Here is a 72,089-nt window from a genome sequence, read left to right on the forward strand (position 1 = left end):
TGGAATGATTTCTGCTTGACTTCCTTTAATGCCCAAAGGCCAAGGATTGGAGATTGTAGCAAAATTTCTAGAGGGATAGGAAGAACGATGGGCTATATATATAACTCAACCTTCTCTGTACACCAGCCTCTAAAACAAGCAGTCTGAACAATCTTTAGTACCCTTGTCCATCTCTAATAACAAATGAGTTTAATAAGACCTAAACTAGACTGCAAAATGATGCAAAGAAACTTCTTCAAGCTAGGGCCACTAAATCATCAGATCAAACTCCTGCTCCAAGGATATGAGGATCATTCTATCAGCTGAACTTTCACAAGTATCACACAAAATGCAGGGCTCTGCAAGTTTCATTTATCTGACCAACTGCTGTATGTTCATGGGCCCCTCACGATAGTAAAATATATTTTATATATTCTGTAAGTTTGGATAGCAGCTTTTCTGTTCCAGAAGCAGCACCAGATCAAAGTGAACTAAGCTCTGTCAGTGAAGGATGATCCATTATTCTCATTTTCACAAGTTAAATGTAAATTCATGCAGTAAAAGACTGATCTATCTGCAATTTCAACACACTCATGCACACACACAGAGCAGAGGAAAGATCCTTTTGTAGATGGAGATAATGTTTCTGAATCCTGTCAGGTAGATAAAAGCATTATCAATTACTTTTTTCCTGTAGAATGCCTGCCACTAAAAATAATGGTTACAACAGCCAGTGACAATATTAATGAGCAAGGGAAACTAGACTGCCCCATATGATACTTTCTTTTCAAGAAGAAAAAAAAAATTGTCTGTCATACTTTGCTGCAAAACCTAAATTCTTTTTCCACCAAGTATGTATTGATTTTTTTTTGGAAGTTCGATTTTCAAGAGGAAGAAAGCCCTGTAGGGTGTATGATTTACCCTTCCAAGGATATATCTGTTATCCAAAAGAATTATGCTTACTATTATGTATTTGTCACCTTCACTTCCTTGATTTGTTATATGGATACTGAAGCATTACAGGATTACTTTGAGGAAACTGATTAACCAAATATTTGCACTACTAAGCTGAATCCATGTCTAAGAAGGGTCATGCATTCCAATTCTATTAATATGGCCCTTGACCTTTCAACCTGCTTTCAGCTAGTTCTTGTACAATAAGTCCTACAGTTAAAGCAATAAGCTGTTTCTCAGAAATAATCCATATTGCAGAATCACTGAACAGAGGGTGGCATGACAATGCAAGGAAAAAGCTTTTTCAAACTAGAATTGGTATTTACTAAATAAGATTACTCGTATAAAACTTTTAATAGGGGCTTTTTCAAAACCCTCAGAAAAGAATAAGAGTTTAGGACAATGTGTTTCTCTGCCTCACATCCTATAGTATACAATGTTAATTTTTTTATATTACAACAGCGTACTGCAAGACACTCTCAAATGTTGTAGTTTGGGTGTATAGAGATGTTTCCAAATATAACTGGATAAATACAACTTCAGTTTTAGGAAGGACCATTGAAAAGTGTGGTTTCAAAGTAAAATACTACTTATAATTACATACAAATATTGTTTGAGATTACCAGTTGTGAAAGAATATGCCCACTCCGTAAGTAATTTGCAATATTAGTAACAGATATTCATTTCTAGTAATTAAAAGTAATTCATTTTAAGGAATTTATTTATTATGATTCCTGTGTGTCTTTATTATGCTTATGCTTTATTGAATGCCATATAGAATCATAAAGAAGTAAGGCTGGAAGGGACCTCCACAATTCATCTAGTCCACCCCCCCCGCGCTTAAGGCAGGATTATTCCTATCCAAACTATTCTATACAAATTCATAATCCAACCTCTTAGTAAAACTACACAGTGAACCCTGACACAACACAAGACATAACACCCACACCTGCCGTAGCTAAGGCATGACCATAGCAGGCCTTGGGGCACAGCCTCAAGCCACTTCCAGGACCATGGCAGCCAATGTCTTGCTTCTGTAAAAGGTTGTTAATATACACTGAAGAGATTCCAGGAAGAGGGCTATGTCCCCAGCTACAGAGATAAGTAAATACCCACATAATCCATACCAATCTGACAGTGGGGTGAAATTCATTCCTTACTCCAAATGTGGCAATCAGTCTGATCCTGAGAGGAGGGGCAAGACTCTATAGCCAGGAACATCTGGGTTTAAGTTCCAGCAGGAGCACTGGCACATCCCAGTCAAAATCCCAAGTCCTGGCTGCAGTCAACATTGAATGACCCTGAGAGAGGTGTAAAAAACTCCTGACACATGTAGCATCAAGGGGAAGGGGTGGAATTCCCTCCCTGCCCCATAAGACAACCAGTAAGCCCAAAGCATGGTAAACACCCATAGCAGAACAAAGGCATAGCTATGCCTATATCACCCCCAACCTGTGGCTATCTAGCCTCTTCTTGAACACTTCCAGTGATGGAGAGTCCACAACTTCCCTAGGTAGTCTATTCTCACTGTTCTTACTGTGAAGAAGTTTTTCCTCATATCCAGTCTAAACCTGCTTTCCTTCAACTTCAAACCATTCTCTCTGCAACAAGAAAGAAAAGGCATCTTCCTTCTTCTTTAAGGCAGCCCTTCAATATTTGAAGACTGCTATCATGTTCCCCCCTCCTCCACAAGCACCTTTTTGCAGGTTGAGCATGCCTAACTACTTTTAAGACTTGCCTTCCAAGTCCTTTATCATTTTTGTCACCCACCTCTGGATCCTTTCTAACTTCTCCATGTCCTTTTTAAAATGTGGAGCCCAAAATTGCACCCAATACTCTCTTGCACACAATACTCTAGTTGAGGCTTAACCACAGCCAGTGGTGATGCATAGGGGTGCAAGGGGTGCACGTGCACCCCCTGAGAGTTCGGTGCACTCCCTCACTGGCCATGCTCACTGCTTAGGTGATGGGCAGGGGGCACCGGCGGGAGCGCCAGTGCCCCGCAAGGAAGGCCAGGGAGTGGAGCACCGTTGCGCTCCCAGAAGCAGCCACAGCCACTCCCAGAAGAGGCCACAGCCACTTCCAGAAGTGGCTGGAGTGATTGGCTGCAGCGATTGGCCATCTCGCTCCTGCTGGAACTTAAACCCAGATGTTCCTGGTTATAGAGTCTTGCCCCTCCTCTCAGGTCCCTAGAGGGACTGAGCTCCTTGTTACATATTACATTGTGAGCCACCCAGACGTTGATGGGTGTCAGTGCTAGCTTGAGTTTGGAGCAGTCACACTTGTGGCCAGCAGGGGCCTGGAGGACTGAAAAGTAACCCCCACCTCCCATTCTGGGGTCCCCCCACTGTCCTCTACCACCCAGGGCTCCTCCATCTCTCCTCCCTTCCCACCCCCAGGGCTCTCCCCCTGTTCCTTGGATAAAAAGTTTTAACCCTTCTGTGCTTGGTCCCCTAGGATAGACAGAGCAGGCAGCCACAAGTAAGCAGGGGAGGGGGTGGGGGTCAGTGACTGGTGACCTGGGATGCTGGGGAGGATGTGGGGGGGCAGTGGACTCAATCTGGACCAAGACAGGATTGGGGGAAAGTGGGGTGTTCACACTAAGGTGTAGCTTAGAGTGGCTGCACCTTAGTGCATCATGAGCTGGATAGCATGGATCAGAGAGAATCCTGCACTGGAGTGGCATCACTTTGAGCTGCATAAGGAGAGTTTAAAACCAGTTTCAGGTGTTAACATGCAGACAATCCTGGGGTTAAGAGCTCTAGGTACTACCCAAAATTACTGTGTAACAAGGCCCTAATAGTGGCAGAGGGCCCTTGAATGAAATGGCCACCTGCCCCAGGTGGGGTCAATACAATGTGGCCAGTGATTGACAGGCCTCAGGCAGAAGTAATGGGTCAGGTGACCTAGGGAGGGGGTTAAAGGCTGTATAAAACCAGGACCATGGCTGAGGCCCTGGGAGGAGGGAGATACTGGTTGGCCAAGGAGGGAGGGCTCCAAGCTGTGGGCCTTGCATCACTGGACAGCAGAGCTAAGCCTTTTGGCCTTATGTTTTAGCTTGTTATCACAGTGTGCCATTGACCTAGACCTAGGGGGAACCTTGTGTTTGGAAACAGATGCTCGTATTTTTTGTTGCGTTGAAGTTTGAATTGGAGGGCTGAGTTGCAGCTGTAGGGGAGGTGGAGGCCATAGAAGAGGGTGCTAGCAGCATGCCAGGTCCTGAACCTTTTAAAAGGGGGCAGGAGGCATAAGTAGGCTACAGCTGAGAGGACCAAGGCACAGCCATGAGACCTGAAAGGCTTGGAGCCTGCAGGCAGAACCGGGGGGAGCAGTGCTATCAAATGAGCACTGTAGTGTGTGGCAAGAGAGACAGGGGAGGACAGGCTGAGAGCCTGCAAGGGTGAGACTGAAGTTGAAGGGCCCAGAGACTGTAAGGGCATGGCTGCAGCTGGGGCCCAGGAGCTTAGGGTGCTATGACAGTGGACTTTGGGTGACGGTGCCCAGTCAGAGCAAAGTGGCCCCAGGCCGGGAAGCTGAAGTCAGACAAAGATCTAGGACATGAAGGAAAACCCCCTAGACCTCTAGGGGCAGCCTCCCAGTTCAATTATAACATCAAGATGTCCAAGTGAGACAACAGAGTGGGACCTTGAGAGACAAGAGGGGCCAAGTAAGATGGGATCCAGGTGGTCACCCCAGTGCCAGAAGTGCTACAGTCACTTACCAGCCTTGATTTGCTCTATGCTTATTGAGGGAACATATCTAAATTAAAGGTAAAATGCTGTGGGTAAAATCTGCTGGAAAAAAAAAAAAAGGAGCCACATATATTTACACTGGCATAGACTTTCTCTAAGTTTATATTTAGGAATAAAAGTGCACTGAAATCAAGATCATATTACAGGACAAGGAATTGTGCCTATTTACTTTCATTCACAGTAAATGTGTTACCATGTGCACAAGACCCCTTTTGTCAACAGTAGCATGAACTGATCCACAAACAATCTTTTATGATTTTCCAAGAAGAAATCACTTATACTATACACTAAGCCCTGCTAGTTTTACTATTTACAGTACTTTGACATTTATCTTTGTAGCTGGTATTTGCAATTTTCCCTATGTATAAAACAGGGGAATACTGCAAATATAATGGTATATTTAATTAACATTTAATTATGGTGAAACATAGAAAGGCAAAATCCTCAGTTGATATCAATAAATGCAAAATGCATATTGGATACACCAGTTAATCTGACCTTATATTTTGAGGTTACCTCTCTTTAACTTAAGTAATGATACTGTATTTTATATCAAATTTAACCCTGCTCATCTCAAAGCAACATGTTGCACTAAGGCAACAGCTTTGTGCACTAAGTTGCATTATCTCCTATTAACAGTTAGGAAACTGAGGTTGACGAGGATGAATAGACATGTCCAGACTCAGCCAATGGCAGCGTCAAATAGTCTTAGCTATTCAATTTTATATTTTAGCCATAATATTATCTTTCCTGTCTGGCAAGCAAATACTACTGTACCCCATTAATAATGTGTGCCTTAAAACAAGTTAAAAAAAAAAAGAAACATGGAAGATATCATATTTTGCCATTTGAAATGGAAACTTCACAACATGAAGAAGAAAGAAGCCAAATTCAACACTCTGCCTGCCATCTGATACCTCCAGGGACTTTGACTGCTATAGCCATTGTCTGCTCCTCATTTGTATTCTCACAGAGTAGCTTTTTACAAACTGGCTTTTCCACCTAGGAGAACCCTTCCATCTCTGTTTTCTCCTTTACGAGATAAAGCTTCTTTTCTACCTGGGAGAAATCTTTGATTTCTCTTCTGCCTGATGAAGAGTGTGTGAGCCTGAAAGCTTGCAAAGAAAATAAAAGTGCAACTATTTAGTTGGTCTAATAAAAGATATCCCCTCTACCCAAAGAGTTTTGTCTGTGTAAAAGAAAGGATCTATACATGCATCTATACTAGAAGGCTATCAGGAAGCATTAAGTATCTTTTGCCCTTTCTCCTCTCAAGATTTTTCCATCAAAAGATACTTAAGCAGTATTACACCTTAAAACATTTATTTACAGCAGGTATAACAAAGTCAGTAAGAGCTGACAAGGTAACCCAGAAGATGTAAGCATTTCATAATTAACACAAATATTATATTTTTTTGATGGAATATCTTCCAAAGTGCCTTCTCCAGGTTTAAGGGGCATTTGATGAACTAATATTGTCGATAAATGAGAAAAGACAGTTACTATTTTGTTTTCTATTACCCAAAAGGTTCATGTTCAAAACTGCCTCTTCTTATGTGAACAAGGTGTTTGAATTTTCCATCACAGTCCATCTTGTCAGGAAGGAACCATGCTACAAATTTGAATATACAAGGCAAGGGCACATTCCATTGAAAGAGCTGTAGAATCTAAGCACACATGTGCATTTCCCTAGGGACAACTAACAGTGGCACATAGTTGTGCCACTACTTGTCTCTGGGGAACACCCGTGCACATGTGCTTTGACATGTGGCAGGTTGCCCTGAGTGGGGTAGGGGAGGTTGAGGCCAGCACACGTGTTGGCCCCAGCTACCTTACTTGGAGTCCTGGTAGCATCCTATGGCTCCAGTGATGACAATCCAGCAGCAGGGAGCCTGGCTAGCAGTCAGAGCATGGTTCCAGCTGGCCAGGCTCAAGTTTTGGGTGGTGCAGGCTGCTGACATGTGCCACCCCACTTTTTTTACGGCGGGCTTTTCTGATACTGCGATCTCCTGGTATCAATCCTGTCTCCCCCACTCTGTTGCCCTCCTCCCCTCCCCCCATGCTGCAAATTAGTAGTGAAGGGAATGCCTGCATGTGTGATGAGTGCTGTATGTGATGCAGCAGACAAGCCTGCAGTGCCACATATCTCATGTTTATGCTCGTCTGGATACACCCTACAGGTTAGTGTTTTGGGAACCTGTGTTGCATGTAGGGGAGCCAGGCCCAGATATCAGTTCTAGTGCTGTATCAGGTCAATCAGATATCAATTCTAGTGCTTCTTGCTACCCAGGTCAATGCCTAACTACCTGGCATTGGTGGGCTCTCTCATGAAGAAAGACTTTTCATTGAAACCAGTATATTTCTGCAAAAAGTTTTAGGTTAATGAACGGTAAAATCATTTTGCTGAAAAAAATCTTGAGCAGATTTACAGAAGAATCTATTTCGAGGAAGTTTTGGGATAGATAGTGCTAATTTACATCTGTTAAGTAGTGGATTAATCCCACTGACTCCCATAAGACTTCTCTCCAAATTTAGGTGTCAACATTGCATCTTTAGTAGCAGAGGGTCTATACCATGGTGTAATATTGGTGTTATAGGAAGTATTATCTGAATACAGTATAGAAAATGTTCCCAAGGGAAATGCTGCTAGTAAGAGGCTGTTGCTCTAATCAGGTTTTTCTGCGAACAAGCACGAACAGATGTCCCTTTCACTAAAGATGTCAATATTGGACACCTGTCCAAGGCAAGTAGCATGTTTCAAAATTAAAATTTAATTTTAATACACAGGAAGTACACACAGAGATCACAATGTCTAGCCAACATTTTTGTACTCAAGCAAGTAGGGAATCATTACGCCTATTGTATATGACTGTGATTACATTATTTGGTAACTGTTCTTTTACAAATGCAGGAAGAATTTAAAAAATGAAAACTGCCCTCCCATAGCTACATTTTTCCTTAATAAAAATAAAGAGCTTTTATTCCTTCATAAAAATAAAGACCTTGTGAAACAGAACCATCACAAAAAAGAGCATGTACGGTACTCAAGGGATGACAGCTGCCTTTGTAGAAGCTCTTGCAAGGCTTTTACTAGTAGTCCTGCCAGTCTCTTCAGAAAGCTTTCATATGCTGAATATATGGGAATAGGGTTGGAGACACTGAAGCAGAGAAAAGCACTGGTAGCATAAACCCTCTGGATAAAGGCCTTCTTATTGATGCACATGGGAGCCACTTACAAAGAACAGCACTTGCCTCTCAAGAATATTCTTTCCTTCACACAGAAGCTATAAAATGTATACAACCAAGAGAAGGGAATGGAAAGGAAAAAAGAAATATTATGCCCGGTACTGATATCAATAACTTGTACTATAATGCTTTGAATCAGAGGCAAAAAAAGGGTTTTAAGACATAACAAAAAACAATCCATCTTGCCTGAAATTCAGGTCCATCTTGTTGTTGAGGATGATATAAAAGTTTAGATTAATTTACCATAGGTACATACATCCATGGTGAGAAATACTGTAAATTCCTTCTAAAAGAGGCAGGTTAATTTTACAACCAAGACTTTCTATTTTTATGGGTTTATACCATGTACCTGCCAACTTTGCAACTGTTTTGGTATAGCAACAAAATGTATAATAGGATAGGAAGTGATAGATGTTACATATTTTGATTTTGGGAAAATATTTGCTATATATTTAATTATAAAACTAATTCAGATTAGCTTGGCTTAAAACTGGCTGAAGGCCATAAATGAAAGTCCTGTCAATGTATCAAGCTGGAGACAGTGTCTACTACAGTGCTGCAGGGATTACTAATATATCCAGTCTTGTTTAAAATTTCATAAATTATCTGGAAAAGGAAGCAATTGCGTTTTAATACATTTGCTCATGTACTAAATTACAAAGAGCTGCAAATACTACTGAGGATAAAGAAAAAGACATGATTACTAGGAGCAAGAAGATGGGACCCACCCCTCCCCCCCAGCAAAATGAAATTAAAGTTGTAAAAAAGCAAGCTTCTTTATAAGAAATAAAAATCTCAAATACTGGTATTCAACAGAGGGAGAAACTTGGAAATCAATAATACTGATAGAAACCTAGGTGTAATAGTGGACAACTAATTGGACTTTAGTTTGCAATGCAATGTAGCAGATGAAAAGGTCAATGTAATTTTAGGCTGTATATGCAGAGCCGTTATTTAAATGACAGGGAGCTAACAGTTTTTTCTCTATGGTATGACTTTACCTGATATACTGCCATTTTTTTCTAAGCATCTCATTATGATGATTTAGAAGCCTAACTTGAGGCACTCCGTCTTGAAGTTTTTGAGCACATAGGCACAGAGGATATTTTTCATGTGATGCTGTGAAGATGTTGGATATTTCAAGAAGCAGTATGCTAGGTTTAATGGAATAATGGTATGATTAAAAAATGGATAATCATTTGTTTCTCCTCACTCTCTGGTTTTAGTTTATTTTTAGAGTCTCTTTAAGTTTAAGAAAAATGCAAACTTTTCCTAAAGTTGTTTACTAAAAGACATATTTTAGACCCTTTGTAATCACACTGGTCTCACGGATTGTGTAAGAGATTGGTTAAGGGAGAACCTTCTTTCACCATGACTCAATTCTGCTCCTCCCCTTAAGCAAACAATCTGTTAGAGTTTGCCATGTCCAAGCATTGCCACACCACCTGAGCATTCAAACACTTAAAAATCTGAATAAAGTATTACCTGAAGTCTGTAAACCAGAAAGGCAGGCATCTTGGAAGAGGCCATTGGCAGAAATTAGGAAAGAAAAACCAAATGCGCAACTACAGAATGAGGCATTATTGGCTTGGCAGTAGTGGTGCTAAGAAGAGTCACAGAGCCTTGTTACATAATAAGTATAGGCAGCTTCTGGAGCTCTTAACTCCTGGACTGGCTGCACGTTAATACTGTGAAGTGTCCTAAAGCACTCATTACTCATCTTAAAGTTATGCCTCAGTGGGGCTGAGCACAGTGCCTCACCTCCTGTGGAAGTTGGGCAGAGTGAGCATTGCAGCCCCAGAATGCCCAGTGCCGTGGTGCCTCCTGCCACCTCCCAGACCAGCTTGCTGCTATGGCTGGCAGTGGTGCAGTGGTGGCATCTTCACTAGCTAGGCTAAATACTGATCCCTTGGAGTTCAGGCAGCACCTGGGCAGCTGGCAGTTCAGCCAGTGATGAGCTCCAGAAAAAAATGGGATTGGGTACCTCAGAGCTCAAGCTATGAAATGGTCTGGGTGGTGGAGGGAAGCACCATGGCTGCTGGGCCTCCAGGGCTGCAATGCTTACTCTGCCCAGTGGAAGCAGTGAGCCAGGTCACTGCTTGAGCTCTGAGGGGCTCAAACCCTTGTTTCTCTGAAACGTGCCCCCTTCCCCTCCCCTCCCTGCATGCTGCTGCTGCTGGATGACCAGGTGCTGCTTGAGCTCTGAGGGGTCCAATCCTTTTTTTTCTCAGAGCTAGTCCTGCCGCTAGCTCCTAGTTCTGCCCCTGCTCACCACGCCTCTAGTGGCAAGTCACAATTGTGCAGGTGAAGGACAGTCAAAGGTTTTCACCTTAAGGTCCTGTACTAAGCTGATCAACACTAAGCTGATTAACATTTGTGCAACTTCCAACATAAGGTGTAACAAGGCCCTATAACAGACTCTGCCTAAGACAGCAATAGAGTGTGATCACAGAAAGCAAATGCAATTTTGGGTTGCAGAACAGGAGTATAGTATACAAGACACAGGAAGTAAGACTATCACTCTACTGAATGCTGGTTAGGCTTCAGGATATTATGTGCAATTTTGGACTCCACATTTTCAGATGAAGAAACTGGGGAAGATCCAGAGGTGAGTGACCAAATGATAAAAAAAGGGTTGAAATGCAAGTTGTATGAGAAAAAGTTAAGAGAATGAGGTATGTTTAGTTTGGTGAAAAGGAAATTAAGTTGAGTGGGTTGGGGGAAATGGGGAGACCTGATAGAAAGAAGTTTCCAAACATTTGAAAGGCAGTCATAAAGAAGAGGGAGAATGACTGTTTCCCCTTGCTGCAGAGGGCAAGACATGAAGCAACAAGTTATAAATAGCATGACAGCAGATTTAGATTAAATAGCAGAAAAAAACTTCAGTCCTATCAAAATAATTGGACAATGGAATAAGCTGTCTAGGGAAGCTGTGTAATTTCCTTCACTGAAGGTTTTCAAGAATAGGCTAGATAGGCATTTGTCTGAGCTGAGATAGGAATAGAGCATCCTGCATCAGTGAAGGGGGTTAGACTAGATGTCCTTTGGAGTCCCTTATAACCCTGTGAATCTGCTAGGCTAAACAGTGATCCCTATAAATCAGTGCTGAAAATGGAATCCATTGAGGGAATATGAAACTGGAAGGAAAAAAAGAGAAGAGGCAAAAATGTACCATTTTATAGAAACAAACCATAAAAATATTAAGATATGGCTTGAGGCAAGGATCAGGAGGCAGGGACTCATAACAGGAGATAAGGCAATTCCTTGTTCTCCCTTTCATACTGTTTTCAAAGTACAAAAAGATCAGAGTGAGAATATTTTGAAATGCGACAATTGCCATCCTCTGCATTCTTCTTTGGATTATTGATTCAAAAACTATCATTATCAATCCCATGGGGTCCAGTTATTCACCCAGTTTAAGTTGGCACAGAACTGTTACTTTGTGGATGCTGAGGACAATGCCTAAGATATTGGAAGCAACAGAGCTGTGCTGATTCATACCTATTTAGGAGCCTGGCCTTGGTTTTGTATGTCTTTTTCTTGTATTCATGTGTTTTCCTTCAACTTTGCACATAAATTACACTGCAACTGAAAGACTTCATTCATAATGATGACTGAGCCCATTATGATGTATACGCTTGTCACAAATTTGCCTGGACTGTTCTCCTTTAAATGCTTCCTGATTCAGGCCTAAATCAACCTGACTCACTTTTTTGTAATATGTTCCAAGTAAGGAATAGCCAAACGTTAATTTTTGGTGATCATCTCAAAACTGTGACCTAATTAGTAACCCAGCATTTTAAGGGTGTGTGTCGATGAAATGGGGGCCCTAAATCGAAGCGCTAGGTTTTTAAAAACACTGCTTCAATTTAGGGTGAAGTAAACCCCTATGTCATACACCCACCCGTGGATTTACTTGCCTCTCTGGTGGCCGGGAGGGGAGGCGAGCTGCTGGTGGGCGGAGTGGTCCCTTGGCTGGGTGGGGGGTGCTGGTGCTTCCCACTGTGGCAGCAGTGGCCTCCCTAGGCAGCACCCGCCTGCAGGCACCCAGCTCGTGTGGTCCCGGGAGGCACCGCAGCTGCAGAGGGAAGCACTGGGCCCCCGTATAGCTCAGGCAGGCAGGCAGGCAGGCTGTGGGGAAAAGAAAAAAAAAGATCAGGCTTGCCTCCTCAGAAGAGTTTTAGTTTGCTGTGCCCCAAGTAATTTAAGATGCATTATGCTACAGCAGCAAATTTGCTACAGTGGCTGGAATTACTGCGCAATACACTGCCAACATGTGCAAACACCAACACCATTAAAGTGGTGCAAAAGCATTTAACTGGCTTTAAAGTGCTGTGCACACATGCCCCTCATTTCATCTACAGATGAAAGTGCATAGTAGGCACTTCAAATACTTGCTCATACTCGGGACTCTTCCTGAAATTCTCATTAACCTTTGGGATGTAAATAGTAAAATTTGAATGTGGCTTTCAAAATAATCTGAAGTTAGGCTTACAAGTTCATAAGCACAGAGGGGCTTGTTTGTCAGAGTTTGAATCCCTGGGGAGAGGCTTGCTGTAAATCTCAACATGGCATTGATTTTCTCTCCATAGAAGTGAAGTTTCTATTTGGATTCTGCCATTTGTTACCCACAACACGCTGAAAAGTAGATGATTGTAATTTTCTGTCTTAAGAGCAGTTCTATAAATACAATTCAGCATTCAATGTTTTTTGGGAAAATGTAACTGGAAGAGCTATGTGTGTATGTGCTCTGCTCCTGTGAGTAAGTCTTGCTGAGAAAATGTTGCCAAAACGTATATTTTTCTATAGCTTGTAAATGTGTTATTAGAAGCCATTTCAGCAAAGGATTATTCTACAAAAAAGTGAATGTAAAAAGAAATGGTAGGCAAATCAGCAGCTGGTTTGCTAAATAAAGTGAACACATTTGTATTCTTGCTACTTCTAAGCAGGACAGCATCAGGCTATGCAACAAAAGGAGATCACAAAACTGAGAATTGTCAGCTCTCTGACTGCTGTCAATATTGTACCCACTGCTTTATGGCTCTTATTGCATACTATCAGAAACCATCCACTGCTTGATATAATAAGGGATAGATCATCAACTTGCATAAAGTGACATTGCATAAATCCTTTTTTACATTGTGTTCAGGGTAGCTATTGCAGAGAATAGTTACCAGCTAAAATTTTGGCCTGTTTTTTAAAAAATAGCTATTGCCCATACTAATTTTAATTGTGAGTGAAAAAAAAGAACCACTGAGAAGGAAATGGAATTGTAGCATATCCTATTAATAAACTGTCAACTTTACATGGATATGTACACATTTTAAGTAAGCAGATTTAATAGTGAAGTTTAAGATGCACAAGAAGATATGGTATAACTGAAGTAGATCCATTCACCATTCATGTTTTCTAGCTTGTATAGTTTTGGAAAGATCTTTCTGGTTTGGTTTGTTTGTTCTAAGGTAGCAGAATAACACTTATCCCACTTACTTCAAATGTGTACAGTAAAACAATCTGTGCTGTAAAAAGACATTAGAAAAAAGTTTACTTACCACTGTTTTTCTTTCAGGAGTGGTGAGCCTAAAATATTGTCCAACTATGATACCTCAGCCATCATACCATATAAGTAACCATTGTATGATGAGTTCTCTGAAAAATATTTTTAAGAGAACCGGGCCATTATCATGGAACTGTCATATCATGGAAGTAAACACACGGCTGAGATGGTACCATTGATGCGAAGGCTTTGCATTCTTTGACAATAGGTAGATGCTATCAAGGGATGGGATCCATCTCACCAAAATGGGAAAGACCATCTTTGGGCAGCATGTGGACAACATAGTAAGGAGGGTTTTAAACTAGGTTCCTGGGGGGTAGTGAAAAAAACCATCTAGTAACAGAGTAAATAATCCATAGGGGAAGTAGCTCAACTGTGGAAAAGGGCCAGAGAGCCACAGGACAGCAAAAAGTGATGCAAAAGGGAAGTTCGTAGATTAGAATGCAAAATATATCTGATATATGTATACAAGCAAGATGGGCTGGGATCCACAGCCTGTGAAAGTACCTATCATCCAACTGGTGTTACAGAGACTTGGTGCAACAGGTCTTATAACCGGAATGTCAACATTAAGGACTGCTTTGGAAGGACAGGATTAGGAGAAAAGATGGTGAAGTTACCTTGCATATGGAAAAACACATGCATTTGTTTGTGGGTGCAGGAGGAAGAAGGTAACAAATCAGACTGTATTTGGGTAAAGATAAAAGATGATACAACAGTGGAGGTTTATTACAGACCACCATGTCAGGACAAAGTGGTGACTGAGGTATTCTTCAATGAGATGACAAAACTATCTAAAACTTACGACGTGGGACTGGTGGGAGACTTCAATTTTCCAAATATCTGATGAAAGAATCATACATCCAAACAGAAAATGTCAAGTAGAAATACAAGTTTCTAATTTATGGGCAGGACAACTTTCTGATTGAGAAAGTTAAAGATACAACTAGGGGATCATCTATCTTGTATCTTGATCTGACCAATACAGAAGAATTGGTGGAGGATGTGAAGGTGATGGGAAACTTGGGTGGATCTGATAGAATTTATGGTCCTGGTCTTGGGAAAGCATGAGAGCAGCAAAGCTAAAACATTGGATTTCAAAATGGTGGATTTCAACCAGCTTGAGGAGATAGTAGGCATGGTGCCATGGGAGGACAGACTGAAGAATAAGGTAGCCCAGGAGGGCTGGATGCTTCTAAAAGGCACAGTATTGGAAGCCCAAACAAGAAGTTATTTCAATGCAATGGAAGCACAAGAAGAATGGCAAGAGATCAAAGTGGCTGCACAAAGAACTTCCAGGACATGTCTAATACAAAAGGAATGTATACAGGCAGTGGAAAGATGGGCAGCTCACCAAAGAAGCATACCAGGAAATAGCAAGAATTTATCCAACTTACAGTCCATTCATCCAACCCATACTTAGCTTGCTTGTGAGACTGTTGTGAGGAACCGTATTAAAAGCCTTGCTGAAGTCATGGTACACCACATCCACTAATCTGCCTGCATCCACAGAGCCAGTCACCTCATCATAGAAGGCAATCAGGTTAGACTCGCTTGGGACAGTTTGGATAGGGATGATCCTGCCTCAGGCAGGGGATTGGACTAGATGACCTCCAGGAGTCCCTTCTAACCCTGCTTTTCTGTGATTCTATATTTTATTACTGCCCCCCGCCCCCCCCCCCCAAGAAAAAAAACACAACTCAAAATGAGATTAAATGTTAAGAAGAAGTTTCAATTGGGATCATTTTACCAGGGGCCGCATTCACAGAGGCTTCAGTTCTGAATAACCATTGTGAGTAGAAACTATTTTGCATGTCCCATACTACCTACATGTACAAATACCAGTTTGACTTCACAGCTTGGAGGTATATGGTATGTTTTAGATAAAATGTACTCCTATGTCTAAGGACAAGACAAAGCCAATCACTTTTGGGATGCTACAAAACTGACTCCACAGGAGCAAATTTTAGAGGTGGTTAAAGCTCTAAAAGATAGAGACCCTTAGGAAATTTGAATGACATGGAAAACTTAAAGGGGTTTAAAGGGTTTATATTTAAATAGCATAATTTCCTCAGTAGAAGCAATGCATTCTGCAGAATACTGTTTATAAATAGATGACTTGTTTAGTCCCACTAAAGGAGGAAGATGCTCATGGTCAGTACAACTTTGCATGCTTTATCTTAACATGAAAGTTTTAATTCCACCTAAATATGAGAATTCCCATACCCTGCTTGTACTTGAGGTTGTGTTGTGCAAATCCTGTGGACATCTGAATGTTGATTACCTTTGTTGACTAGGGGGAATCAAAGAAGCCATAATCAGTATGCAGGTGTCACTCAGAAGAGAGTGCATATTTCCTCAGATGGGAAATATTAAGAAGTGTCATTGAATCAAAAATATCTGAATCTGCCAACAGTACTGGGTACCATCTGGATTACATAGGATTAAGCAATGGATGCCACTAAATGAAACAATAGTCTTTAATTACTCCCAAATACTCTGAAGGGGAAGTCTTGTCAAATTAGTTATCAGTTGATATTTTTTCCTCATATTGTTTTTGGCATTCATTTATTAAACAGCAGGAGCTCTAGCCCAAAGCTTCCAAGGAGAATTGGTGTGTAACTGCAAGCAGATGTTGCACAAAGAATGGAATGCAAAGTTGTTTTATAGGAAGGAAGTCATTTTTTCCAGGAACTAATTGTTATTTGACAGAACTAACCCTGTAAGTCAAGCAGTTTCCTGAAGGAACACTGGGTTATTAAGGCTCTAGGATTCACATTTATATAAATATTCTTTAAATGCCTCCTCTTGTTGGAGATGCTTACTGTCCCTTGTAGAATGTAACTCGTGCTAATATGTCCTCTGATGGCTGTGCAAGGATAGCAGGCCGATCTTCTCTGACTCCAACTTTCATCAGCTACAACAGGTAGTCCACATCCTTTTGTGTTTGAGTCCTATGCCTTAGTCATGTTCACAAATGGTAAATGTTTTCGCCTATCCTCAGCCTTTTTCAATCCCCTTTTAATGCTGGCCAGGGAGTTACCGGGCTTCGTACCATGTCCCTCAATCAAATTCAGCAACCCAAATGAAAACTTGAACAATCCACCCGTTCTGGCCTTGAGTTTTTCTCCCTGATATCTTTCCTAGGTTTCCCCAATTTTCTCTTAGCCAAGAGTTCCAGTCCCCATTTATACATAGGAATTTACAACTCTCATAATGTTTCAGTTTCTTAGAAATTTTGCCTGTAGTAACATGTTAGGAGAGTGGTTAAACTGTTTCATATGGCTCTAGAAGCCTTAGTTCACATCCTGATTTGCACTTATGTTAATGGTTATCCACAGCTGTAAATAAGTACCTAGCTATTCAAGCTGGGGCATAAGAAGTGGCTGGAAGTGATGCTGGCCATCTTACTTCCTTGCATGCTGTTAAGAAATTATATAATTTACCTAGCCCAGTGGGCCTTCCTTCCCATCACTGTTGATCATGATGCCTTCAGCTTCTTGACAGGTCATTCACTCTTAACATCTTCTATTTTTGTCTTAGCAAGGGATGCTCCAGCCTGGGTGGCTGTTCTCCAGGGGTCCTTTCTTCTTGTGTGGAAACTAGCTGACACTGCTGCATTTTCAGGGTGCACACCTCTGGGATTAGGTCATAATTTCATTCTTCAAGGACCTGCAGCCTGATCTATTGATGAGGGTCAGTTATTTGGATGTATGTCTCCCTACAATTGCAGGCTAAGGAATATATACACTTAACTACCTTCAGATAGATCTCCCTTTTCTGGCTCTGTCCTCTAGTTTTGTCTCCTCATGGAGATAGGAAATGCATATTAACAAATAAGGATCATCTTCTGGACCAAAAGATGACCTTTCCAGACACCTGTCTGACAGATTCCACCAAACTTCTGCCACTACCTCCGTCTCCTTGGTTTCCTGTTCCAGCATAATCTGATCTACAGTGGGTGCATCTACATGTTCAATAAATGCAAAGCAATAAACTCTGGAGCTTACTGCTCTGGAGTTTATTGCTTCTGGGTATGTTGCTTGAACACACTTCCAGAACCACAGCACATTGAGCTGGGTTGGAGCAGCACTGGTTGGCAGGAGACCCCAGGAGTCAGTCTGCCAGGCAGGGGTTGATCTCCCAGGCTCAATGTGCTGCAGAGAAGCTGGCTGGGGCACAAGGAAACTTCAGTGCAAGGTTAGCTGCCAGGCAGCCTCTGCACTGAAGAACCCTCATGTCATAGCTAGCTAGGACAGCATCAACATGTGTGCTGCTGTGGAGTAAAAAACTCTGCAGTAGGATAGCACTGCTGTATTTACAAGTACTACCCTGCTGCAGAGTTAATTAGTTTACTCCATCCTAACAGGGGCACATGTGTAGATGCATAGCATTTACTATGGATCTAATTAGTCAACCCCACAGTAAATGTAGATGCACCCAGTATTTGCTCTTCAGCTATCTTCAGGACACAGTAATTAGGTGCCAAGATCACATAGTTGTTACATCACTACCCAGGGCAGAATCTCCTGTAAGAAATACTTGTTCTGGAATCAGAAGCTATAGGCTTCTAGGAACCCTGAGCTGTCCAGAATTGCTACTTTGACTAATAGGACTTTGCCTATTCATCACTAATCATGTAACATGTTCTATTAGCAGGGAGGCGATAAGGACTGCTCAGTTTGACTCTTCCCAACTGACTCCTAATCAAGGAATAAGCCATCTTGAGCTGCTCTTCAACCAATCTAGTAATACTTCCTCTTGCCCCTGGATCCAGCTGTTTCTTTCAATAACCTTTCCTGCTTTCTACTATTCCCTATTTCAGGGACAATCATTGCATCTATATTATCCATAAAATATGTATTGGCTGGTGAGTCAAACATATATTTTGCTTGCTTTAGATCGGATAGCAGTTTGTCCTCTTTTGACACCCCCCTGCCAATCACTACTGCAGCCTGGCAGTAGCCTGTCTCTTCTTGTGATCTGATGGTCTAGCCAGGTCAGATTCAGCCCCACTAATTGCCTGCATCAGAAAAATCCTAGTCATAAAACTATGTCCACAAGGCTGTATATTTTCTGGCTCGCAGTTTAACATAAGGATCTATTTCTATACAAGGCTGACTTCTAGCATACAAACATGCCCTAAATGTCCAACAAAGGAATGATAAGCCACCAAACCCCTCCCCACCCCTGTTCAGGTACTTTTATCCACTCTTCATTTTATTTAGAGCAGTGGACTTCTTTATTTAGAGCAGTAGAGTATTTCTCAGTGAAAATCAAACAACTCAAGAATTTGAATCAAAAAACTTTTACCCTCCCTGGCTTGAGCCTCCCCCCTTCCCCACCTCTCTTTTCCTAGGTCTTTCTTGTTCTCCACTCTTTTTCAAACTTCCGACTCCCAATGATGTCCATTTAGCCCCTGCACAGTTTCTAAGACCTCCTACATAAGTTCATTCTTTTCTTGAAGTTTTTTTGAGAATTCCTCCCTCCTAACAGTCTCTGTCCAACCTTTCCTACAAAACACCTAACTTCATAGATTTCATAGACATTAGGGCTGGAAGGGACCTCGGAAGATCATCGAGTCCAGCCCCCCGCCCAAAGGGCAGGACGTCAGCTGGGGTCATAGGATCCCAGCAAGATAAGCATCCAGTTTCATCTTGAAGGTGTTCAATGAAGGCGCTTGAACAACCTCCGGTGGCAGGCTGTTCCAGAACTTGGGGGCTCGGACAGTAAAGAAATTCTTCCTTATGTCCAGCCTGAAACAATCTTGTAGTAGTTTGTGACCATTCGTCCTCGTCATCCCTTGGGGCGCTCTGGTGAACAAACGTTCCCCCAGATACTGGTGATCACCCCTGATAAACTTGTAGGTGGCCATCAGATCACCCCTGAGCCTGCGCTTTTCCAGGCTAAAGAGCCCCAGGGCTCTCAGCCTGTCATCGTAGGGTCTGCTTCCCTGACCCCTGATCATGCGCGTGGCTCTTCTCTGGACTCTCTCAAGCTTCTCCACATCCTTTTTGAATTGTGGAGCCCAAAACTGGACGCAGTACTCCAGCTGCGGCCTCACTAAGGCCGAGTACAGGGGGAGAATGACGTCCCGGGATTTGCTTGAGAAGCATCTATGGATGCAAGCCAGCGTTTTGGTCGCTTTACTAGCCGCAGCATCACATTGCAGGCTCATGTTCATCTTGTGGTCAATGATGACCCCCAAGTCTCTTTCTTCCATAGTGCTAACCAACATAGCACTGCCGAGCCTATAAGGATGCTGCGGGTTTTTCTTCCCAAGGTGGAGAACCTTGCATTTATTGGCATTGAACACCATCAGATTTTCATCGGCCCACTTGCTGAGCCTGTCCAGGTCAGCCTGGATCACCCGCCTGTCTTCTGGCGTGGATGCTTTTCCCCAAAGTTTGGTGTCATCGGCGAACTTGGCCAGTCCGCTTCTGACTCCAGTGTCCACATCGTTAATGAAGATGTTGAACAGTATGGGTCCAAGGACAGAGCCCTGGGGGACCCCACTGGTCACAGGACACCACGATGAGTGACTTCCATCAATTACTACCCTCTGGGTCTGACCCCGGAGCCAATTTTCCAGCCAGTGGATCGTGGGGGACCCAAGGCGACAATTGGCCAGTTTCTCCAAGAGACGATCATGGGACACCAGATCGAAGGCTTTTTTGAAGTCAAGATATATGACATCAATCTCATCTCCCTTGTCCAGATGATAGGTCACCTGGTCGTAGAAGGAAATGAGATTGGTCAAGCAAGACCTACCCGCAACAAACCCGTGCTGGCTATCCCTTAAGATGTTGGTGTCGGCCAGTCCATCATACTTGCCCGTCATACTCTTCCAGAGCCTGGCCACACCCTCCCTTCCAGGTACGTTTATTATGGAAAAATAGGGATGGAAGGGACCTCAGGAGATCACATAGTCCAATCCCTCCTACTCCAGGTAGGATTATCTCTGTCTAAAACACCTCATAGAAGTGTTTGTTTAAGATGGTCTTAAAAACTTCCAAGGATGGAGCTTGTACAATCTCTTTAGGTTAAACTATTCTAAAGTTTAACTACCCTTGTAGTTAGAAAGTTCCTCCTAATATCCAACCAAAATTTATCTTATTGTAATTTAAGATAGCTCTCACTTTTTCTTCAGTATTAGCTTTGGCTTTATACATCCTTTGTGGTGTTAGTGATGACTGGTTTTTAAACATTATCATGTTTCAAACACCCTAACTGCTTAGCTGACCATGACAACAGGCTGAAACCAGATGACATGAAGAGAAAATACAAAAGGATTGCCCATGAAGGGGATTTAGGCCAAATCTCTGTATGTAGAGAGGAAAACTGATGAGTGTAAATGAATCATAAAAGCAGTAAGAGGCTGCATCTTTGAACATTTTCAGAAGTGAAGTACATAAAAAGATGAAGTAATTACTTAAAGTGGGGGAAGTACAAGTAATAGAATGGCAAATGGACATAAGGGTTGCAATGTCTTTTTATAATTTACTATTATAGCTAATTGACTTCCATTCTACAAAAGCACAATGATACTTTTCTGGACCAGTATAATACATATGCACTGCTGGGCATCAGTGCAAAAGCCCTGTAATTATTTCTATAAAGTTATAGTTTGGCTGCTCTTGAAAGGGGAGAAAAGAAGAAGGAATTATTTTTTCATACATTTCTTATGTCCACAATGTCAATAACTTACAGCATTACAATGAAATTCATTTTAAATGATCACACTAGGTACTGGGCAATTCGGTTGCTTTTTTAGAGATGGGCTTTTAATTAAAGGTCAAACAAAATTGTACTTGGAAATATTTTAAAATACCTGCTTAGACCAGGAAATTGCATATTGGGGATAATTCTTAATTCAAGCTTCACTGCATTGTTCACAATAATTACCCCTTGATGACAGTGTGATTAATGTAACATATTGTTGAAATTCATTTATGTGCTTATACAGTTCAAACTTATCCTCCTTCTTCTAGTATGAACGAAAACTATCTGTGAGTTACCTGACCAATTATATCTATGCAACTCATATGTAAATTTCAGGCATTCATTATTGTTCCTAACAGTAAACTAGACATTTGAAAAATATAATACTTGGAAAAAAAGCCTCTCTCCTTACTGTATATTTGTCTACCAGAAACACCACAATACTCACCAAACGGTTATCAGCAGAATTTTTGTCCTATTAAATTTTATTATTTTGTTTGCATAGGAATGCACATTTTTTTCAAGTTAAATTCTTCTTTATTTGTACAGGAAAAATGTGTCTTCTGCAGCACAATCTACAACTATCTAGCTGTACCAGAACAATAAAGGCCTTATAAAGTTAATCATATAAACCATAAAAATAAATATATCCAAATGTATAGAGTTTTATAGGTTTCATACAGTAATACTTGTTACAAAGCAACAGCATTTAAAATGTGGAAAGTCTTGAAAATTAAAATGATTAATTACTGTTTTAAACAACAATATTTGTTGTTAGTATAACAATATTTGTTATACTACATATTCTGGAAATAAGTGTTTTAACCCAACTTTTCAACATGATGGAATAATCAACATTTAAAAACAAATCTGTATTTCACCATTTTAGTTTCAGTTAAAAAAGGAACTTTTCTTTCCCCTTTACTCTTAAAACCTCAAACAAATTATTGGTGCATGCAAAATTTTGTACTATATTTAATTTAAAATTATACAAAGCATTCAGAAAATCACTTCAAGCATATAAGTAGCCCCAGTTTCCCAAAATGAGAAGAAAATGGCTTTCACAATACCAACATTGTTAAACTAAATCATAAATATTTATTGACAGTTAATACTAGGTATTCCAAAGTTTTAAACAGTGTTCAAATGCCCTTTACTTGAACTCAGTTCAAAGTCTCTGAGGACATAGTCCATAGAACTAAGCTGTAATTGAATTGTGAGTCCCAGGACAAACTGGATGAGAAAGTATGATTACAAAAAACTCCTTGAAAGGGACAACTTTCTTCCTTCAATATTCTTCAACTAAATGTCTTCAAAATGAACCAGATTATTCCTTGATCAGTCATCTGCCTACTCTTGGCCAAAGTCCTTGATGCAAAGGATTCCTGTGTCCACTTGTGCTATACTGAGAATGTATGTGGCCAGCACACCTCAAGAATCTAGAGTAGGGATTTGTGCAATTACAATACAACCGCAAAACGGTAACCACTCAAATCAACAAAGCCAGCTCCAACTCCACTCTGTGCTGCTACAATACCAATCCCAGGACAAGGACAGCAGAGTGTCTCTGGTTGTTACCTGTAGCTCCTGGCTTGAATGCCTTAGGCATACCATTATTCCAATCCCTCCTGGAAAAGGATAACATTTCACATTAATCATGAGGGACAAACCTGTCCTGGCTTACAGGCAACACCCCCAGTCTCAAATGGTGTCTCTCAAGCAATAGGCTACCCAACTCCCCCACACGCTGAAGCACCAGGCCTTTCATTGGACCAAGATACCTTCTGTGTCCTAACGTTAGGAAGACCACATCATCACTCAACTAAATAACATGGATTAAAACATTCAACATTCATTCACTTGAAACTTCACCAATATCATATATTCCATCAGATGCTTATAGTGACATTGCATCACTGACCTGAGGGTGGCTGTTCTTTTAAAAACTGATGTAAATGGGAAATTGTGGAACAAGAAATCATCCACAGACTGAATTGTGTTAAGTATGGTTTAAATAGGAATTACGGATTTTTATCCCATTACCTGGATTGTTTTTTGTGACTTCTTTGTTCCTATAGGGTTACTGTTTGTTTGTTTGCCTCTCCCTGTACTTTTCCCTTTCTCCCTCCTCTTTTTCTCTCTCCCCCCACCTTGTCTTTTGTATTCTTATTTCTCCCTCCTTCTCATACACTATTTGTTGCATGTCCTTTCACAGCATGTGATAAAGTGAATTTCAGTTTGCAAAAACTTTTGCCACACACACACACTACTTACTGAGGATGGCAACCTGGTTTAGCTGATGATCTTATAGACTAACCAAAGTAGATATATTGTGCGACCTACTCTCAGATTGACCTCCTGGCTTCCTGATCTGGCTTGTCCCTAGATTCTGTTTGCCCCTCCTGACCCTGATCAACAGGTAAACAAAATTTTTGATTTTACTTTTCCCCCCAACCCTTTGAATTTCTATTATAATAATGTACTATATCTACTTTGGTTAGTTTATAAAGCCATCAGATATCAGGTAAACCACATCACTATTCTCAATAAGTATCCAGGATCTCTCATCCCTGAGCTGCTAGACCAACTAAAAACCACCCACATGCTTGACCTGTAAGGGGAATGTAATGTTTTGTGAATTATGGCTGGCAACGAATAGAAAACCTCTTTTTAGACTCAGCAGGCACGTCCAAACATGCAAGCCCTTGCGCTTGCAGCAGCTCAGATAGAAGTACTGCAAATTTGAGCCAGGGCTTTTTGCCTCAGTACATGTACTTGGACATGCACTTTGTTGTGGAACAAATTGTGCCACTTGGGGCAAAATAACCCTGCCTGGCTCCTCCTGGATCTGCAGCCAGGGGGACCTAGAGCCTGTGGCCAGCACCTGTCCTGGCCCCATCAGTACAAAAAGCTGTCCTGACAAGTAGATTCAGGGCTGCTTACTCTCAGGAGCTTCTGGGGACCAGCCAGTTGCTCCTGGGGACACTAACCTTTGTGCCAGCTGGACTGCCGAAACAGGCCTGAGAGTTCCCTGCACCCTTTACCCACTGCAGCAGTCTGGCAGTGGGGGCTGCTGCCTGGCTGTGACCTGCTGTGCACCTGCCAGACCCAGATGAGGCATCTGCCCCTCTGGGCTGCCAGTGGGCTGTGGCTGCACAGTTGGCCTTTGTACTGCCATGTGTGCCCCTGCCTGGCCATCTGGGTAGCTATTGCCCAGAAGATGTTCTGGGTGTGTGGCCTGCTTTGAACTGTCAAAGCATGCCATCCTAGCTCCAATTGGCCAGGAGGTCAGCCATAGACAGATGGGTCCAAGGTGCCAGCTCTGAGCAGGCAGGATCCTGCCACTGGCCTCCCTAGCAGGAATTCTGGTGTTATCCATTTGAAAACTGAAAAATCCCTGATAAAAAAAATCCCAAAGTCACTCTGTAAAATACCCCAAAATCCATGTTCCTCCAGAATTAAAACAAAATACCACTATAAAAAGAGAGCGAGAGAGAGAGAGAGAGAGAGATCGATCGATCAGTTGGGCAATGTTTTATTGATAGATCTACAGTGTTAAAGTAATTTGGAAGACTACCAGTGTCTCTATCATAATAATAAAGTGAACTCTAAATACATGTTTTATGAATTCATGAATACATGAATATATATTTTCTGCACCTCACAGGGGCCATGCCCCCCCCCCAGGGCTACAGCTCCCCCTCAGGGGATACCCCCCCCTGCAGGGCCCATATGCCCTGTCCCATCCCCACTTGCTCCCCCAGCCCCCTGGATTGCTGCCCTGCCTGGCCCCATCCCCCACCAGCTCCTGCAGCCTGCCTGATGGCTGCCCCCTCAGGTCCCCCAGACTCCCCAATGGCTGCTTACACCTGGTCCCATCCCCCACTGCACCCCCAGGCCCCCAGCCTCTGACTTCAGCACCAGGGCAAGGGCCAACCTTAGAGACACTCTGTTAGCCAGAGTGTTTCTATGGAGGACCCAGCCTCTGGTTGCCTTAGGTGGCCTGAACATGCCCTGCCCCATTTTTTTTTCTGTGCAGGTTTTTTTAACCCCTATCCAGGGGTCTGATTTTGCAAACTTGCAGCATGGGGAGCATTTTCTCATTCCTGCACATGCCTCTTGCAGTGTCTCAAAGGAGTTTAAGATGCTGCAAGAAGTATGTGCAGGCTCGTCTGGACGTGCCCAGCATGGGCACTTTGAGTATTTAGTTATGCCTTTCAGACTTACCAATGCCCCAGCCACATTCCAGCACTTCATTAACAAGGTGCTATGGGACCCCTTGCACCAATTTGCTATCATTTACCTGGATGACATTCTGATCTTCTCAAAAGACCCTGACCATCACATGTCTGAGCAGTGCTGGAGAGTTTGCACCAACATATCATTTTTTGCAGAGTTGGAGAAAAGTGCCTTCAATCAAATCCTCACTGAATTTCTTGGTTTTATTTTGTCCCTAAGGGCTTCAATGTGGACCCCTGGAAAGTTCAGGCCATATGAAAATGGAAGGCACCCAGGAATGTCAAGGAATTCCAAAGATTCCTGGGGTTCACCAACTTCTACTGGCAGCTCATCGCTAAATTTACCCAGGTGGTAGCCCCACTCACTGCATTGCTACTTAAAATGTGCAGTGTTGTTGGACTGTGGAAACCCATTGAGACTTCAAGTAGCTGGGGAAGGTCTTTATGTCTGCCATGTTTTGGCCCATTCATATCCAATCTTGTTCTTTGCAGTGGAAACAGATGCCTCTAGCACTGTAATAGGCATGGTACTCTCACAATGGCAAGACCAAGAAAAGACCTTGGACCCTTGTGCTTCCTTCTTCTGCAAGCTTACCCCAGTGAAACAAACTTGGACCATGAACTCTTGGCCATAAGAGCAACTTTTTGGGAGTGATGACATTACCTTGAAGGGGTGTGTCATAAGGTGCAAGTTCTTACTGACATAAGCGTCTTTCAGAAGTACTGAATACTAAGGTGCTCTGGTAACTTTGGTTAGAATCACAGAATCATAGACAATTATGGTTGGAAGGGACCTCAGGAGGTCATCTAGTTCAACCTCCTGCTCAAAGCAGGACCATCCCCAATGAGATCATTCCAGCCAGGGCTTTGTCGAGCCAGGCCTTAAACTCCAAGAATAGAGTCCACAACCACTCCAGGTAAACTGTTCCAGTGTTTTACTACCCTCCTAGTAAGAAAATTCTTTCTAATATCTAAGTTAAACTTCCCTTGCTGCAATTTGAGACCATTGCTCCTTGTTCTGTTATCTGTCACCACTGAGAACAATTTAGCTCCATCCTCTTTTGAACTGAAAGGGAGTTGAATGTTGCTACTAAATCCCCTCTCAGTCTTCTCATCTCTAGACTAAGTAAGCCCATTTTCCTCAGTTTCTCCTCAGGTGTCATGTGCCCCAGCCTCTTAACCATTTTTGTTGCCCTCTGATGGACTCTCTCCAACTTGTCTGTATCCTTTCTAACTAGGGGGCCCAGAACTGGACACAGTACTCCAATGTGGCTTCACACAATAGAGGGGAATAATTTCTTCCCTCAGTTTGCTGGCAAAGCTCATACTAATGCAGCCCAGTATGCTGTTAGCTTTCTTGGCAACAAAGGCACACTGTTGGTTCATATTCAGCTTATTGTCCACTGTAACCCACAGATCCTTTTCTGTAGAGCTGCTGCCCAGCCAAACAGCCCCCAGTCTGTACCTATGCATGGGATTGCTCCATCCTAAGTGCAAGATTTTGCACGTCCTCCTTGTTGACCCTCATGATATTTCTTTTGGCCCAATTCTGAATCCTAGCCCTACCCTCCAGCATATCTACTACACCCCCCAGCTTGCTGTCATTCATGAACTTGCTTAGGATGTGCTCTATGCCATCTTGTAACAATTCCCAGATTGTTGATGAAGATAATGAACAAAGCCAGCCCCAGGACTGCCCCCTGGGGCACTCCACTTGATACTAGCTGCCATCTACACCTCAATCACTACCCATTGAGCTCAACAATCCAGCCAGCTTACTATCAACCTTACATTCCATTTATCTAACGCATACTTCCTCAGCTTGCTTGCTAGAATGCTGTGGGAGACTGTATCAAAAGCCTTGCTAAAGTCAGAGTATATCATGTCCACTGTTTTTCTTGCATCAACAGAGCCAGTTCTCATTCTAGAAGGCAATCAGGTTGGTCAGGCATAACTTGCCCTTGGTGAATCCATGCTGACTGCTCCCAATTACCTTCTTCTCCTCCACATGCTTAGAAATGGATTCCTTGAGGACCTTTTCCATGATTTGCCAGGGACTGAGGTGAGGCTGACTGGTTTGTAGTTCCCTGGATGCATTCTTCTTTTGATTTGATTTCCAGATAATTTACCAGCTTAGGCCTGGGAATGGGAAGGCAGATGCCCTCTCCTGGAAGGCTGACAATGATTCAAACTAATCACACAGCCATATAAACCCAGCCCTATTCTGAAGCTTCATAACTGCATCAGTGCTGTGCAGCCAGTGTATTCTCCCTGATCTATGCCACCACGTGAGAGAAAATACCTCAATAAGAGAAGACCATCTTTACATAACAATTGCACTGGATTCAAGATAGGATCATATTTATCTGGGGTAGGATCTGTGTGTTCCCAGGTCTGGCTGACTGATTGTCCTTCATCTAAGCCATAACTACCTATTAACAGGCCACCCTAGAGCTGAGAAAATATACTACTTCATCTCCCACCACTTTTGGTGGCCACAGCTGTGCAAGACAGTGCAGGCCTTTGTCCACTCCTGCAATGTTTCACACTAAGAAACCCCCTCTGAAGCCTTACAGGCCCCTCCCACTCCTTCCCACCCTGCCTCAGCTGTGGTCTGCAAGTTTCCTGGATTTAATTATAGAGCTGTCAATTATGAATGATTGTTCTAAAATCCTGGTTACAACAAGCTAATTAAAAAATGGCTCACTTATCCCATTCAGGGGCCTTTCCTCAACAAAAAAGATATGGCCCAGATGCGGCTGGACCATGTGGCATGCCTCCACAGCCTCCACCATATCAGACTGTGGGTCCCAAGTCAACTCCTGGTTTTGACAAGAAGCCCTGTAACTACTTGCAGTTCAAATACTTCTCACATCAGCCTCAGACAAATGGCTAGGCTGGGAGAACCAGTCAGATTTCAGAGCAATGCCTTTGTTGTTATCTTAATTTTCAACTTAATAACTGGTTCTCACTTCTAACATTCTCAGAATTTGCCTACAATAACTCTGAGCATGCCTCAACCAGGGAAAGCTCATTCTTTACAAATTATGTATTCCACACCCAGTTACATCCTGCCTTACCCACAGACTCTGACAACCCACAGAGAACAAATGGGTACATCACTTTTTTATAAAGTCTAGGAGCAGTGGCTGCAGCTCAGAGTTTAAAGTGTAATACCTGATGGCAGGCTGAGTACAGGGCTAATTAGAAACCCCTGATCAAGAAGAATGTCATGCGACTCAGAAGGGGTGAAGCCCAGTGCACTAAAACCCTGGCCCCTCAACTAGAGAGTCTTGTCCGGACTGCCACTGAGAGTGAACTCTGGCTGGCCTGGGTGGCAACAGAGGGGCAGAGGCAGCATCAGTACCTGGGGAAGCTGCAGGAATCAGCAGAGAAAGGGTAGCAGTGGATGGGACGCTGGAAAACCCCTAGAGGGGGTTTAGGAGGGTTTTGTAGACATAGATGAACCAAAGGACTGGATGTGGTTGATAAGGATGGATAGGAGCCCACAGGAGCACCTGAGGGGCACCCAGTACAAAGCCCTTCCAGACTCTAGGACTCATTGGGCTGTGTGGAGCTGAGGCCCAAACAGTTTAAAGGCAAGGGATAGCAGCCCTGCAGATACAGGAGCTCAGTAGGCTGATCCCAGTTAAAGGGTCAGGGGCTGTCACAAAATAAGAGCAGCCTTGTCCTGGGGTCAAAGATGCTGGAGGGGCTGGGCTGGACTGAAAGCAGGTTTGCTTGGGTCAGGGATGCCAGGGAGGCTGGGATAAATTGCAAGTCACCTTTCTGGGGTCAGGGATGCCAGGAGGCTGCGACAAAACATGGGCCAGGGATGCCAAGTGCCCCAGAGACCGAGACAGGGCCAAGGGGCCCATAGACTGAGATACAGGGAACCCTGAGGCTGAGGAAGCCGGGCTAGAACAAGTGGGTCAGGGCTGGAGGCCTTCAGCCAGAATAACAGTGGGCTAAAGCCAAGAGGGCTGAAGTGCCTTCAGGAAGGTCAAAACCATTGTCAGAATAACATCCGTGAGGCATTGGTATGGATGTAGGGAAGGACAGAGGCCACAAATGTACCCCTTACAGTGATTAGGGCCAGCAGGGCTGGAGACCCAAGGCTGAAAGACTGTTGGCAGTGGGGGCAAAACCCAAATTAGGTGGACCAAGTTGAGCCAAAGAGATGAATCAAGGGTAGAGGAAGCACCCTGAGCTCACCATCCTCTGAGGGCAGCCTTCCCCCCATTTAACATGAAGGCATGGCAGGTGATGAAGCAGGATAAGGTTTGAGAAGCTGGGGATGGATGAGTGGGGTAAAATTAAAGCAGCCACTACAGGTTATCATGCCTTCCCCTATGACATGTCCCGCCACAGAGGCATATAAGTGGCAGGCAGACCAGCATTAGGACCACAGAGATTCAAACTGAAGGAGTCTGGGCCAGCAGTTAGAGGTTGAGTCCTCAACGCCACTGCACAGCTCATCAGACACAAGACCCAGCCCAGTCTGGTTTGTCCCATGTGGACATTAATGAGGACTCAAATGACTGGGGTAACCTATAGGCACTGTGAGCCCCTCATAGGAGGGCTATAGAACCCCTTCTACTTCCTGTGGGACTTACTGTAGCAAAATTGGTTGCGTGTGCACTCTTTGGACCTTTGCCTTCCTCCAGCCCTGCTTCTGCCTTGTTTCTATTTGCTCCTGCCCGATTCCAGCCTCATGATGGTCCCTGCCTCAGCTCTGTTTGGACCCCTTGGCTCTGATCTATCTTCCAACCTGACCACAATACTGCCTCAAACTTTGGCATGAAGACCTAGACTGTGACTGATAGTCTGGGGTCATACCAGGTATCTACAACATTCTGTTGAATGACTGTTCTGGTTGATTCTGACAGCCAGGGCCCACCTACTCTTAGGGGGCAGAAAATGTGGTTGTCAACTAATCAGCTCCATGTGGACTAGCCCTTCCAGAAGCTAGACCAGTGCTTCCTTGAACCCCTCTACACAACCTTCAAATCAACCCAGTAGTCTTCCAGTGGAGAAGGAGAAGTGGTACTATCTAGTAAATTGGGAAGCATATGGATACAAAGATCACATGTACGAAAACATCCACTTTCTGGGAAAAGTCCATAAAAGAACACCTAGTGAAACCAGGACCACCAACCCCCAATGGCCACCATTAAGGGAGGGAGGTAATGTCAGCCTACAGGCTAGGTTGGAGCCACTCAATCTAGCCAACACAGCCAATCATCTAGGCCTGCCACCTGATGGCTAACCACATAGATTGGGCAAGGCTGGCCAGAATGCTCCAGCAGAGCCTAACCATCCACAGCTCGCTGCCACCAGAGTGGCCAGTCAGGGTTGTCTGACCTTCTATTTCCCCCATATAAATCCTATGTAGGAACAGCAAGCATCTGGGCAACAGATTTAACCTGACACAAGACTGCTTTGCTCTCCCCCCTGCCCCAGCTTACTTTCCCTGCTTGACTTCCTGGCTTTCTGACTTGGCTTGTTTCTACAAGCTGCTCTCAAATTGACCTCCTGGTTTCCTGATCTGCCCTTGGATTCTGCTTGCCCCTCCTAACCCTTGTCAGCACCTTGATTCCCTAAATGGACCCTAAACTTGACATGATATGTTGGTATTTCAACATTACAAAACTATATTATTTATGTATTCTTTCCCCCAAAGTAACTGATTGGTATTTACATCCTTCATTTCAGCTAAACAAAGTTTTTGATTTTACCCTCTCCCCCACCCTGTGAAAATCTTCTTGAATTTCTGTTATAATAATGTAGTGGAAATGACAAGAACATCTTTGGACAATGACATTAGAAAATGACACAGCCCAAACCTATTATATGTCTATTTCACATTGTGCTTCCCTAAAAGCATTTATAAAGGCTACTTAAAGAGCTATTTCCACAATTTGTAACATTTATAAGTACTTTACTATTATTGTAGATGGACCTATTTCCTACCGTTTTTCTATACATGTATAATTTTTCAGATTGTCCTAAAAATGCATTAATTTCTATGCAATTTTCTATTTTTAGCACAGTCTTTCACCAAAGATCAGAGCATTTCAACGCATGATAGTTTCCAGCTTCTGCTATATAATACCATCGTACACTTAGGACAAAGATAATAATGAGAACAGAAAATGTATCTATCCTATTCTTCTGACAAAACTAGGTTTTTTTCTTAATGATCAGTTATACAATTGTCCCACAGGGATATTTTATAGTAAGCTGGTGAATATACTCAGTTGCAATTTTTTCAAAGAATCATAAAAATTAGAGATGAGAAACACCTGCTAGGTAGGCTTATCTTTCCTACTACTATGTTTTACACATATAGTATATCCTATGATGGTTCATTATTTATTGGGCCAGCTTTTTAGGTGAGTAAATCAAAAGAAAAACACAATTGAATTGAAGTACGTGGATTTACTTCAGCTAAGGATCATTATCCTCAAAAAGGTAACAGCTTTTATGCTTCATTCATTTAGCTAGACCAAAACCAGCCCTGTGTTTTTTCTTCCTTAAAACTTGCACAGTAACGTATTAATTTAATTTTGATATTAAAAGAGTAAGAAGATGATAATGTTTACATATAGGTCAGCATTTCAAACACTGGTAGCTACTATTAAATAAACATTAAACTAGTAAATATTAACCCAATTAACAAAACTAGTCAGGCATCTTATAATAAATGTTTAAGAGACTGGATTCTGCATTATGAGTTATATAGCAGTTTGTATCATGCAAAATACTTATAAAATTTGTGATCCACATTTTTGAGAGACATGTTACCTGATCAGCTAAAGTATGAGATACAGACAAAGAAAATGGGGTGCCCATTTGAAAGGGGGTGTGGCAAAAATAGCTGCTGCCAAGGAAGCAGAGTTGCTTTCTTATGCTTCTAAAAGACTTCTCAAAGAACAGCTAGCTTAGGGGATGGATAAGTGACAATAGCTTTATGCCAGGTATGTAACCTCCTCGTCTTAGTCTTCTCTGTGGACTTCAGCAACATGTAGACCTTGTAGGGTACATTCAGACGAGCCCACACATGCCTCTTGCCACGTCTCAAAGCAGATGGTGTGTGGGGCCCGTGTATGCAGGACCCGGCCTGGCACAACACACAGGCCCTGTGAATGGCACTGGGCCCTGGGTGACTGCCCAAGTGGCATGGAGCTGCCTGAAGGTGCATGGCCCTGTGCTAAGCTGGGCTGGGTCTGAGCAATTTGGTACAGGCAGCGCCAGGTGCCAAGCAGGCGGGGCCAAGCTACACTGCCCTGTGCTTTGGGGGGATGCTGTGCCAGGAGGGACCAGAGCATCCTGATAGGCTGCTGCTATGAGGGGGGGAGCATGTGCCCTGTGGGGGGGCATGTGGACAGGTGCATGATGGCCCTGTGGGGGCAGTGCATGAGGGCTCTGAGGGGGATGCATGTGGGCCATGCAGGGGCAAGCTGTGGCCCTATGGGGGAACTGTGGCTCTGTGGGGGGCCCTTTGGGGGGATAGTCAGTATGCTGTGTGTGGGGGGGTGTGCCCTGTAGGAGGGCAGGGGACCCACCCCTCCTGAGCAGCCCCCCACCTACACAGTACCCCCACAATACACCCACATACCCCACATCCCCTCACACACATGCCCCCACACCCCTTCCCAGTCCACTCCTGCAAATCCCACATCCTCCCATCACACACCCAGTGTGTCCAGCTGTGTGGCAGATTGAGACCTGCTGGCAGGAGCTGTGGCTCAGGGGCAGCTGTTCCCACATTCTAGTTAGTGAAGTGGTCAGGGGGAGCTCTAATTGTTCTATGATAAGGAAACCAAAAGCAAACATCAAAATATATAGATATTTAGATTAAATTTTATTATAACGATAGAGACACTGGTAGACTTCCAAATTGCTTAAACACTGTAAATATATCAATAAAACATTGCACCAGCTGATCCCTCTCTCTCTCTAATATATATATATATATATATATATATATATTTAGTTGTGGAAGAACATGGATTTTGGAGTGTTTTAAAGAGTGAATTTGGGTTTATCAGAGATTGCAGTTTTTAACTAGGGGACACCAGAATTCCTGCTAGTGAGGTAAGTGGCAGAATCCAGGCAGAGAAGCCTGCTTAGGGCTGGCACCCAGGACCCAGCCAGAGGGCAAAAGAGGTGGCTGACCTCCTGGCCATTTGAAGCCAGGAGAACATGCTTTGACAGTTCAAAGCAGGCCACCACACTGAGAACATCTTCTAGGCAATAGGTGCCCAGATGGCAGGGCGGTGGTACACATGTCAGTAGTGCCACACAATGGCCAACTGTGCAGCCACAGCCCATTGGCAGCTGGCCCAGAGCTGCAGATTCCTTTGCTGCAGACATGCAGTCCCCATTCAGGTTTGGCAGATGCACAGCTTTGGGGTGACGTGCTGCTGCAGGTAGCATCAGGTCATAGCCAGGCAGCAGTCCCCACTGCCATACAACTTCAGTGGGTAGAGGGTGAGGGAACTCTCAGTTAGGGCAACTGCAGCAGTCCAGCTGCCACAAGGGATAGTGTCCCCAGATACCAATTGGCCAGGCCCCAAAAGCTTCTATTTGTATCACCCAATTATTAGGACAACAAAGGCAAAAAACAGGACAGGAGTGATGTGAGGGTCAAAGGGTCAAAATATGAAAATGAGTTCTCCTAAGGGGGATACTGAGCAGAGCCCCCCAGGCCACACCCACTGGTCCTCAAAGATGTCTAGAGGAGCTGGTGGATGCCGTCCAGTGGTGCTCTGCCCAGAAACATGTGCGGACCAGTGAGAAGAATGCGGCCTCTCAGTCCCTGGGCACTTTCCCAGCCAGATCCTCCTTTCGAGTCATGTTCAGGGCCCACTTGGGCAGGGCCAGGAGGAGGTTGACCAAGAGGTCCTGGGACATGCTGGATCCATAAATAAAAAGGTGGGGGATAAAATTCGTCCACAACTTCAGGATGAGGTTCCAGAGGTGGAGGTAGAGGGGCTGCAACATGGTGCACTCAAGCGTCATGTGCGCAGTGATGTACAGTGAAGAAGTGGACCAGTTTGCTGTCCTCCAGCCAGCTTGGGTGGTGGAGTGGGCAGTGCCGCAAGGCTTGGCGAGGCACCAGGCCCATGACATACTCTGGTGGGCTGGAGGACATGGGGTGCGGCAAATTTCACCTCCTGGACTAGGAGGAAGGTCACACACATCATGGATAAACCCATGTACCAGGCCAGTGCAGCGGGGTCCACCTACCGTAGTCCAGGAGGTCTCCAATATGGGTGACCACCCAGGACCATCCTCTGTCACAACCGGGGTGATTCCACCATCGGTACCTCTAGCTGGGGGTTCTAGAGAAGGCACTTGATGAGCAGTTCGGCACACTGGATGAGTGTTGCAGGGGACCTGGAGGTGGAAGCCAGCCTCTAGGCCCAGAGGAGGTCCTGGTAGAACTCTGGCAGCCCTCACAGGTTCTGCAGGGAGAAACCCCTCAGGTTGAGGAGCTGTCAGTTGTACCGGAGATCCTGGAAGTGGCAGAGGAAGGCGTGCCCCAGGTGGCCCCATGCTGCGTGGCTACTGACACCATGTAGCAGTCGCTGCAGGGCCTGAAGATGAAACGTCAGGACCTGACTGTGCAGGTAAACCAGGCCCTGGTTGCCCTCCCATAAGGAGAGGCTCAGGACCTCCGCAGCAACCCAGTGCTGTCCTGGCCAGGAAAACTCCAGCACCCATATCTAGAGCCCATCCAGGACCTTAGGGGCACCGGCAGGGTGTGGAAGTGGTACCAGAGCATGGACAGGACCAGCTGGTTCAACACCAGCATGGACTGCAGGTGCAGCAAGACAGCCTTCACTGACATCTTGTAGTCTGTGCAGAGGAGGGATACGGGACACCAGTTCCTCAGGTCATGGGAATTCCTCTTCTTTGGCAGGAGGATCAGCATGGCCCTCTGACATGACAAGGTGAGTTCCCCACTTCCCTTGGATTTGGCCCAGACCGTGGCAAAGTCTGGGTCAAGGATGTCCCAGAAGGCCCAGTAGAATTTCCTGGTCAGCTCATCGATTCATGGCATTGTTGCCAGGCATCAGGTGGAGGGTGGTGGAGAACTTGGCCAGGGTGAGAGGAACCTCTAGCCAGTCTCAGTTACACATGCTGACCTGCAGGAGTCCCTCCAACAGGCTTCGGTGTTGGTCAGATCCAGGGTGAAGAGCTCTTCATAGAAGGCTCTCGCTGGTGCATCTCACCTGGATCCATGAGGGGGCTGTCAACACCTGCCAGAAGGCAGGTGATGTACTTTTTGGCCCCCCCGCCTTTTCTCCAGGGCACAGAAGAAGTGGGAGCTATGGTCCATGTCCCAAAGGAGCTGGATGCGTGAGTGGACAAACACACTGTGGGTGCAGGTGTCACCCAGAATGCAAAGCTCTTCCTGCCTCTCCTGACACTCTCCACAGAGGGGTGGGTTGGTTGGGCCAGTGGCCAGGCACCTCTCCAGCTCCAGCACTTCCCGCTTGAGCTGCTTGTGGACTGACTCCCTCTTCTGGGTGTGCCTCTGAGTGTAGCTGTGGCAGAAAAGCCGGATGTGCATCTTCCCCATGTCCCACCATCTCTGAACCTAGGGTTAAGCTGCCTGTTCATCCTGCCAGGCCAGCCAGAACTCCTGGAAGGCCTCCCTGAAGTCCATGTCCTCCAAAAGACTGGCATTAAAATGCCAGTAGGCCAACCCTGGATGCCCAGGCCCCAGTGTAGCCTGGGCCCAGGCAAGGTGGTGATCACTGAAGTGGATCTGAGGGGGCATGGGTGCCGGTGGCAGGGGCACCCCTCTTGCCAATGGAATCTTTGGATGCCTTCCCTGCCTGGCCCATGGGGCACTCGTGATGCAATTGCCCCGTGGCATGGCACCAGAAGCACCACAGGTCCCCCAGCATATAGAACACTCTCACCAGGGCCCCCTGAAATGTAAGCACAAGGCACTCTTCAGCCTCCACTCTCACTTCCACCACCAGTTAAATTATGACCTGGCAATGGAATGAGTGCACGTGGTGGAGGCCAGGGTCTTGACACCCTAGTGAGAGAGCCACCACCAGGGAGATAACCCTCCCCAGGGTTTGGAGCTGGGGGATCAGGGTCCAATTAGCAATATAGGTTGGGATGGAGCTGAAGACCACTTGGGTCCCCAGCTCTTCTAGGGTGTTGAGGGGGATATACTCACTCTCCACCATAAGCCCCCTGTCTACCACCTTTTGTGCAGCAGACTCTGAGGCAAGGAAAAAGACCCCCTTGCCATGGAATTAGGTGGCCGCCATGATCTTGGGGGGGTGGGGGGGAGGGGCCATCATGCAAGCAAGGGCCTGCACCCAGGTCTCAAAGTACAGGTTCTCCTGCTTGGGTAGTTCACACTACACCCCATGTCTGTGGGTGAGTGCCATATAGGTGGCCCTAGCACCAGAGCTGGAAGGCCTGGAGGTGGAGGGTCCAGGCCTCATGGCTGTGGGTTGCCCCAGGCACTAGATCCCCCTGGCTGCAGATCTGGGAGAAGCTGGGCAGGGTCATTGTGCCTTAAGTGCACAACTTGTCCCACACCAAAGTGCATGCCTGGGCACATGCACTAAGGCAAAAATTCCTGGCTCAAATTTGTGCCACTCCTATTTGAGCTGCTACAAGTGCATGTGCCTGCATGTGTGGACTTGCCTGTAATGATCACATTATGTCATAAGTGATGTTATGATTTTTTATATTATTTTATATAAAATACTTCAAGAAACTTCAAGGAAGTCACAGTCTAAGTAAAGAGAAAGACAGAGAGACTACTAAAAGAGGTAATGGTAAGGTGTGAGATTGGTAAAATGTAGGAAGTGAAAGGGAGTTACGTTAAATATAGAGAGGTAGTTAGATGTTAGTCTGAAGCCAGGCAGAAGGCATCATCTGATCTGATGAAATAGGCTGTTGCCTTTGAAAGCTTATTTGTCTCTGAACCAGTTTGAAAGATGCCATTATGACCTGCTTTCTGCTATTAATATGGTAATGTAGATAAAAAGATGGTAGACAGTAGCTACTTCAACATCTTGCTTTAGTTTGTCTATGATAGCTGACCAAGAATAACAAAAGGGTAAACAAGAAATGATAGAAGTTTTTGCGTTAGGTACATTTGGTACAATTGGTACGTAGGCAAACTTGAGGTTAGATCTGATCAGTTCCTGCAAGTCACATGCCTCAGACTAAGAAGATGTAATGCAAAATATGGAGGGATACAGATGTAATGGAAAATATGGACAAAAGACGTATTTTGCCAGTGTCAGCTGGATCTATGCAGTTAGCATTTGCTATAGTATCTTAGAACATTTAGTCAACAAAAGTAAGTGAACCTAACAGCCTCTAGTAAAGGGGGACTGGACAAAGTCTTGGAGGAAAGGGGCATCAGTAGCTATTGAGCATGGGAGCCAGGGATACAGCTTCTGAATTAGAATTTCCTAGACCCTAAATGCTGGAGGCTGCAAGTGAGAAGAACAGTGGGGAAAAAAATGTTGCCAAACCCAGTTCATACTTTCTTTGAGCATCCACTCTCTGCCACTGTGACACAGGATATTGAGCAAAATGGACCTATAGTCTGACCCAGTAAATGGAAGTTCTTATGTAATCCTCACCTAAGTGAGGAATCGTAGATTTTAGAGCCACTTTCTGCTGTTTTGACCCTTTTATATACATAAAAGATCAATAAAGATACTGGGAATCTCACTCATCCTAATGTCCAAGCTGTTATCTCCTTTCATTCATAGTCTATGTAATGCTAATTTTAACTATTTAAAAATAATTTTAGTTCTGAATTCAATAGAACATGCATAGGACAAAGAAACACTGGAAAAAAGTCTTCAAGGAAAGTAAGAAAGTAACCCATTCTGCTAGCGTTATGTAGAATTTTTCTGTAGATGCATAGAAAGAAAGGACTAGCACAAAGAAGTGCAGAAGAACACAAAGATTTTGTACTCAAATCAAAGTGTTTTGATTGGTACATAGGCAATGGAAGTAAGACATAATGGTAGCAGGCCTCTACTGAATGATCAATAACAAGTGGATCATCAACTCAATGACCGGACCATCAACTCAATGACTCGACCATTGTCTTGCATTGACTCACCGAGCAACCACAGACCTCATGCAGGAACAGAGACAAAACTCAGCATTTGAAAGATAAAGAACCTACAGGAACCCAACTTTTGGAAGACTAAGACCCTACAGAAACCAGCAACCCTACCATTGTATCCCACCAGACAAGGAGGACACCTGAATCTGCACATATGCATCTGAGCAGGATTGGTGTTGCCTGGACATGTCCTTCCCATAGAAGACACAGGTAGTCCACCCCTATAAAAGGGGAGGCAGAGTGTGACCTCTTTGGGATGCCCTCTCTATCTGGACCAGCACTATCTACCCAGAGGCCCTGCCGGAGGCCCCTTCTGGACAACACCTTGCTGGAGAAGACCCTGACTGGCCATCGAGGATCAACTCATAGCCCAGGATAGGTAGCTATCATCCACCTTCCTTCTCCAAGCAAATTACCTGGACCCTGTCCCTACACACCTTGACTCCAATCCCTCCACCAAGCCTTTCCTCTCCTGCTACCATTGTGTGGGTGTGGGTGTGAACCAATAATTCCATGGGGCTATATAGTGTGCTGCCTGATTAATAAAACTTTTATTCTGAAACCCCGAGTTGGGTTTTTGTCTTATTGACCTCCTGGCCCTTGTCCTTAATTTCCCAGCTTTCTCCCTCAGTTCTTTCTGCCTCATTTACAGCCCTGATCTCCCAGCTTTCTGCTCCTGTTTCCCGGCTGTCTCCTCCTTGCCATCAGGCTTTTTCCCTCACTTCCACCCTGGCACCAGGTGACCCCAAGTAACCCCAGGGCCTCAATTAACCTCAAGTAACCTCAATCCCCAGTGACCCTGAGTAATCCCAGGGCATATAAACCTCCAGTGACCTCAAGTAACCCCCGGGGCACCTTGGCCCCAAGTAAGCCCAACTCAAATTGACCCAAAGTAAACCCAAAGGTACCTTGACCTCAAATAGCCCCAAGCACCAAGTTACCCCAAACACCCCCTAGTGTTCACACAGCCACAGAAGTGTATGCACAGAAGTGCATGTTTGCATGTTTGTGTATGTGAACTCATAATGGTGTATGTGTAGTTTGTGTGTGTGTATATATATATATAATTGTGTAGTATGTCCTCCTGTCTAACAGAACAATATTGAGATCCCGAGTGTTGATCTGCTGTGTGTCAAGTCAACACAGTGTGCATTAAGGATTAAAATGTAGCACACTTCCAGTAATTCACAGAAAAAAATTGGGAAAATACAATGAGGAAATGAGAATATTTAGTGGGAACTACTAAAGGGAAAACAAAGAAACAAAACCCAAGAACTTTTGAGCTGAAGAGAGTATCAGCACTTAGTACAAGGAACATAAAGGCCAATGACACTTTAACCAGTCATAGTCTCCTCCTCTGATTTTGATGACTTTTGGTTCCATGGCAGAATACCTGACTTGTATTTTTTTTTTTTTTTTTTAACACACAAACAGATTTTATAGGGGGGAGGAATACCAGGGAATTCATATCACTTTCTTTTTCATATTCCCCTTTGGTTGTGTTGTCTTGGGGGTTTTTTCCTACAGATTTCCACATTCAACAGTCAGCAAATTTTACCTTGACATTCTTGTTCACATACTAAATATCATGTACCATTGTTTAATAATTCAGACACTCATGCCCATGGTCCCTTTAATCTGTAATTACTTTTGTGGTAATACTTCAGTGTAAAGATAAACAGAAGTTCCATGTCTAATATGAGTAAACTCTCTCAGGAACTATATTCTGAAAAATTAAATAGTTTCCCCCCCAAGGCTTTTACTTTATGGAAGTGCAACTCTGACATATTTAAAAATATATATAATTAGGGAAATTGATAGCAGTAGATATTATTGCTGGTGTACGCTAAACACATAACATTTCTACAAATTAATAATCTCTCTCATTAAAGTATATAGAAGGTGCCGCTTACCTTTATGAAGAGACTACTGATCTTGGGTGTCTCAGCTCTGATGTGTCCAACTTGACTCACTCCAAAGAAATGCTGGCATCAGAAAATGTTGAATACATGCCACCTGAACATGATGTCTTTGCAATTTTAGAGAGATCCAGAGACTTCATGATATACGATGGAACCACTGGCTAAATGAAGACATGAGGAATTCTGAAATGAAAACAAATTTTAGATGGAAAAGAATGAAAGAGCACCTACTGCAGTTCATTCCTTTCCATCTAGTAGGAGATGCATCAAGTAATATTATTATTCCAAAAATACCTGTCCATTTAAAATCATTTATATTTATTAATGGGAGCAACTTCCACAATGCAGTTTAGCATTACATGTACTAAGAGCTTTGCGGGTGACAATTCCTCTTTAACAACTAATCTAATATTTCAATTGTTTCCCAAATTATTCTTTGGGATATTTAGAGAAGGTAGGAGCGGAGGGGAAAGGGGAGGGGGAGGGAAAGTCCCAACCAAACAAAGAGCAGAATTGTGATTTTTATGTAGCTCCTATGACAATTTTTACTTTTGCAAGTCGTCCCAATTTTTTTCTTATATTAAAAAAAATATTTTTGCATACATATTCCCTAGGACAAAACTTTACAATTTTTATGTTTGTATACAGATTTTTAATGGAAATGTTCTCATCCTATTTGCACCTTACTTCCCCCTTCTATAGATTGCATATAATGGCTTATAACAGGTTGAGGCCTAATGTTTGAAAACAGACTCTGAGATCTTTAAAAGACAGGAAACAAAAGTCCAAAGCAGCAATAATAGTATTACCTCCTCAGTACTGCTAGTTAGGCAAAATGCTATTAGGAATGGCTCATTTTCAGTAAGCTCTGGGAGGAACCTTGTCTCAGGAACAGAAAAGAGCATGTTCCACATTATACTCATGACATATTATCATGTAATGTAGCATACTCTTCCTGAAGCACCCAAGGCATTGCACAGGATCAGCCATAGCTTTAACTTCCACTCCTCTTTGGGATGCCATAGCTACTGGGGACATCAAGTACAAGGATCATGATGGTAAAAATCTCTTGTATGATGTTTACAAGATCTTGATGTGTTCTCTCCCTTGTGCACCTCCGTTAGGGACTGCAACAATCTGGTCATTTAAATTCTAACCTATGGGTCAAGATAATGTTTTGGTGTGAATCTGATATTTCTAGAAACTGGGTCCTCCCCTCCCCCACCCCCAGATAACATTTCTAATACATTAGTAAAATGCTTCCCATTGTATAAACGTTAAAATCATTAACCTAAAAACTAATTTTGTTTGATTATTTTTCCACTGTAATAGAGGTTTCATGGGGCCAAAGACAACCGTTTGTCAGAGATAAGCCTTTGCAAATTTGGATAATGGAGGGGAGTATGATGAATTAAGGACTTTTAAAAAGATATTCATTAGCACTTTTAGCTTAATTGTGAAGCATCCTACTTAGCACTTGTACAGCTGATGTTTTGCACACAAACACCACCAAGTAGCATGTTTCTAGAGCCGTTATGTTTCAATGATAGTGTTATTGGGTTATCAGCCAATTGTGATCATTAGCAGGTCAAGTGCTCTATAATTGCCCTAATAATGTTTATTGGGCATGTAATAATGATTAAATGACAAACAGCTGCCAATGCGACAATAAGTAAGCAAGGTAACATTAACAAACAAAGTAAAATTATTTTGTCAATTTGAATACCGATTAGTACATTACATGTCTCATGCTGCAACAGGAATTTTTATTTATTTTTTTAAAGGGTATTTTGTGTGCTTGTCTGTTTTCTAGCTAATTAAAGCAGATGGTATTGCCCAAAATTTGGAAAAATATGTCCATTTATTCTGGGATTTGAAATCTCTGGAGAGGCAAAAGACCAAATGAGGAAAACTCTACAGTAAAATGCTAACATTCATCACTGTATTCATGGAAACACTGAAAAAGGAATCAAAGCTAATATCATTAATCATTGGAAGCTGTCTCAAACTAATAACATGATAGTTGAGATGAAGAAAGGATTTTCAATTATATAGAGTAGTTATATTCAACTTCTAACCTGAACAGAAAGAATTTTTTCAGCCTGCAATTTTCCATATTTTCTCTTGGTTTGACAGTAATTATTTGTGCCAAGTCCGACAAAGTTTAGAACTCACCCTGCAAAAAAAATCCAAGATCAAATCCTAAACCAGAGGCATCATTTTGCTCTTACTTATATCAGTGAAAACACAGAAGAAAGCCAACTAAGCCAATGGTGTTATAACCATGTACAAATAGTATGAGATCAGAATCAGGACCAAATACTTTTAGGGTACAAGGAAGCTCCATGAAGAGTTGCTCAAGGTAGTTCTGAATAACCTAGTTTTTTGTACTAGAAGCAGTATAGCTCAATTAATATTGTTATGAATCTCTGTTTCGAAGAAGAGAGAACACAGTTAACAGGAGTTGTCAGAGCATATATGACACAACATCTTTAAATGCGAATACTCATAATAATCTTGGTCAGTGTAACATTATTGCAAAGAAGGTGGGGGATCTAGCAAGGGTGTATCGGTCAAATCTGTTCTGGTCAGACATTTCAACTTTGTCTTCCCCTTGACACTATACCTACTACAATAGCCAACACTGCCTGTTATGTAATCACTCAGGCACATATACATCTGTCACACTCATTGTGCTTTTCTGCAGTAGCATAAGCAGAAACCAAATGTGTTGATAATTTTACATTAGTTATCTTTCCAAGGGTGCCTTAATTTGGTGCTATAGGCTGGTGCATCGTATGTGGCTTGGTTAGGGCCATTTGGCCCTGTGACAGTGTTGTGCTCCAACTAGGGTATCTAGACTTGTTGTTCATAAAAATACTGAGTACTTCTGCACAGCATTGCTGTAACCCAGGGGGAGGGTGGCTGGATGTGGAGCAGAGGCAGCGTGGGGTAGTGGATGGCAGTGGTGCCCACTGCTGCATGCAAGCTTCCCGCCCCACCCCCATCTGGCTGGCTGGGCGGCACCTGTACAAACCAAAGGGGGGAACTGCTGCCCTTGCCCTGCCCTGGCTCTGCTCCTGGGAGGTGGCAGCATGGGTGATGGGTGACAGTGCTCCATCCCCACCCACCCATGCGTACCCCCTAGGGCCTTCCCAAGTACCCCAGTTGACAACCCCTGCTATAACCCATATAGAAATGATTCCCAAGTGGCACTGACAGGCTTGGAAGAGCATCTCAACCAGCCTCTATCAAGGTGTATCACTGAGACAGAAGCCCTCGCACTACATATTGGGGCTCCTCCACATTAATTACTATCAGTTATGAGAAACTGGTTAATAATGCACAGCTGAGCATTAGTTCATTATTTCTGTTAGAGGACTATACTATGCCCTTGAAGAAGAAATCAATAGAATTAATAAGTTTCTCTCAGAATAATCGTATCATGGATTATTATGATCATATGTGGCTGGGAGGACATTGTAGAAATCTTAAAGAAAGTCTGGATGAGTCGTAAAGAAATTTCAGACTATAGGGGTCATCTTCACCTTTTTTAGGTTTCAAGATTATGCTCAATAAATACACTAAATTTAGTCTCCTTGCAAAAAGACTGCAGAGAAAAGGTAAAAACAACTGGGGAAAACATACCACTGCCCCAAATTGAATGATTTTGAGTATCTTGTCCACTTAATTTGTGACCATAACATTGAAATTGGGAATATGGAAAACCTTCTGTCCCTGGATTACATACATGCAAATCCTTAAGCGTGCAAGAAGCCAATTTGTGACAACTTTGCAAATCAGAAATGAGAAACAAACTTATTCATCGTTTGCTAATTTGTACTGCTTTACCACAATTAGACTAGGTACTAGTTTATTTTAGAGAAGGAACAAAGTATTTTTGGCATTCATAGACTCAGTTATATGCATAAATGGATAGAATGGGCTATTTATGCAAAGCAACTATTCACCAAATATGACATGATATTAAAAATCCAAAAAAGATGTAGTTTTGGGTAACTTTACTGTGAAACTGGTTAACAGGACTATCTGGATATTATCATCTTTTTCTGTCAGCTCAAGCTTTGAGACTTCCAGATAGTCACACATATTGAAAGTGTTAGCTGACTTAGGCTAAGTACAGGCATTCAAAATGGCCATGACGGAATCAAAGGCAGGTGGTTTTCTGCAAGTGGAGTAGGTTACATCTGTAATGAACAGAACACATGTTCATCCTTTGGTGCGGGGCCATACAGGCTGCCTACACTGACCAAGACCAGCAGGTTGGGAGCACTCCTGCATGCCTCCCAGCATGCCCCATGGGCTCCCCAGGCTGCAGGAGACTGCTGAGTGCCCTGACTGGTTGCCAGGCAGGGCCGAGCACACCTCTGCCCCTCTGCTGCATCATCTATCAGCCAGACACATCTATCTGCTTCAGGCAGGCAGCATGGGGGGTGGGAAAGAAAGGCATCTGTGTCCCTGCCTGAACCCCATCACAAAGCACCCCATGATGTACACACAGACCTGACACCAAGCCCAGGAGAAACCCTGCAAGCAGGCACAGCACCATGGAACCCAAATGGGCTGCCGGGCATGGGCAAGCATTTCCCATCCCGTGCACTGCCTGCAAGTGATACATGCCTTTGGCTGACAGACAGTGCAGCAGTGAGAGAAGGGAATGCTCATCCAATACTTTAGCAGCCCAGTTGGGATCCTTGGAGCTGCACCTGCTTATGGGGCTTCTCCTGGGCTCTGTCAGGTCTGTGTGTACATATTAGGGTGCTTCATGATAGTTTGTACAGGGACACAGACACCTCCCTTTCCCCCAACCCCCATGCTGCCTGCCTGCAGCTAACAGCTGGCCAGAGTTAGGAGGCTGGGCTGTGAAAAGGGTCCGCGCTGTAATGTGAGAGCTTGGGGGCAGGGCCTTCTGGGTACCTGGCCAGAGCAGCCAAACACAGGGAGAGGGGTAGCTCCCCTCCCTGTGAAAGGGGCTAGCAGGAGGCTGCAAAGGAGCCTGGAATGCCATGACCTAACGTGATCTGGTCCTGAAGTTTGATTCACCAGTCTACCTAAATTGATGTATTCTGAGTACATATCAAACCAGATCTATCCTAGACCCAGGCCATTTTTAAACTAGTCTATGTTTGCTGAACTTTTTTCTGTTTTGTTACAGGTGTAGACAAGTTTCCGATCACTTATACTAGAAATGTAACATCTCTACCTGGCCTGAGAGAAGAAATTATAGAACTAAAGTTTGCAAGACTGTCCAGGCTTGTGATGCTCCAGGTTACAATGCATTTCACTCATTATCTGATGGATCTGAAAAAAAACAAACCCTGTCAGTTGCACACTGAACCATAAATAAACGATAGTTACATTAAACAAGTGTTACAGTTAAGAGGAACTACACATATGGACAATTGCCTGCTTCAATAATGAGACAATTATCCATTAAAATGGATAAAACTTATCTCTGAGGGTGTTGTGTGGTTCAATAATTGTTTGCAAAATATTTTGAGATACAGGGGATAGATGCTTCCATATACAGTAAGCACAAATCAATATTATTATTATTTTACCATTGCTAATTTGGGTGATAGTGATAAAAGCTGATGCTGCAATACTACCATTATTAAAATGACCCCAAGGTAACCATTGTCATTAGTAATATAAAGGCTGCCTCACTGAACAGAAGAACATTAAAAACTGAGTGGCTTAGAATTATTACCTGATATTAAGTTGTATGTTTTATATGTGAGATCTGAATACCATTGCAAGGGATATAAAGCAACATGGTGAGGGGAAAATAATCCAAACTAACTCAAATACTCTGTATTCTGACTTGCTTGTAAATGCCTGCAAGGACCCCAGTCAGGCACTAGGCCTCATCATACTAAGCTCTGTACATACATGCAGCTTACAGTCTCCTTTGCTAAGGCACAGCAACAGGAAGTTAGATGTTTGCACAACTGATGATTCCCAATAACCTGAATATTTCTTCCTTTTCTTTTTTAACTTCAAAAACAGTGGCTGGATTAAACCACTGCTCAGTCTGGTTGCCATTGTTCAGTAGCATTTTCTGTAGCATCATAAAAATAGAAAACCTTAAGGAGGAGGGAGGATGCCCATATAAATTTAGCAGAAGTCACGGTAGATTTGCACCTTACAGCCTAATTAAATCTGAGATGTATAGCATGAGCTTTCCTGAGCCCGAGCTCACTTCATGAGATGCATCGGGCTCAGGAAAGCTCATGCTATACATCTCAGATTTAGTTAGGCTGTAAGGTGCAAATCTACACCGACTTCTGTTTGACTTCAGACAAACTACCTCTCTCTGCTTATAGATTTGTTCAACAGGCTACCTGGCTGCTTATCTTTCCTTTAAAATTCTTCCCCAGGACCCGCTTCTGCTGTGATAGCTAGTACAGCACAAACGGTACAGTATCCCTTAATTTGATATTCAATTTATTTTACTCTGCCCCCAAAATGTCACTGTGCTACAGATGTTAGTATTGCAAGCTGTCATTGCACTGTGATAGCTGTCAGTGGTCAGGCTGGACATTATGGCAGCTGGCAGGGGATAGGTGGTTCTGACCTATTTGGAGAATTTTCCTTTGGGAAAATGCTACTGTTGGCAGCTATGGATTTGGCATTAAGATCTGAGCAGTTCTCAGATCCACCAGTCACAGACCAATTTCTTCCAAACAGCCTCTTTATCCTACCTGGGCTCTCCTGCTCCTCAATCAGATGGGAATGAAAAAAAAAGCTGGATGTCCATCACTAGGGGCAACTCCACAGAGCCATGCTGACAATGTTCCTGCTGCATGTAGCTGCCTTCAGATTCTTTAAATGGATGGAGTTGCCTATGCAGCTTGCAGGAACTCAGTGAACAAATTTGCAGACTTAGGATTCTAATAATGACGCATGTGACAGGGGTCCATCTCACAGCCGATCTGTATGTCAGCCCACCCACCTGGGCAGCCCACCTACCTACCTCACCTGCCATGCCTTGTTGTAATGAAAATAATTAGAGGGCTCTAGGTGAGAGGCTGCCCTCTTTATGTCCCAATACTCAGGGTGTACTAGACGACTCCAACCTCACACTTATCATGTCCCAAGCCTCACAGGTGTTACTTTGGTGTTCTCAACTCAGGGTTCCTCCCCTGGTGCCAGACTCTGGTGTCTGTTCCTCTCTGTGCCTCTCTGGTGCCTTTCTCTCTGACCCCGGTTTTCTGCATCTCTCCCTGATGCCTGGCTCTCTGTGCATCTCTCTCTGGTGCCCAGCTCTCAATGTCTGTCTTTGTGTGGTGCAGGGCTCTTGCCTACCTCTCTGTCCCTCTCCCTCTGGTGCCTAGCTCTCCAGACTTCCCTCTCTGGTGTCTAGCTCTCCACACCGCTCCCACTCTGGTGTCTGGCTCTCCACGCCTCTCTTTGGTACCTGTCGCTGGGTTCTGCCCAGATTGTGTGCCCCTTTCTCTGAGCACTAATGAGGCCTCCAAATCTCCCCTTATAGCCTCATTCCAGTCCTCTGGTCTAAACAAACACAAGTGTAAACCCCTAGGCTGTAACATAAACACTAACAATAAATATAACACTCTGTCTCTTTAACAGGAAAAACTTCCAACCTTCAGCTAGCATGCCCCCTATCCCCGGGTACCTGAGAAGCTCCTGAAGTTGTACTGTACTTAGGTAGTCAAACAGGCAGCACTAGGACTCAGGTAACTCCCCACGGCAGTTAGCAGAGAGAGCCTCCTAGCTACCTCCAGCCTGAGCTTTATGTATCCTCAGGGCCCTGCTGCTTTACCAGCACCTAACTACCTGCAGGTGTGACCCAATTGCTCCATTAGGTTGTTCCCCTGGTAACCCACAGCTAGGGAAGCTCTGCTTAGCCAGTAGATCTCCCAGGTCAGGCTGCTTCAGCTTTAAAGGAGCAGGCACATTTTAGTGCCCTGCTACAATGCAACTAGAGCTTTTAGCCTTTCTGTTATCCTTGCCTGCACCCTTCCCACACACTATCCAGCAGTGGGGGATTATTTTGTCCCATGGGCCACATACGCTAGGGACAGACATTCAAAAAGCCAAAGCCTGAATTGATTCAACCTTTGCAGGTTAGTCTAACCTGCCTAGGCTGAACCGGTTTGTAACAGGACAAACATTTGCTCTGGATTGAGGCAATGCAGGCACATGCCAGCAGTTGCTCAGGCCAGGAGCTGGGTTGAGGGGTGTGTGTGCTAGAGCATGCCATTGGCTGCAGAAAAGCTGTGCTGGGGGGATGTGGCAAGTCTGAACTGAACTGGCCAGGGAGGGGTATAATTCCTCCCTCCCTATTCCACTGCCAGGGACCCAAGCTGGGTCTGCTGGGCACTCCCGCCTCGTTCCTTCAGCAGCAGGGCACCATGGCCCCTGAGGCAGAGGGGGGCAGGGAGAAGAGTTAGTCTCCCCTCTGCCCCAACTGGCAGCTGGGCCTGCCCAGCGTTGCCACCACACTCTCTGCCTTGGAATAGGCTCCTTGCTGTCCACTCTGCCAGACGACAGAAGGAGGAGGAGCCCTGGCTGGGCTGGAGCAGAGAGCCCAGCCCAGAAAGCATGCTGGGAATCTCTGGTTTAATTTAAACCAGCAAGCGGTCTGTGACAGACATTGCATAAATCGGTTTGAGCCAAATCAGTTAAGTGTGATACTACATTCAACCAGGTTTATCTCAAACTGGTTTCAGCCATTTGGAAACAGATCTGTGTGCACTGAATGTCTGTTCTGTTACAGGTTTAAACCAGTTTCTGATCACTTAAACTTATTCATAGATTCATAGATGCTAGGGTCGGAAGGGACCTCAATAGATCATCGAGTCCGACCCCCTGCATAGGCAGGAAAGAGTGCTGGGTCTAGATGACCCCAGCTAGATGCTCATCTAACCTCCTCTTGAAGACCCCCAGGGTAGGGGAGAGCACCACCTCCCTTGGGAGCCCGTCTATGAACCTGTCTATGTGTATAGTCTGTCCCTATCTATAGGGAGTTTTTGCACCTGTCCCCCACACAACAGTTCACCAAAGCTCCCTATGTGGGCCATGGGTTTGTGGGAAGTGGTGTTTGGAAGTAGGATGGGTGGGTGAGGCTGGGATTATGGTACAGGATCATGGGGCAGTGAAAGCACAGGGCTGAGACCTGGGGCACAGCTGTGATCTGCTGCCTGCCTTCCCCTGCAATAGGCAGCGGTTCTGCAGTTTGGGATGTGGGGGGAGTGGATCATGGCTTTGCCCCTGCCCCAGCCCCATGCTGTCACCACTCTAAGATCTCAGCCCTGGCCCCAAGTGCAGCTCCCCTCCTGCCTGCAGCCCTATCCTGTCTGCCTGGCCACGTGGCCTGTCTTTGCAGGTCCTAGCTGGTCTCCATGGAGACCCTGGGATCATGGGGCAGTGACAGCATGGGGCTGGGGCAGAGCCGTGATCTGCTCCCTACATTTCCCTGCCCACAGAACTAGAGCTCTGCCCTAGATCTGTGCTGTTACCACCCTGCAATCCCAGGGTCAGGGCAGGAATGGGGCTGAGGCAGAGCTGCAATCCACTCCACACATGCTCCTGCTTGCAGAACCTATGCCTGTCACAGGGACATGGGGCCAGTGGATCATGGCTCTGCCCCAGCCCAGGCCCTGGCCCCACGCTGTCACTGCCCCAAGATCCTGGGGTCTTCTCAGCCCCACCCGCCCATATCACTCCTGGATACTGCTCCCTGCCCACTGTGGCCCCATTCCAATGAATCAGCTGAGCACCCTGGCAGTGGGTTCAGGGTTGATGGGCTGAGATGCCTAGGTAGTGGGGTCAGGTCTGGCAGCTGAAGCACCCAGAAGAAGCACCAGAAATGGCACCAGGGCTGCTGGGAAATGGATTCTGGTTGCCATGCCACCTCAGCCCTGCTTCATGCTCTGGCTGCCTCCTGCACCTGGGCCAGGCAGGACCCAGTGGGCTGAATCTACCCCATGAGCCATATTTTGCCCACCCCTGCACTAATCCCTGACCTAGTAGAAAAGTCTCATCTGTGAATAGGAGAGGAACAAGTTCATATTTAGAACCTAGGACTAAGTTCAAAACAGGACATAAGCATCTAAAAGTTCGACACTGTAGGTTTGGCCTGTCTAGTCCCCAGAGCACAAGCCCAAATTCTGTGTTCTGCTTCCTATACAGTACATGGAAGGCATGTCAGAATGGTTTACAAAACAGCTACCACATAGATCAGTGAACTGCTTAGAGGTCAGCATTCAAGTTCCTACAGTCATCCAAAAGAAGAATGAGGACAGAAGTGTGCCAAGGGCCTTTCCCTAAACACCATGCTCAGACCTGCAGGGACATATACCCTCATCTACTTGGAATTCACAGCCCAAACCTCTCTAGAATGTAGGTGCTTATGCTTTTTCTTTGAAACAACTGGACAGGGTTCACTCATTTAAAACATAGCCACCAGAGACAGAAGTTGACCCTCCCCCTGCTTTTATACGATTGCCTAACACTTAAAGCACTAACCAAGTATGCGGGACATGCTTTGAGTCTACACAAGCTCACATCTCCTATCCCTTAGGTGCCAAAACACAAGGCTACAGACCATTCACATGCTGGGCACTTTTTGGTTGAAGCTGTGCAGAAAAACATTCAAGGTTCATTGGGCATGACGAAGCCTGGCTAAGTAGTCTGGGGTGTTAGGGCACCGTCCAGGAAGAGTGGAGTCCTAAATTCTGTTTCCTGCACTTAGGACTGTTTGACATTTTACCTTGTAACATTTTACATGTAACAGTCATTGGATAAAATATGCGGACCAGTGTTGGGAGTAGGAACCAGAAACCCAGGGCTTTAATCTTCCTTAAGCAGTACCCTAACTACTAAACTACAGAATTATGGCATTTACACTCTTTCTGGCCCCATGATTCTTGCATCCCTTGTGCAGAATGGGACAACCTCTATGGAAGGAGAATGTGGCAAGTGAGTGAAGAGGAAAGCAAGGAAACTCTCTTGCCTTCCAGCATACTTTATAACTATGGTAGTAAAGGTACTACCTCATGGGAGTGATACCTCATTCTGAATAAAAGCTCAGTGAGTTTAGGTCACGAAGAGAGTGTCTACCCCTCCTCCAGTCATATTTTAAAAATAAAGCTTTGACTATCACTATGATTTTGTTCAGAGCCTGATGGTGGTGTGCATTTTCTGTACTCTGTGAAAACCTATTAGATGAAGCCCTCAGGAGACGTAGGCAGAGGAATTCCTACTTTTGACATCCTGATCCATTTGAGCTCAGAGCTACATACTTAAGCCATTTAGCACTGTCAAGAGCTGCATGTGTGCAGACGTGGACTTTTCAGGTGCACAGGCGCCTTTAAAGTCACAAACTGTAACACCTATAGAATTTAGGCCTCTCTGGGCAACATCTGTGGGAGAGCTTTCAGGATTATAGATTTAGACCCAGGTGATTACATTCTGTCCAAGTTCCAATTTTGTCGCTTATTTCTTTATTGGATATGGCAGACTCATTGCCTGTGTAAGAGATGAGTTAAAACTGAGTGAGGAGCTCAATATTTTGCTTTAGATAAGGATAAACAATGGAAAAGCTTTAGACATAAATGCAGCGATGTTCACAAAGCTGAAACAACCAGAGGGAGTGGATAGATTGGTTTAGCCATTCTCTCCCAGACCTAGGTGGGGTTTGCTCACCTGAAGTGTGCTGTGGATAGCTGACTGATAATAAAATACATCGTTAAAATATAGACTTATATAAAAATAATTTCTAAAGGACTGAGCTTGAAGTTTGTGTTGGAAAATTCCTAGTGTGACAGGCCTGGAAGCAGTGGGGCTTTAAAGAACTTTTTATTGTTGGAGCTTGATGAAAACCCAATAAGCAGTATGTCAAATTAATAGCAGCATCCTGCATGTCAGATTTTATTGATGTTAAAGAGGTCAGTGTACTTCCCTATACTCCAGGAGGCTTTACAAATATGGATTTTCTCCCAGTCCACACAAATAAATATAATTTCCAATTCCCCTATCTATGACAACAATTACTATTCTGTTAAAATGAATGGCACAGAAAGACTCCCAGATGTGACCTAGGAATGACAAAACTATGACACCAATTTGTTCTTTCTTTTCCCACTTGATGCTTTTTATTTTTATTTTTTACCATGCTTCAGTAAAACTATGGATATGTCTATTTTGTAGTCACTGGAACAGCATAAATTATTCCACATTAGGCTGTGTTGTGGCTAGACTTCTACTGGTATCCAAGATAGGTTTAAAGCTGGTTGGATATCTATATACTTCAGTTACTTTTGTAACTGCAGTGTAGGCATGCCTGCTAGTGATTAGGACACATTTTATGGACACTTAGAAAACACATGGCAGCCTCATCTCTGATATTTAAATATTATCATTAAAATTTCCCCAAAATAGAACAACTTTGTGCTTCCACGGACATTTGTCCCCAGGTGCTGCTTTGGACAATGCCATGGCTATCACTGTTTCCTGGACAGGTCCCTAAATCACTTGCAAAACGTAGGTACTGCAAATATGTACAGTGTTAGGACATTCTCCTCAGAAAATACTCAGTGCTTTCCACTTTGTGCCTGTTTTTATGAATGTAAAAAAATCCTGATTTAGGTCTTACCATCCTAACATCTGATGTGGGTCGATATATCTTTGACTTGCATGAGACATGCTGAAGTTAATGAGACTCATGCTGTTGCCAAGAATTGCCCGTGAGCATCATATTACTGGATTAGGGTCTTAGAAGGACATTTCTTTTGCTAATATAACCTAAAGTCTGAAAACAGGATTATTGTATCACAGCACCTTTGTATTAGAACTTTAACAGTCAGTGAGAGTGAGAATGAGGGCTTTGATCTGGGTCAGTTTTCTCATTTCACTCCACAGGGTTTTTCCACTTTGCTTGAACTGTCAATATTGCCTTCAGTATTAAAGCTGATGCATTCTATCCAGTGTCACTGATGTCACTCTATCCAAGTCAAAGCAAGATATAGTGCCTCTATTTGTGGATGATATCACATAAAACTTGCTACACTGCTCTGATAGAAAAAGAAAGACAAAGAAACCCATTGTTTCCCTCCCTAAAAGAATGCCTTGACTGGTTAAAATCAACACTATAACAAATAAAACAATGACAAATATGTGATTTTTATGGCCTCAGCTCTGAGCAAAACTTATGTAAATCACTTTGGCTAGGGAGAGACATTACACATAAATTGGTTTAATTGATCAGAAACTAGTTTAAACCTGTAACAAAACAGATGTTCAGTGCATGTAAACCAGTTTGAAAATGGCTGAAACTGGTTTGAGATAAATGTGGTTGAATGTAGTATTAGACTAAACTAATTTTGATTAAACTGGTTTATGCAATGTCTGTCCCAGACCCCTTGCTTGTTTAAGATAAACCAGACTCCCCCAGCATCCCAGCATACTCTCTGGGCTGGGCAGGGCTCTCTGCTGCACAGCAGGGCTGGCCCCTCCCCTTTGCTCCCTGGATGCAGTTCTGGCAGAGACTTGCAGGCACAAAGCATCTGCCTGGCTTTTCCCCGCTAAGCAGGGATTATTCCCCTACCCCTCTGCCTTATGTAGACACCTCAGCATTAGCTAGCAGACACATGCTGGCTACAGCCTGTGCTGTGGGAGATGACAAAGGCAGACAGGCTTTTTGGAGCTAATCAGCAGGTAGCTAAATGTCCTTCCTTAGCAGAGCTGTTTAAGGAGAGCTCTATTAGTTAATGGAGAGAGGCTTTGTTTTCTTAATGGGTTGATGAACAGAGTTAAGGGTGATAAACATTCCCTGCTGGGTACCTGGGCAGGACGAGGGGGAGGGGGCAATAATAAGAGCATCCTGCAATATCCCCCTCAGCTCAGCTCTGTGGAAGTGAAGAGGGGGCTGGTCTAGTGCCCCCTGGTTCTAGCCTGATCCACTGCAGGCCTGTGCTTGCATTTCTGGAATGAAAAGGGAATCTCTATCCAACTCCAAACCAGTACAAGCTTTGTAGGTTAGACTAACCTGCAAAGATTAACTCAGTTCAGGTCCAGGCTTTTTGAATGTCTGTCCCTAGATCTAAAGGAGTATTTTCTTGAAGAATAGGTTTATTTGAATTATGAGTTTCAAAATTATTTACCTCTGTGCTCCTCATATTGGCAGTTTATGGTAGTCTTGGAGGTTTGCAGGATGAAGCATAATGGAAACTAAGTAGTTTTTTTAAAAATATGCAAAAATATTATATCAATTTACAAACATAAAAGAGGGCAGTAGATAAATAGAAAAGCACATGAATGAATACTTCACACAAAATGCTGTTCTGCATTGATGTCAAAGGTAAAACTCCCTCCGACTTCAGCATGGTTAGGATATCCTTCTTTCTTATCTACAATGTGATACATCTCATATTCCTTGACCTATCTATCATAATTCAAAAGTATTCTTTCAACTAATGGCAACATGTCTAAAGCCTGTGCATTAATTTGAGAAGTTTAAACTATTTTTTTAAACTTCCTCCTACCTAAATTACATTCCATCTGCTATCTTGCTGCCCAGTCACTCTATTACTCTAAAATCCATCTGGAGTTCATCAAAATGTTCTATAATTTTACCAAGTAACTTGTCAGGAGAATTTATCAACTCACTGTCCAGTCCTTTTCCCAGACTAGTATCAAATAATAATAATATCACTTGGAGTTTAATAATCAAATTGATCAAGGAATCTCTACGCAACTAGCTTCTCTTCATTCTGAGCAACAGCATCGTGTTTTGATGCTTATTCCTTGTGCTTAATCCATTTTTAATTTGCAACAATTTTTCCCCCTTTGTGGTTATTTATTCCCTTAACATTCTGTCATGAAGGATCTGTTTACAATCCTTTATATGATAAACTCAATAAAACAAATGAAGTATTAAAGCTCATTTGACTAGAAAGATCACAAGATGGGGAGGTAAAATTTCATTCCAGCCAGAACATACTGTAAGTGGGGTTTCGTTTAGTAAGTGTGAGGGAGCTTGGACCCTTTTTAAAACTGCAGCCAGGCAGGAGGGCACGAGGGAAGGTCCTTGGCCAAAACTGTAGTTAAGCAGCAAGAGACAAAGACAAAGTAGCTTGAAGGATAATACCATTTATCTTTCTTCTAATGCAGATATTTACTGAGTGACTGTCCCTTTTTGTGATTGTTTGTCATTGTCAGATGACATTAAGGGCCAGATTCCCTTCTCTGAGCCTGAACAAACTGCTTTCATGCAGGGGTGCTCTGCAGGCAATTAAATCCTTTCCACCCAGCTGCTCCACAGCTGCTATAGCAGCATCAGGTTGCAATAACCTCCAAGCCAGCTGCCAGCCCTCTCACAAGAGGCTTTCATTGATGAATCTTTTCAGGCATCACAACTTGCCCTTTTGTAGCCGTCAACCAACCTGACTCACAAAAATTCTACCTTGTGCTCTACCTTAAATCCTGTGGAGCACAGGCAAATGAAAAAAATCAGTTATACTGACTACCTTTCCCTCCTGGGGTACCTCATATTTTTACTTATTGTTCAATAAGGTCTATTGAACCAGTGCTCCTCAACATCTGCCTTCTCAAAAGAAAGGCAGTATTTAGAAATATGATTATAACTTTCAAACCATGGGATTGCCTATTCTATAAAGAGATATATAATTCAAGTATAATCCAAAGCACCGGTTCAGATTATACTCATAGGAAAAGGCTTCATACAAGTTCTTTACAGTAAAGGCAGCTGTGGCTGGTTGAGTGCCATGTTCTAGTCGTGATGCTTTTGTTTTAGTAGTGTTAAGTCTCTTCACTGGTGTCTGGAGATTATCACAGCACTGTAGGTTTAGGGCTACAGTCAAAGGTCATGCATAAGAAAAGTGTAATTTCACACTGCTGAAGGAACAGGAAGGAATACAATTGGCGTAACTTTCATCCCCAAAATTTGGCAGATGGAGTGATTTATATGATTTGAACTATTTCAGAATACTTTAAATGTCACTTTTAGATCTGGCCCCCAGTGTCCATCCATTTAGAACACTGGTCCTTTTCACTATATTAACTTAGTTCCATTGTGCAGATCTCTGAAGTTCACACTACAAAAAAGTACCACAGCAATGTATAGACATTTATGCATGTTTTCATTCTTTGCTTGTGTCATTAACATAGTCTGGATGTGGAGAAGAAAGCTTTTTATAAGACTGAGCTATAACCTGGTTCATCAAGACAGCTACATTTGGATTTCTCATTGATGCTTGCTGTCAGTTTCATCAGTCTATATAGGAAATGTTTTTCTGTAATTGTAATCTTGTAATTTTTTTCTTTCACTTCCACTCTTAATACTAAATAATGTGATGACATGACCTACTTGCAGCTGAGAGAGAAAAATAACCTTTGGTCACATAATGTCATTACTTCTGATTTGGAACAGAAGGTTTGTGGGAAAAGAAAGCTGTCTTCTCAGCATTCTGGAGTAGGATTCAATTAAGGCTTCTAACATAACAGTGGTTAATCATATCAAAGGAAGTATTTCTTTTAAATAATGTAGAATGGTTTCATTATATTGCAGTATCTTATCTTTCACCTGTATATAAATGATAATTGAGTCCAATAAAATGTATCCAATTGAAAGCATTAAAAACATCTACTCAGTTTGTGTATCACACCTAAGTATGTAGCTAATGACCTCTGTACTGCGAGGGTGGTTAACCACATGGTGAGCCCTTATGTTCAAGGACTGTTGAGTACCTTATGTGATCTAGAACTACAAGAGTTGCATTGTACTGTAATAATTATAGGCTGCACCACCCATAGTCTCATACTTTCTGTTATAAGATCTTCTTACCAATTACTTAAACTTTCGCAAAATTTAAATTGTTTAGGTTTGACATTTTGTATGCCAGATGTCCGTAGAGGCTGAATTGTTTTAGAAAAAAAATCAGCAGAATGACTCAGCTATTTCCAAGAACAAACCCAGGAAAAATGCATAGTAAATTCTTAAACTTGTTTAGCTGAAAAGCTTTTGTGCTTCCATAGTTTGGAATAGAAGCAGGATACATGGCAAATAGGTCATTTTTGGCTCATTCTGTTCTCATGAAAATCCACCCAAATTTGACCAAATTAATGTCACCCCTTGATTCTAGGGGATGCTGTGAGAATGTAGAGTGGAGAAGAGCAGAAAGGAGGGAGATGGGAGTGAAAAACAAAGAAAGGGACAGGTGGGGAATGTGAAAGGGACTGTAGAAGAAGCAGGAAATTACCTGTGGAGGTTGACTAGGGAGCAAGGAGGGGATGCTGCTGCCAGCTCTGAATCAAAGCAATCCAGAGGGTAAAACAACAACAACAACAACAAACACCTCAGCAGCTCCTCAGGTGTGCCTAAGCTTACCGAAGGAACTTCACCTGCCAGAAAGGGTTGCCCTGGCAAGAAACGAGGATGGGGAATAAGAGTGGGTGGCTGAATACAGGAGAAGGGGGGAAGAGAGACAGGGTGAGGGAGCTGATGGACAAGCATCGTGCCCAAATTGTTTCCTCCAGGGGTCCATAGAAAGAGGACCACAGGTATAGTTGTGCAAAGAGGGAACCAGATCGAGAGCAGAGGGAGGCAAGCTGAACCCTGCAGTTGAGGAGGGACCACTCCCTCCCTCTTGGGGTCCAAGAACTAGAGGGAAAACCAGATGATGGGATCATTGTGCATTTTGTTTACTTAAAGGGGATACATTTGTTGTCCTGAAAGTATACGTTAAATCAAAAGAAAACAGAAAAGAGGGAAAGAGAGACATGAACTCCATCTGTCCACTGGAGGTAAGGGAGCAGGGTGTAGGGGAGGAGAAGCTCTACAGACAGACCCCACCAGCAGCCCATGGAAGAGATCAGGTCATAGCCACACAAGAAAAAAACAGAGCTACTTTCCTAGTTCCAAGAATATTACAATGAGTTGTGGCAGGAGAAGATTAGAGGACGACTAAGAGTGGTATCTGTCTGGTTCAGGGTCACCAGCATGGGTATACCAGAGTCACTTACAGACAGGGAGAAGTGGACAGGAACATAATGGAGTAATGGAACAGGTATGGAAGGACAGAAGCAGGAGGGGAACGGGACAGGTCAAAGAGCAGGAGGCAGTAGCCAAGAGGCACAGAAGTTATGAAGTAGAAAGGAAACAGGCTTATGAGTAAATTGTGATTGGAGCAAAGGAGGGTAAGAACCAGCTACCACAAATACTGGAAGACAATCCAGGATTTTGGAATCTCAATGATTCTCTGTTGCCATGAGATGCATTACTACACTCTTTGGTGGCTGGCCCATAAAGTTGATGATGACCTATTGCCTCTAATGATACCAGCTCATCCACTAGCTTAGATATGGAAGAGCAATGCTATGGAACTACATGTTTGAACAAGTTGGATGGTGATAAATCTGTTAGTGTTTGTGAAGCCTTTAGGTACTGTTATATGAACACTCTGAGAGCCTAAAAGAAAATTAATGCGTATACATTCAGTGGAGGATGACCAGTAAATAAAGCATTTGCCCAAATATCAAATGGTGAGGATATAAAACAATGTTGAACAATGGACACTGTTCTTTCTGTGCACTAAATAATGGAGGAGTCCTTTAAAAACATGGTATCAAGGCTATTGTCTTCATACAGGTGCCCAATTAATGTTGAATGAAAAACTGTAATTATGGAGTTTTCTACTATCTAAGTTCCTGATTTTTCAATCATAATTCTTTTAATTCTTTTTTATATCTGATCACTCTCACTATATTATTTTGACTAAGTTATAACATAATGAAATGGCATGTAATATGCTATACCACTGGTTGAACTGGGCTTATTATTTCCTTCAATACAGGTAGAACACATAAGAAATATTCTAGTCATAGCACATTCTCTGGAAGAAGTCACAATTTGTTAAAATGTCATCTTCAAGGAAAAGGTGGATCCGCAACTTGTATTTTACAGCTGTATCCCTGCTATGTGTGTGTTTGCACAGATTTATGAACTGCACATTGTGCTCCGTACCAGATCCTTGACCTCTTGTAGGCTACAAATTTATTTCCCCTGGCAGTGAACAAGGAATGATTAAACTAGGTGAATTGACTGTATTCATGTATTATAAATTAGCTCAAATAATTTGGCTCATATGCCTTGCACTATTTGTGCTCAGATTTGTATCTATGTTTGCTTATTGTAGTTCCTTTTTTTGCTGAGTGAAGACAAGTTCATATTACAAACAATATAAACCACAGATAGGAAGATATCCTTCTATGAATACAAAGGTTTTTCCCCTAAATTCAGATCCTTGTACAATCCCAATGAACATTAGACTAGCATTCTTCTGGAGTTAGTTTTCTGCTTTTTTTGTATAACCAGCCATCTGATTTGATTATGAACCTCTGAGGCAGATTTATGGTGACCTGTTGGCCAATGCCCAGCACTGGAATGGTGTTGTTTCCTCTCCTGGCTGTCACCAGGGCCCTCACCTAGTTGCCCCTTCTGACCTCTCACGCCCTGTTATCTTGCCCACGACAGCTGATATTGTAGTTAGACAATGAGGCTGCCCCTAGAGAGAAGGGGGTTTTGGGTGTATGGCCCTTGTCTGGGCTGCAGCATACTAACCATGGCCCACTTTGCTGTGGCCGGGTTCTTTTGCCCAGGGTCCCTAGTGCCAAATCCCTAAGCTCCCAGGCTTTAGCTTCAGTCTTGCCACTTGTGGACTCTGGGCTTCTTAGCCCCTGCTTTTGGACCCACAAGGGTTCTGGGCCCCTTGTTCCCAGGTCTTGTCCTTGTGGGCTCTGGGATTGCAACCCCCATTTTCGCTGCCAAGTACTCAGTCCTCTGACAAGCAACAGTCAGTCCATTTTCCAAAGTGTTTGGGCTTCTGCACTCACACAGCTTACCTGGCTTTAGTCCCTAGAACTGCTCTGTGTTGGGTGACCTTGCAGCAGCCCCCATGGCCTCCAATCCTCCCCTTTAGGTCACATCTCATCCTCCAGTTTGATGCAAATGAAAAAACATGAGCATCTACTCCCAAAATGAAAAGTTCCCCTCCTGGGGTTCTTAATCACATACTGCGTTACTACTATAATACAGGCTTAAAACACTTACCTGTTTTAGCTTGGTAGTACAGGATCCTCCCAGTTCCCATGTGATCCAGAGTTCTTCCTCTGTAAGCAGCCCAGACTGGGTCTTCCCTGGAGTTCTGTCTCCTGCATCTCCTACAGCCAGCCTCCCCACTCTAGGTCAGGCCCTCAGCTTACAAGTCTCTCCTTGACCCTCTACTTCTGCCTGACCCTCTACTAGGCTTGACCCTCTACTTCTGCCACAGGCCTGTCAATCCCCGCCTGCACCTGTGACAGGTGTTCATTTTATTTAAGGTCCCTTTGCTATGTAAGTCTGTTCCAGGGGTTGGCCAGCTGACCAAAATGACATGCAGAACTAGTATGCTTCATGATCTGCAGCTTTGCAGTGATTCTAATTTTGAAGAACTTCAAAGTGGGGGGGAAGAAAGTAAGCAAATACATGTGTGCAGTGGCAGCTGAACACTTCATTCTTTCATGAAGTCACATTGTTTTCTGTTCAGTAAACTGCAGATTTTTGAAAGCACCTAGGGAATACCTTAAAATCCTGCAATTTAGAGGTTTTTGGGAAAGAAGAATAATCTTCTTCTAAATCCATCTTATCAATTTGTTCTTGTTGCTCACAATGCTTCCCATTTTTCATCCTCCTGATACATATAAGTGGAGAGAAGGAAGCCTGCAGTGCAGGAAGTGCTTCATGAACATTTTCCAGAAAAGGGAATTTAAAGAACGTAGGGATTGTTAAATGTTAAACTACATGGTACTTAGTTCTCTACCTTCACTACTGCCAAAACAAAGATGAAATATTTTGTTCATGTGCAAAATTAAAGATGTATATTTTGTAACATTTGGGGTCAGGAACAGTAGCAGAAGCAGCAGAGCTAGAAGAGACTTGCATACATGTCTTCAAAACCAGATTCCTCTTCTGAAGACAAAATCCTAGCAGCTTCTTTTCCAGACTGCATGGGGTAGGGAAAGCAGAACAAGGCCTTATTAAGCAAAAGCTTTGGCACTTGAGAGCACCAGGGTCTTTGTCAGCAACAGCAAAAGACACTCAGAAAGAACTTCATTAACTTCGAGTTAACATGGATGGTTATATCAGCAACTGTTTTTCAATGATTTGGACAGGGCTTTTTAAATAAAATGCCCTGTCCAAATGGTCAGTTGACTGTTTGTCTTCCCTTTCTTTACATTTCCAGCCTCATACTCCTTGCTCCCACCATCTTCCTTACTTTCCTTCCCTCCTTCCTAAGGAACACAGAATTGGTAGGGGTCTCCAGCATCACCATATGCAGTCATTTGCTATCCCAGGTAATCATATAATTTATGCCTTTCATCAACTGATCAAGCTGTTAAATCAGTTAACTTCTTTCTTCTTGTTTGCTTCCTTGTATCTTGTTCTTTGCATTCACTGTCCATATTCCCTCCCTTCCCTCTGCTTTCTATATCCTGTTTACTTACCTCTTTCTTCCCACATAATGAATACATAATGAATATATTTGAAAAGAAGAAATACAGCTATTGAGCAGTTTGCCCATATCTTCCTGATTGGATGACTTTCTTCCCCAGTTATTGGTCTTTCTCTATTTGGATTGGTTAACACACTTATTTGCCTTATACTTCTTCTTCTCATGTCTCTACACCACATTTAACCATTTTGTTATACACACTTGTGCTCATTGATTGTACTTTGCAAGATCTGTCATTGTACACGTGCCTTCAAGCACCAGGCATTGAAGCAGGTGTCGCATAGTCTGAGGCTCTGTGCCACAGTCACAAGTGGTTGAACCAATGGTATAGCCCCACTCCTTTATTATTTCTTTGGAACAGCCTACTCCAGTATGTAGGAAGTTGAGAATTGGCTACCTTTGCCACGGTTCATCAGCCCCTGGTAGAAATGACTCAGATACTGGAATGTACATTTTTTCACTGTTTGTTAGGTATTTTCTTCAGCCTCTCATTTTACATCTGTAGTTGTGTCTCCTTGGGCATGACATCAAGAGGTTGGGTGCTAGTGAAGAAGCTCCTGCGTGACTTCAGATGTTTGTGTGCTGTGGGATGGTTGTACAACAGGTGTATCACATTTTCAGTTTGTCTTGATTGTTCTATCCTGCTGGCCGCTGCTCTTCTGATGTCAGGCAGAGGATGCCAGCCAGCAGATACACACTGTTTAGGTTGATAGACTTCAGATATCCTGTGATGCAACAGCAGCTATCATTCAGAATGAGGTCAAGGCACTTAGCATGTACAGATCTCTCCCACACAGGGCATGCATACTTTGCAGAGGAGAAGCTGAGACCCAGAGCAGTGGTTCAGATGGTTGAAGGGCTAGCTCCCTATTTTGAGTTGGTGAGCTTATACAGAATGTTGTTATGAGTGCTCACCTTTGCTTTTGTCTTTGTGATGCGTTCTTTATATGACAGGGTTTGTAACTGTGATGTTATACAAGTGGTATTTTACCTGAACAGTATTTGATGTTGTGGCTTGTCACCCATTACAATAAGGTGAGAACAAGCATGTCTGTCCAGTTAATTAAACAATAAAGATCAAGCATCTGCCTTCTTAGTTCAGAGTCAGTACTGACCGGAACAAAAGAAATCAAATTATCTGTGTCTATCCCCACCCTACCCTAGCATAGGACTTTTCAGCACATCTACAAAAAGAAAAGAAAATTACACTAGGACAATTAACTTTGTTGTCTTATGCTGCCAAGTATTTGGTGTATGCTGAGAGTGCAACTCACGTGTACTGCCTTATAGATCCACTGCCACTCTTGTTTTGTCATCTCTGGACCTGCAGGTAAGTCATCCCAGTCAGCAGCCCTTCCTGGGCTATATTGCCCTACAGCAGGGGCCATCTTAGGGTGCATGCTGCTCTGTATGCTCGGGACATCATGTACAAACTGTTTCAACCATCAACAGTTGGCTTCATGGTTTTCAGATGGAAAACACATACTTGTGTTTTCACTGGGTTGGCACGTAATTGGTTTTCAATGTAGTATGAGGTTAGGCCAATCAGTGCTTCGCTTAGAGATTTTCAACATGGTCAAAGCCAATGTTTTTGACTGTTATGCATTGGTCATCTGCATAGATGAAATGGTTTGTTTCCAAATCAATTGGTTGGGTGTGTGTGTGTGTAATATATAACAGCATGCAAGCACACTTCCTTGGGGGAGGCCATTAATCTGTTGCCTCCATCTGCTTCACTTCCTATCCAATTTGAGAAAAAAAAAGTCTGTTTCTGAGCAGGGTTCATATCCGCTCTATAAAGTGTAGATCATTTGTCATTTCCAGAGTCTTGTGCAGGAGTCACTGGTGGTTAACTGTATTGTAGGCAGCTGGTGGGTTGATGAACACAGATTCAGTGATTTGGCCTCTTTCAAAACCATCCTTAATATATTGAGTTAGATTGAGCAGCTGGCTTATTTCTGACTTTCCAGAATGAGAAAAGTCAGGAGTCTTATATGAAAAGTGACTGATGAGTTTACTAGAGATCAACTGAATAATATCTACCAAGTGCCATAGAATTCAATATCCAGAACTCTCTGGTATTATTAAGTGCTAATATGCTCTGAGGAACAGGAACCTTAAATATGAATACCCCTAAATCAAAATAATGGTAATTACCTTTCAAATGAGGAGATCCCACACTTGCAAACAAGAGGTATGAGAAATCTGACTCATATCTCAAAGGTGATGAAAATCACTGTCTGACTGAATATACTGGCAGCATTCACACATTAGCTTTAACTCACTGTTATTTTGTCAATACCACCTACATTTTTGGTTTACTTTTATCTAGCAATTTGGTAATGTTTCTATGTCACTGTCACTGCTCAGCCATGAATCTCATATCTGAATTATGCTTCTAAGCAAAGCCATGGGGGAAAAATCATGTGGTAGTTACTAGTATCCCTATTAATTTTTATCTGATTCCTGTGAACTATTTCTCCTCACAAGATTGTGTGTGACCCAGACAAGCCAAACCATGCAACAGGAAGAGCTGCAAGCAGCAGCAGGGCAAAGACAAAGACAGATGTTTATTGTCCCTGGATGGCAATACATTTACAATGAGAATTGATTGTGTTCTTGTCTGAAATTTGGATCCTTTGAAGCCATGAAGAGTATGCTTGTGGGGTGGGGGAAATGCTTGCAGAAGCCAGTGAACTTATACAGGTATAAACCTAAGCCATTATCTTTTGGGACTCTGTTCTCCCCATTCAGGGTATGAGTAAACCCACATAAAAACAATGGATTATTGTTTCAATCTGATTAGAAAGCATTTGATCTTTGCTATGGTCTTACTACTGAAGTGAGGGTCTATTCTTTAATAGTTAGATTTGCTATAATGCCCAGTATGGGGCTGACTCTTCTCCCATTGAGTTCAGTCATTGAGCCAATCAGAGCTATTTTGGGGACTTCAATGTGGTAGATCCACAATGACGGCTTTTGAAAATTCCACCAAAGTTTGCAACATTATCCCTCTTGGTCCCTTCATTAGCTACTGCCTTCTCAGAAAGATAAAATAAAACACAGTAAAAAGAAAGCTGTCACTTCAGTTTCCAGTCCAGAATTCTCCACTCAGCCACTCTGCCAAAACCCATTTACCCATGCCAGCATTACTGTGTGAAACAAGCTGCTCCTTCTGCTGTATTTGGGATTTCTGCCACAGCTTTTGTGCCCCTGGTGCCCTGAGAAGAACTTCTGAAAAAGAACAATCTGCTATTGAATGACTATTTAAAGAAGACGAAGAAGGAAGAAAAAGCCTTTGAGTAAACAAAATGTAACAGTCCCTCTACGCTCTTCTGATCCATGCGTTTCCCTGTTCAAATTGGGCAGTATGGATTATGCTGCTGTTTTGAGGTAATCCCTGGAAAGATTAGATTGGGGAGACAGTAAAAGCAAAAGGCACTGATGGGTTAGAAGTGGAGTTATTTAGTTTGGGATGAAGGGGAGCAAGCTGTTATAAGAAAATGATGAAACAGTGCCCTTCCTAAAATGTGAGGCTGGCCTTCTAAAAATCAATTGAAAAAAGTTGCTGTATAAATCTTCTTTAGTTGTCTACTCAGAGCATGAGATGTGGATGTCAGAAGCAGCGATGTAAGAGATTAAATGGGTTTAAACAGACTTTGTGAAACAACTGTAATAGATTCCAGAGATTGCCATTTAGGGCCTCACTAAATTTGCTGCATAAAAGAAAGAAATAGCACAGTGAGAACACCTACTATGATTTGCACGCATCATGTCCCAGGTTTTGCTACCATAGAAAGGAAGAGTCACACAGTCTTAAATGCCATTCTGCCTGTTTGTTTTAAAATCTCTTTATTTTTGCCATATTTTTTCCATTTTCTGTATCTTGTGGATATATACAAAGACCAAACGGGCTGTTATCTTCATATATAATACCTTTCCCATCCCACTCTTATTTTCATTATGACAAGCAGTGCCCAATCTCCCCTTGCCAACTACTAAATTACTTGTATTTCAAGGTTCAGAACAAGTGTTACTTTAATACCTTTCATGCAGGAGTTACATTCCCTCTTAGGGTTTGATTTGCCTGCTATTAAAGTCAACAACATAACTTTAATTGGTTTTACTTGTTTAGTACCAAGCTTTTATGTAATGCTCTATGTTCCAACTAGAATATTGACATTAAACAAAAATAATTAATCTAGACCTCTGCTTATGTGAAATGCCTTCACACCATCTGCAGAGACTTCCTTAGCCTGATGAAGGGTTTTTGAACCTGAAAGCTTGCAAACATTTTTTTCCCAACTATTTAAGTTGGTTTAATAAAAGATATCAGATTCACTCAAAGAACCTTGTCCGCCTTCCGGTAAAGAAGTAAGATCACCGGGAGGCTCCAGACTTGGGGTCATGTACATAGTATTGCATTTTTATCTGAGTGGAGGAAGCCCTGGGTTTGGCTCCTATATCCAGTGGGGCAGAAACTATCCCGCTGCTGTTTATCCATTTTTATCCAATGAGTATTGAATTCATAGTGCAGTGGGCTAACCAGAACCCACATTTTCTGCTGCCTACACAAGTACCTTAGCCATTAGGCTAAAAGGCAGAGTGCTTTCCTCTGTTTACTTCCAGCAGATATATGTATAGTAGGCCTATCCTGCCACAGGTGGAACTAGAATCCAAACTGTGCAAAAATGCCAAAAATTGCAGTTACACAGCTATGAAAGAGCCACTTAGGCATGCAAAGGTGAAACAAGATTTAGCCCTCTGCGTTCATTATCTTTTAATTAAGATTATTAATATATTTTGGATATGAAAGACACGGTGTTCCATAATAAAAGCAATAAAAGCAAATACTCATAGCAGAAAATGAGAGCATAAATGCCACACCCAATTAAAAACATCACAACTTGATAACAGCTGATCAAATGTATATTGATTCCCAGCCTTCGATTCCACTCCAGTAGTGCTGCATTTGAATGTACCTTTGGTAACCCAACCATGAATTCACCTGATTGTACAGGGTAAGCAGCAGCTCAGCATGTACATTTATCTGTATGAACATATTAGGAAGACAGGTCTCCCTCTGATATGTAACACACATTTTACATTCATTTATATAACTGGAGTTCTATAAACTCAGTAAGAGAAGAAGATAGCCTACCTTCTATGTTAAAATGAATCTATCATGTTTTACCTTAGACTGTAAACCTTGGTACTCTGTAGGGCTTTTGATAATAAAGAAATGTAAGTTAAACATCTGTGAATATATTGTTTGGGAGGTATTACAGTAATCTATTTGATTGGGAAATTTGTCTATAGAAAGGACATTTTTAAATAAGACATTTGCCCCCAGCACAAATAAAAGTGGAAAATTAAAAAAAAGAGAGGGGGAGAAAAAGAGATTCAGATCAAGATGATAATTATTATATGTTTAAAACATAGTATTAATAAGTGAATTATAGTAGCTTTTAAACATGAAAAGAGACAGTAAAGACTCACTCATTCGCTAAGACTGTCACAATTTCCATGACTTTAGACCACTGGTTGACAAGATTTGCTATTAATATTAACTTTAGATGTGTCTAGATTCTTTCATTTGATATTTAAAAAAACAGTGAGACAAAAAAGGTCTATTTTTCCAGGGCTGCTTTTTTAGGGAGTTCATAAAGCCAGCTTTTATTCATCCTACTGCACTCCCAGCAGTCAGTGTGACTGTAACTTCAAAGGAAAGTGTTTAAAAAATGAGTACGAATTTGAGGGTCTTAATGATATAATTACTTGCATTATCTTTTCAGTAAAGAATTCATCTATTCATCTGTGTTTGAGCAATTCATATAGCTCTAGCTGCAAGGCAAGCAACTTTTTTTTAGAAATAAATTGAGGGGCTCATCCATCAAGTCCGTAATCACTTCTTTTCTTTAAAGTGCTTTGTGTGCTGTGTGAGCAGTGGCACTGAAGTAAGCAGCCAAGGTTTCTTTTCATTTCATTATTTCCAGTAGGTTCCCAGAAAGTCAGTAACCTCAAATTAAAAAAAATAAAATAAAAAAGAAGACACTTTATTGCAGTTAGTTATCATTCCTCTACGGTATCTTTTTTTTTTTTTAATCATTAATACTGCATCACTTCCTTGGCACAAGTCAAAAACAACCAATTCATGCAAACCAATTTCAAAACTGCAAATATATAACAACCACCCCCCTTGCCTGGAAATGTAAGGCACTGATTGAGAAGGGAATGAATCAGATATTTGCTGGAGTTTTTCCCCTTTTATGTTTCACAATCAAGCTTAAATAACTTTGAGGCCCACTACTAAAGAGATCTCTGCCAGGTCCTGCCCTCCAATCATCTCAGAAAAATAACAGACCCTCTAGATGTGCCAGTATCTCTCCATCTGATGTTGCAAACATGAGTACAGATGGGCCACTCAAACCTGTTTTCCTGAACTTACTTTTAGATTGCTTTGGCACAACCAAATGATATTTTAGGTCTGTCTGGTATAAATTATACCTTAACATTTATACCAGCACTGCCCAACGTTATCTGTGCCACATCTTTTCAAGGGATTCTTTCCCAGTGCTGGTATGTCTGTGTATCTATCAGTATATAAACTGCCTGATGGAAAATAAAGGGAGAACCCTCAAGCTTGCTTTAAATTAATTTAAGCTCCATTAAAGTGACAATACTAAGATGTGAGAAGAGATTTGTCATGGTGTGCAACATGGGATAATTTTAGTAACTGATGAAGAGGTTTGTCATTGCAGGAACAGGAGGGAATGACTCTGGATTTAATTATTTGTCACTGGGAAGCCTTAGTGACAAAGATTTGGTGTAAATGCTGATCATTTAAACATTGGTGTCTGCCTGGTGTGGAAACCCAGCCGGGTTTGACCCACTGGTAGCGAAGAGTCAGAATTGTTAGAGTTTCTGGTTAAAGCTGAAGTTTTAAAACATCTGTCAGGTCTCTAGAGCAGATAACGGTGAGGATGGAATTTTCTTCCCTCGAATCCTCCTACCATCTTTGACACTGGACGATACAGTACTTGAATTTTTTTAACTGAAGCATGCTTTTAAATTGTCATTACCTGTGATTCTCTTTCATAGGGTTTCATTCAAAGAGGAAGTATAGTTAGAATAAAGAGTGGACTTTTTTTTGGCAGAGGGATTTAGTGGTTGTGAAAGGAGGAAGCCAATAATTCTGGTCATGTTTTCCTCACATGGGTTTATAATCATGACTTGCAGTCTTGACTTGCAGCACTCTTGCTCTTCCAATTATAGGGCCCTCTGGCAAAATACCCAGTAGTTTTATGAACTGGACAAACACATCCATCAGGGGCTAGGATTACAATATCAGGCTGCTTCCTATTTGTGAGCTACTGAGGATTTGAACCCAGATCTCTTCAGATTTTAATGCAACATACAATCTACCCCTTTGCATTGTTTGCATTTTCCTAGGACTATATTTCCTGACCCTATCAGAATCAAGAGAATAGACATCAACAGTCCACGGATACTTATGAACATGGTAAATTTGACATGTGGAGTCAGCAAAACAACAGTAACAGTCAGATAATCCCAGCTCTTCCCTTGTTAATTTGCATTCAAGTTCTTCTTTTATTTATGGATTTTCTATTGCTGCCATGATGTTCATTGCTTTCTTCCTATTGTACTCATCTTCAAGGTTACTTCAGTTTGTTTGTTTTCATTTCTTATGAAGTACCTTAAAAAATTCTGAGGCAGCTTGACCTATTTAGGTGCTGCAGCTGTTCATTTATTATATTCTTTGTTGTTGTTATTTTCTAATTCTACTGAGACTGCTTCCTTCATCTTTTCTAGCCACCCGTTACTTAGTGTTGTGCATACAATCATAGAATAAAAGAAAATTAATGTGTTAAGGGACCTCAAAAGGTCATTTAATTCAACCCCCTGCTCAAAGTAGGACCACCCCCAACTGTATCATCCCAATCAAGGCTTTGTCTAGTCAGATCTTAAAAACCTCCAAGGATGGAGATTCAAAAGCTTCTCTTGGTAGCCTGTTCCAGTGTTTTGCTCCTAGTGAGAAAGTTTTTCCTAATGTGACCTGGGGGAGTATGCAGATAGATATCCCCCCTCTCCAAATGAAGGGATATCAGCCGGTGCAGGTATGGTGTGGCAGGCACGGCTGCCTAGCTGTATGCAGCTCCCCTCCTCTTCCTACGGAGCAGAGAGCCAGGACGCTTGGTGAATCTTAACTATATACAGGTTTAATATTATAAAAGAGTTTACAATGTAGAATCACCAACTTATACACACATGTATATATATGTATCTATGTGTGTGTGTGTGTGTGTGTGTATTACACACACACATATACACACACATTTTATATATATACGCACGCACGCACGCGCACACACACACACATGCAAATATTTACAGTGATGAATTTACCCGAACATCTGCTAATGAACCCTGAACCCACACAAAGGCCTGGTTCCCAGTGGCCTCTGGGTTACACTGTAGCCCCATGCCCCTTGTTCAGTGCCCTCCAGGACTGACGGGGAGGGGGCACTCAATGATAAAACAGGGGTTAGTTGACGGGCTAATAACAATATGTCTGGCAATGATGAGTCAATAATGAAATATTCACAAATGAGGTACATCAAATACAACACAATTGCATACAATACTCTATACAATAAATACCAATACAGGGCAGCATATTCTCCTTTTTAAGGACAATAATAAGGTGTAGGGTTTACAACAGGGATCCCAACAACATAGGGAAAGAAAGAACAGAATACAACAGTGGCATAATAGCTGTGCCCAATGAAGAACTGGCAACCCAGCAGCGAACACTGTTACCCTATAGGGTATCCTTAACCCAGCTTACGTTACTCAGCTGGTAATTCCCCTTAACCCAGGAATTTCCCCCTGGCATGCAGGAGCCCTGAAATCCTTTCTGTGCCCCAGGGTGAATTGTCCGCATCAGGAGCTTCCCCTCAGTCACTCACAGTGGGGGAGAGCACCCTCCTCCCCTGTGGGAATCCCCTTCCCAGGTGACTCATGAGGCTTGACGGGGCTGGACTCATCTCCAGGGGTGAGGCATCTCCTCCCTCTGCAAGGGGGCCCCAGCTGCCTCCTGTGGCTCTCCGGTTAGCCCGCTCCCTGCTTTGTAGACCATTCTGTGCACCAATGGCACTGTTTCTGCCTCATACAAGGTTGGAGTCCTGTGCTGCCTCATACAGCTACTGCAATCCCTTCAGTTCTATGGCCCTGTGCACCGTCTGGTGCACTGGTGACACTGCTTCTGCCTCGTGCAGCTGCCGCGGTCCTGTCTGCTCCCAGATCATCTGTGCATTGACCTGTGCACTGTCACCCCTGCCTTGTGCAGGGGGTTGGAGACTCACACTGCCTCATGCAGTGGCTGAGGTCCTGTCTGCTTCGGGACCCTTCCTGCGCTGACCTGTGCACCATTGCCACAGCTCCCTCCACAGTGGGGTAGGAACACAGCTATTTCCTTCTTTCTGTCTGGCAAAAGCATCTTCAGGGTGCTTCTGGGGCAACTGCTCTACCTGCTGGTTAGCTCAGCCAGCTCTTCACAACCCTTCTTCATTGTCTCTTGTTGAAGCCTCCGTGTGCTGGGTACACTGGCTTTTTATACATTTTGGAGTCTCCACCCCCAGATTGAGAATGGGCCAATCAGGGAGCTTGAGGGGTTAGTTCCCTTTCATTTCCTCTTTCTGACCTCACTCCTGGGTCAGGGTGGGGATGCTTTCTTTCTGCCATTCCCTGATTGGTGGAGAAGGGAAACTGCCTCCACCAATGGGAACCTGAGCCCATCAAGCTCAAGCTAACAATTTGGGCTGCCGAAGCCTGACAGCCAGCCTGCCACACTAATATTTAACCTAAACTTTCCCTGCTCCGACTTGAAACCATTGTTCCTTGTTTTGTCATCTGCCACCACTGAGAACAGTCTAAATTCTTCCTCTTTATAACTACCCTTCAGGTAGTTGAAGGATGTTTATGAAATCTCCCCTCACTCTTC

General features: G+C 43.2%; 1 long non-coding RNA gene across 3 annotated transcripts; it reads right to left on the reverse strand.

Moving 5' to 3' along the window:
* Nucleotides 1-11,857: 11,857 nt before the first annotated feature.
* On the reverse strand, nucleotides 11,858-48,264 carry LOC109284826 (uncharacterized). Of its 3 annotated transcripts, XR_009459533.1 has the most exons (6): nucleotides 48,169-48,264; nucleotides 45,733-45,830; nucleotides 42,587-42,684; nucleotides 40,500-40,691; nucleotides 13,484-13,580; nucleotides 11,858-12,062 (listed from the first exon to the last, which is right to left on the reverse strand). It is a non-coding gene; the product is annotated as an uncharacterized LOC109284826 (long non-coding RNA). The 3 variants fall into 3 exon arrangements; XR_009459532.1 differs by lacking the exon at nucleotides 13,484-13,580; XR_002092415.2 differs by lacking the exons at nucleotides 11,858-12,062; nucleotides 13,484-13,580 and adding an exon at nucleotides 21,689-22,838.
* Between the last annotated feature and the right edge of the window lie 23,825 nt (nucleotides 48,265-72,089).

Source organism: Alligator mississippiensis, chromosome 2 (genome assembly GCF_030867095.1).
Source record: "Alligator mississippiensis isolate rAllMis1 chromosome 2, rAllMis1, whole genome shotgun sequence".
Lineage (NCBI taxonomy): Eukaryota > Metazoa > Chordata > Crocodylia > Alligatoridae > Alligator > Alligator mississippiensis.